General features: G+C 44.2%; 2 protein-coding genes and 1 non-coding gene across 5 annotated transcripts; all 3 read right to left on the bottom strand.

Annotated features, from left to right (window-relative positions):
* Nucleotides 1–4,616: 4,616 nt before the first annotated feature.
* PPP1R8 (protein phosphatase 1 regulatory subunit 8) lies at nt 4,617–17,085 on the bottom strand. 3 transcript variants are annotated; one of them, XM_088672500.1, is made up of 7 exons: nt 16,735–17,085; nt 12,437–12,497; nt 11,054–11,207; nt 8,968–9,188; nt 8,319–8,463; nt 8,055–8,119; nt 4,617–7,071 (listed from the first exon to the last, which is right to left on the bottom strand). In XM_088672500.1, the coding sequence occupies exons 1-7, from the start codon at nt 16,743–16,745 to the stop codon at nt 6,718–6,720; spliced, it is 1,011 nt and encodes a 336-aa protein (XP_088528626.1). In that variant the 5' UTR covers nt 16,746–17,085; the 3' UTR covers nt 4,617–6,717. The 3 variants fall into 3 exon arrangements, with proteins under 3 accessions (XP_088528626.1, XP_034973857.1, XP_034973859.1); XM_035117966.3 differs by having other exon boundaries at nt 16,919–17,044; XM_035117968.3 differs by having other exon boundaries at nt 14,780–17,025.
* Nucleotides 11,636–11,802, bottom strand: LOC118088069 (small Cajal body-specific RNA 1). The gene has a single exon (XR_004692929.1).
* Nucleotides 17,086–17,994: 909 nt separating the features above from the next.
* On the bottom strand, nt 17,995–39,826 carry STX12 (syntaxin 12). Its single transcript, XM_035117971.3, has 9 exons — nt 39,592–39,826; nt 32,068–32,137; nt 31,251–31,350; nt 29,368–29,505; nt 24,216–24,259; nt 23,158–23,263; nt 21,830–21,902; nt 20,656–20,738; nt 17,995–19,488 (listed from the first exon to the last, which is right to left on the bottom strand). Exons 1-9 carry the CDS (start codon nt 39,698–39,700, stop codon nt 19,396–19,398), a joined length of 816 nt encoding a protein of 271 aa, XP_034973862.1. The 5' UTR covers nt 39,701–39,826; the 3' UTR covers nt 17,995–19,395.
* Between the last annotated feature and the right edge of the window lie 21,122 nt (nt 39,827–60,948).

The following is a 60,948-nucleotide window of genomic DNA, read 5'->3' as shown; positions in this document are numbered from 1 at the left end:
ATGGGGTCATGAAGAGTCGGACACGACTAAACAACAGCAATGCACACATATACAGCAACATTCATATAATACGCACTGTGAGGGACAGGGGATATCGCGAAGTCCCTCCCCTCCTGAGTTCCAGCCCATCCCCGAGTGCAGGGGAAAGCAGGGAGAGTTCCGTCTCAAGTGGGGAAGCAGGAAGTGGGGTCCGAGGCTCAGACAGGGTAGCGGAGCCAGCGTCCCAGGTGGGACAGGAAGGGGGAAGCAAGGGGGGCAGACCTGTCCCCCCAACTCCGGAATTGCGCAGAAAACGTAGGGGGAAGAGGATGGGTCTCCCCAAGTTGTTATGTTGGAGAAAAACGCGCCAAACGCCATTCGGAGGTTCTGATTCAAGCGGATAAGATGTGTCTCTGTAAATACGCAGCTCTTTAGCACTGTAAATACGCAGCACCAATAAAAAGATAAAATGCAGAGCTGTGTAGAGTCGTTACTCTGAAGTAGCCCACTCCGGCCACTGTGACACGCACTCAAGCAAGTAGCATCTCATAGATATACTCCCACTGAAGTTGGATAGAGAAACGATAAATGAAGGTGGCTTTTTAATGGAAAAAATGACGAGTGGGTTTCTTTTTTTTTAATGCAATTTTTAAAGTTTCAGCTTCAGTTTCTCTTTCAAAGAAAAGCCTGGTTGAAAATGAAAGCTAAATTTGATGCAAATGCATAGTTTGTTAGAACTTCTCTGTGAACCTCTTATGAAGTGATGAAGCTTCTGCTTTCATTCATTCATTTTTTAAAGAGAACTTTGTGGAAAATGCTATTCTCAGACATCATGCAACACATCAGTTTATATACTTTGGCTTGATAGCGAGGGCAAGAGACCTGAGACACTTCACCGTAGTGAAGAAGTGTGTGGCCTGTGTTCAGCTTGCTGCCTAGATGTCCACTTCTGACAAAAACTCTCTCCCTTCTTAGGGTTCCTGATCTGTAAACAAGACTTGGACTGGACAGCTCTTCAAAGAGAGTGTTGGCGTTTTGCTACAATGGCACTCTGAATCCATCCTGGCAGCCATTTTAACTTCCCACAATGTCTTGGCCTCCAACATCAATTATCTGCTGAAAATTCAGCAGGATACTAGCAACACAACATTTAGGGAACCTACTGAGGAAATTTCTGTTTAAGAAGGCTTTCCCTGAGGTGTCGCCTAGTTATTTATGTGCTATTAATTGTACATCTATAGAAATGGTTTTATTGTTTTTAAGAGTCTGTATGGTTTCAATTGTTTTTAGAACTTTTCCAGGGGTATTTTATCTCATTTTTATCTTGCTGGGCACAGCTTTGATGGCTTCCGGCTGCCAGGCAGTTTCTAAATTCCTAAGTAACTAGATGAATACATTACATACGGGAAGCCTGTCCTTCTCCAGAGTCCAGTCACTGATGACTATTGACATCAATTTCCTGGAAGCCTCACTTTACACTTTCAGATCTTCTTTTTGAAACTCGTCCCCCCCCCCCAACACACCTATTTTCATGCATCACTAGGTGGAATCACACACATTCATGACCAACCTTTGAAAACTCAATAATGGCTTAAAAAAAAAGTGAGTCTGTTTTGGTCACCCTTGTTACAGGATAGAGGTTCGGTGCTATGACCTGCTATCCATGGTACTTGGGGCTATCACTTTAGGCATACCTTAAAGCAGTAAAGGGTCCCGGGTGGCACTGTGTTCTAAACCACAGAGCCTAGGGCTTGCCGATCAGAACGTTGGTGGTTCGAATCCCCGTGATGGGGTGAGCTCCCGTTGCTTGGTCCCTGCTCCTGCCAACCTAGCAGTTCGAAAACACGTCAAAGTGCAAGTAGATAAATAGGTACCGCTCTGGTGGGAAGGTAAACGGCATTTCCGTGCACTGCTCTGGTTCGCCAGATATGGCTTAGTCATGCTGGCCACATGACCCAGAAGCTGTATGCCAGCCCCCTCGGCCAACAGAGCCAGATGAGCGCCGCAACCCCAGAGTCGTTCGTGACTGGACCTAACGGTCAGGGGTCCCTTTACCTTTAAAGCAGTGCTATATGGTGGGTTGCTGGTGTCCGGGGGGGGGGGCTAGTGTTGTTCCCCGCCCCAGTGGACTGGGCAGCCCACATGGAGGTTGAACAGAGCAGTGGCCTAGCACATTTATTTGCAACCACAAAAGGGGTTAAGAAGCTTAACACACTTATTCACAACACTAGCGCAATGTGCTTTATGCAACGGGCAGAGTTCTAAAGACCCCACAAAACTCAGAATCACAGAATTGTGGAGTTGGAAGGTACCCCGAAGGGTCATCTAGTCCAATCCCCTGCAATGCAGGAATTGTCAACACGTGGCCCCCCACCAATTTGAGATCATACTGGACCCTGCTTGGCTTTACAAATGTGCTAGCAGTTTTCTTTCACTATATATCAAGACCAGTGTACTATAGTGGCTAGAGCAGGCTTCCTCAACCTCGGCCCTCCAGTTGTTTTTGGCTTACAACTCCCATGATCCGTAGCTAGCAGGACCAGTGGTCAGGGATGATGGGAATTGTAGTCTCAAAACATCTGGAGGGCCGAGGTTGAGGAAGCTGGGGCTAGAGTGTTGGACACCGCCCCCCCACTCAGCCATGAAGCTCACTGGGTGACCTTGGGTCACTCACCATCTCTCAGCCTAACCTACTTCACAAGGTGAGGATAAAATGGGGAGAACCATGTGCACTATCTTGACCTCTTTGGAGAAGATGTGGTATAAAAATGTAAAATTATTATTATTATTATTGGTGTTATTAACTAGGAAGTCCCCATTAATACAGAAGCATACATACACAGTGCAGGAAATAAGATTAAGGTTTCTTTCTGAAATGCCGTAGTTTGTATAGAAAGTGTGTGTTGGTTTCCCCCTTTAATTTCCTGTAAGATTCTCAATTTACCAATCAGGAGGTAGAATAAAAAAATTCCTTCAGTAGCACCTTAAAGACCAACTAAGTTTATATTTTGGTATGAGCTTTCGTGTGCATGCACACTTCTTCAGATAACAATAATAATCAGATAATCAGGAGGTAGTACCTTTTTACCTTTCAGATAAAAGATCAGGAATCATTTCTTTTGCAGGGATAGGGGGCAGAAATCTATTGAAAACTTGCACAACAAAATATAGTACAAAAATAAATAGCCCTCAGCCACCCCTTAAGTCAGGTTTAGCCACAATCACAACCCCACCCCCAAAAAACCACCCCAATTTGTTTTCAGCACCATCCTATGCATCAAATTCAGTGGTGCTTACTCCCAGGTAAATAGGATAAGATTGCAACCCCATTTGGCTTTACAGTATAATAAAATATGCAACCTGACTATGTACCTTTATTTTCAGAGAGGGGAAACTCCGTATTTGAGCAAGGCTTCTGAGGGGATGCAAGAAGTACCAGGGGCTGGAAGAATTCAAAAGCAATGTGGTTTTCCTAGTTTTATGCACAGGGGCTGAAGCCACAACACCTGAGCCCCCCTTCTTTACTTGGGGAACAAAATGTACTAGATTTGCCCCCCTGCACCATCAACAGCCTTATAACAGGCTGAAATTCCACCATTGCACCTCCATAGTGGGAAAGGATGCACATACCTGTTTAATTTCACCCCGCCTCCCAGCTTTTAATGACACCAACATCCTGCAGCCTGCTGCACTTTGGTGGACATAGAGTATAGTCCTCCAAGGCTTGTAGAGTGGCCCCAGTGCAGCAATGGTGGCCAAAAACGCAGCAAACCAGAAGAGTCAAGTTTCTTTAAGGAATGAGTGGGAATTAAAGCGGCCTGCTTCTAGAGGCCCACTCTCATAAAAGAAAAAACAGAGTTTCCCGGTTCTCCTTTCCATTGAAGCTACACCCCGCAGCAGGAACCTGGGGCCGCCTGATACATCAGCCATGCAAGCCCAACAATATGGCAGTTCGCCATGCTAACTGGAATTTGCCAGAATGAACATGCTCCGCTTGTGCGGAAAGAGCTATACAGGTTTCCAGCATGTTTCTGGATGCACTTCAAAGTGCTGGTTTTGATCCATTAAGTGTTTAAACAGCCTGGGCCCACTGTATTCTATGAACCTGCCTGCTTACTTAGATCAGGGGAAAGGAAACTGTTGTCCTCCAGATGCGGCTGGACTCCCAACTCCCATCATCCTGACCACTGCTTATGCTGGCTGGACCTGATGGGAGCCCGACATCTGGGTGGCCACAGGTTGCTTGCTTCCAATTTTGATCCTGGCTGGTGGACCTGATCTGGCTCTCCTTCCAAGGTCAGATAGATGGCAACATGAGAAAGGACTTCTTCTGCAAGCATGTTTGGAACACCATGCTTTGTGCCAACGCTTCTATCATTTAGGTGCCATTTTATATTCCTAGGCTTTTAAAAAAATTCTTTATTGGACTCTGCTTATTGCTGTTTTTATTAATTTTCTGTTAGCTTGTTCACGGACTGATGTTCTTCCTGATTTTTAAAAACACGATAAGCTGCTTCAGAAAATACTGTAAGCTGGTTTGGGAAAATATTTAAAACAAATAGACCAGAAATGGCAAAGGGTCATTCCCTGGGCCGACTGCGCTGTTAAGATTTGGGACACACATTGAACTCTCCATATGGCAAAACAGTCATTTAATTTACAGTGTAGTAAAGGTTACAGGTAAAAAGCTCAACAGAGTGTGAAAAGGCCTATTACACAAATGTACAAACTTCTGTACAGAGCCCCACACCTTTCACTCCTCCTCCCCCATGCTCAATGTTGGCCAGAACTGGCTTCCAAGAAATTAAAAAATTGAAATTAAAAGTGTGCACCATCCCATGGAGGTGAGGGACCAAGACCAGCAATCAGTAAAATCCCAAGGGACACATCTTGCAAAACAAGTCACTTAAAAAAGAAATCATTTAAAATCCAGCAAGGGAAACCTTAACTGCTTTAAACTGATCACATATCCTGAAGAGCTGCCGTCCATACCAGAAGACGGCTTAATAGCCTGGTAAACGTTAACTAAAAATATCCCAAAGATGAGAGGTTGCAAGTGAAGCTACGGAAGATTTGGAGTATGGAATCCTACAGCTCACGAGCCATTTCATCACAACCTAGATTATGATGTGATATAACTACACAATATAGACACAACTTCATCTTCACAAAAGGGTCCTATGTACACCGTCAGATGAAACAGACAAAAGCAGATTGTGTAGCAGTGAAGTGACTTCAAGACATTTCATTCAGACTCCCCCCATGATAGTCTCATTTTTTAAAGCAGCAGCGGCAGCAGATAGCCTGAATTATTTGGCCCCAAATTTCTGTCCTGCTCAATACTTTAGGTGGTAAATGGAACTTTGGATAGTTGTAATGTTTCTGCAATAACAGACACAACCTAGCTGTATTACTCACTTATTAAAATCCCACTTGGTTCATGTGGAGGACTTAAGAATATGGTTAACTCCCCCCTCCCTCTGGGGGGAAACCAAACCAAACAGGACGTGCCTGACTTTGGCTGAGCTTTGACCACTGTTCTGCCATGTTGTACTACAGGGAACAGTAAACCACTGGAGATGCTAACCATCTAAGTACACAGAACCAAGAAGAGACCCAACAAGCAATGTGATTAAGAGCCTGCCCAGTGCCAAGAGCCTGGATAATAAGACTCTCAAAGGCAATACAGCTCTGCTTCCATAGTTACTTTAGTGTGTACAATATACACATCTCAATCAAGTCTTTTGATTCCAAACATCTGGAACTAGAGCACGTGCCTTAGAGCTACTTTTGGTTCAATGAAAAATGGAAGTCAATAGGTCAAACTGCACAATTGTGGAGCTGAGATCCGGAAACTATTTTAGCTCACGCAGTATCCCCATTTGACAGAACTGCAGTCATTATGCACTTCAGAAACTGGCTAACCTTTCATGGGCTTTGGGATTAGTTCAGGGGGAAAAGAACTGTGTGACAAATTCTGCTTGTGTATAGGAAACCAACCCACACCAAGTGTTATGCAAGTACATACACTGCTTTTTCTCTGGAAGGGCCAATGTTTAAAGTACCTTAAGAGATCTCATTCGATATTCCTTTCCTTCTTGGTGCATTCCAATTTAGAATGCTAAGCAGCAAATAATCTGCTTGATTTTTATTTCTTACCATTTCCCTGTGCTTCCAGCCTTCAAGATGGTACTCACTTACATGGCAAGCACAATGAGCTGTACCTAGACTAAAAGCACTTCATGATCCACAGGTTTAAAAGCAAGCTATGGTTATCTGACTTACATGAGTACTACTTATACCCGAACCAGGTGCTTCTTTAGAGAACTGATCAGGTCTACGTACACTTCTGAGGATGAATGTTCACCTGAGACCAGCTGTGGTTAAGCTTAACTCTGCAAGACAGAGTTGCTAATTTTGACTCTGTGTTACCTGACAGTGCCCCTTAAATTCATGAATAACCTTAGGATAAAAATAACCATGGTTGAGTAAAAGAAGAAAAGGCTGTTAGGCAGTGTGGTTCCGCAGGCAGTGGGGGGGGGGAACACCTCTCTTTTCTAGATGCTTGTAGAGTTCTTCCAGAGGTTGGTTTTGTAGGGGAGCTGGCCCCTGTAACCTGGCTATGACACACAGTTAGGACCCCGATTCTGAAAGCTGTGGGTGCTGCACTTGGAAGAGTTTTTTGTCCACTCTGGCTGGTTGTGCTCCTGTCTCCCAGGACAGATAAAGCTCTGCTCCTCAGATCAAGAGAGAAGGGGTAGGCTTCTTGCCCGGCCAAGCTTCTTTTGCATACTTCTTCTTCTTGGGCTCATTCACAACTTCGGGATTAAAGACAGCAGGGTTTGGAGCTGGGTTCATGGTGACCGTTGAGGGTGCAACCGGAGTCAAGTCCACATCCGGGGCAAGATTAGGATAGGGCATTGGCAGGCCTCCAATGAGCGCAGTGCCGTGAATGCTATGGGCCTGGGCACCCGTCTCGTTGTGAGTGGGAGGCAAGCCGCCATACAATCCTCCGCTATAGGGAAAGTTCTGCATGCGCCGTGTGGCAGACTCATCCGCGCTCAGGGAACCGGAGTTGTCCATTCGCTTTTTCTGCAGTTGAAAGGACAACTATTTAATTTTTGAAACAACCTCCCAATACAAACCACTGCAGAGGACTGTGTTTTCCTCTTTCCAAATATCCATTGGTATACATTAAATCTTCATAATTTATATGGTGTATGAAGAATTAGCACCTGAATCGGCTTGGTTTTCAGGTTCAATGTGGCCCTCAGGTGGATGCAATGAGTTGCTTAATGCAGCTACTTTGCAGCATCAAGCCCATTCCTGTCAGTTCCACCATCACTTTCATTAAGTACTTGCTGGAATGAACCTGGCAAAAAGTAATACCCTCAGGGAATTGGTTGCTTAGTCACAACACAGTAAGAGGTTCCAAGGATGTTATCTGGTTTAACCAAACACCTCTCCCTTCTGCCGGAACATAATGTCACTTGGCATGGACAAAAAACAGAGAACAGTGGGAAACATAGCCACCTAGGAAGCCGCACAGAATACAACTGCATTATAGAGCAGCAGGAAGTGGTTTTAACAGCATACTACTTTTTTGACAATCCAAATCGTTCCTGAGTTCATGAATTCCAAGGCACAGGCCTAAGTAAGGCTGTCACTTGCAACTGTGACTGCCTTGAGGTGGCAGCCTTTGGTGTTTTTAAGTAATGGAAACAACTCGTCGATCTAGGAAGGAACACAGCACAAGCTTGCCAGAAGCCTTTTCGCTGCATAAAAAAAAAAGACTATAGTACTTATAACTTAACCATGTCTTTCTAAACAAAAAATAAATAAAAAAGGTTAAACTGCAATCCACAGTACAAAGCAAAGGTACTTAAGTGTAAAATGTCATTAGGACACAGCTGCAAGTCTTACCTATAAACATATTTCTACTGGTCTAGCAATAAAAACCGAACATCTGGATCCAACATTATCCTGGCTACAACTATCCCTATCTAAGACAGACCTTCATCTAAGACTACTTCACAAGCTATGTTAACAGGCTGTTTTCTGATTTAGACGCATACCTTCACTGGGACAACTGCAGTCTGTATCATGTTTCTGAAGCGTCCAACAGAAGGGTCCACATCCTCTGCATGGGTAAATCAGATTGAAATACCGTGGTTAGTTTTAAAATGGATTTTGAAGAGTGTATTCAGCTCCGAAGGGGATTTAATGCCAGCTTTCTCAAAGTGAAAGGTTATTACCAGCAAAACCTCTATACATTAATGCTCAAAGAACAGATAGCAATATGCAGCGAGCCCTACATAGAACACATTCACAGTGCTCACCTGGATTGATGATTTCGTCGTCATCACTGAATGTTACTCTGGAATTCTTTCGTTTTCTTTTTGGTCTCTGGATATCCAAGTTTCCTTCTTCTATAGTTAACGTGGAGATCCTCTTGTTATGGGCTGTGTTAAATTCTGTCAGGTTCTAAAAAACCAAAGATGAGACTGTCAACGAAGAGTAAAGATTAAACTCTCCATCTCCTGCCACATGAGCATTTAGAATTGGACAGGCTTCAAGGTGCCCACAATATTATAGGAGCAAGCCAATAGCAAGTCAGCTGGTAGCCTGCCTGAACAGTCACCTGGTTTAGCCGGGGGAGAATGGGAATTTGGTCTAGTGGTCTGAAACAGCACAAGACTCACGGTTGTGGGTTGGAGCCCCACTTTGTGCAAAACAATCCTGCCTTGCAAGGGGTTGGACTAGATGACATTCACAGACCCTCCAACTCTACAATTGTATGAAAAGGTTTGGCCATACTTGCCAGACCATGGGCAGTAAAAGTAGGTATGTCACACACAAGCACAGACTAACATTTGCAAGGTCAGAAGACTTTTATTCTGGTGCTGTTGCTTATGCCTTGCTTCCAGCCAAGGAACCCCATGCTCCCTCCACAAGGTAAAATGGGTGTCATGCTGTAGGTGAACTCACATCCAATTCTGTCTCCTCTTCTGGAAGTCCAAGCAAACCCTTGAGCTCATCGTCCTCACTGGTCATCTTCTCGTCGCCTTTTACTGCAGAGGGCAATGTCTGAGGCTTTTCCCTCAGAGTATAGGCCCTCGTGGAGGCACCAAATGAAACCGTAGAGTCAATGGGAATCTGCTGTGGCTTATGAGGCTCCAAACGAATATGACCCAAAAACGTGCCATGTGCTGGGAAATTTGGAATTAAAAAAGAAGAAGAAACTGTCCATTAGCTGTTGTTTTATTTAAAGCTAGATGTGGAGCCCCACTGCAAGTGTATGAAATTATTTCACTGTGTTCTTCCAGGAATCCAGGTTAATCTGAATTAATTGATTAATTGAAACATCTGCAACCCAATTCTCCAAGGCCCTTGAAACAGCTTCCAACAGACAAGCAGCACTAAACAGCTAGCGTTCTGCAATTTTGCTTGCTATGGCAAACGATCCATTGGCCTCTGGCATGAGTCAGAAGGAACTTGGGTGGTTAAGAGTAATTCTTCAGCTTGAAGAGGTTAGTTTTGTTTGTTTATTTTCATACATTTCTGTTCTACCTTTCTTCTGTTACAAAACTCAACGTGGTGTATTGGCTTTGCGTCCCCCCCCCCTTACAATCAAGCGGTATATACATATGAAATAAAGTACATAGGTGTTCCCTAGTGGTCACCCATCCAGGCACTGATCAGACTAAATCTCCTTAGTTCAGTAAGGAAGAGCTGCAGTTCTAGGGCTGCCTGTGTTGGCACATGTCGTGGCAGCAGCAGCACTTTCCTGCCTGCCCAGTGCTCTCAAAGCATAGGATGAGGCTGGCTGTTTTGGTGCTGAAGACATTCAAAAGTGCCTCAGCATTGCATTACCAAAATATTCTCCTCTCCAAATTCAGAGTTAGGGAAGGGACTGGAGATTGTTCCTGCAGTTGTTCTTGGTTTCCACAACTATGGGGTTGGTCCCAACCGCTCTGGCTCCAAACAAGAGCTGGGGAGGAGGGGAAGTGAATGTCCTTGAGAAACATATAAGCTCGTAATTGGGGGAGGATTCCGGCACCCTCAAATTTTGGCTTTGGGATGAAGGCCAGCCAAAATCTGTGAACCCTTAAACAGTAATGAACACAAGTCAATAAAATACAATACAAATTGACAGTGGCAACACCAGACCACAGCGTCCCTTTCTGAGTGTGAGCTGAGTGCAGCACCTTATCTGAAAAAGCCACAAGAACAGATCAGGGATGAACCTCACTAGGGAGGCTATCCTAAAACCTTGGAGCAACTGCAGTGAAGGCCCTGTAATAATAGTAATAATAATATAGCTATGGGGAAGAAAGATGACTTGAGAATGTTGCTCAGAGAAGTACTGTTTCAAGAGCACCTTCTCCAATTTCCACTACCCACTGCCATGGGAGTCTTAAAGCTATAGTGGAAACCACCAGGGCATCCTTTTTCGAATTGACACCATCAGGGTACGAAATTAGCAGGGTGCCAGGCACATTTTGCACCTAATGATTCTCCATTTGTGAGCACCTCAAAAAGCCCAGGTGCCATTTTTTGCACCTGGCTGACACCCAAGGATTACTGAAATGTAAGTGATTTGAAGCCTCGAAGTATATATTGAGGATAGACAATATGTTAAGGAATTTAACAACAAAGAGTAGAGTGTTTTGAAAACTGAAGTATGGTACCAATATTTATTGTAAACACCAAATTAAACATGTATTAACAATTCATGCTAAAAATGTGATATTAACAATGTGTCACTTACGTGAATTGCATATTAGTTCATGCTTTTCAAAATAATAAATAAAGTGTTGCCAATCCCCCTCCCCAGTGGGGACCAGGCATTCTGTTCTGGTGCCCACAACCCAGGTCCCAGAAGCCATTTGGCTCGTAGCTTTTCTACCCCAGTTTGTAACACTGGCCACCATGGTTCCTATATTGAAGCCTTTTTCTACTCCAGCTAAATGTAAGGATAAACAAATCCCAGATCCCCTGAAAATTCACCCCAAGCATTCCTTCTGCGCCACCCACCCTTGTATATTACCTGGTTAATTATCAATCAACTTACTGCTGTTGAGGTCTATAAGAAAAACCCTCTTAAGATGTTTGTGGTAGACTAAGGCAGCATGGACCCGAGAGCATGACTGGTGATCAATGGTGAAGTCGCACAGGTCAGGGTTTCTTCCAAAGAGATAGTATTTCTTTTCATCAATGATCAGTTTCTATGATAAGACATCAGACAGACAGCAACATAAGGTCACTAAAAGAAGACATTTCCATCATGACTGCTGCTGCTACAGAAGACTATGAGCTATCAGCAACAGAGGGAAGGGCTTATCCATTTTTTATCAGTGCTGCTAAACCAGGCTTCCTCAACCTTGGCCCTCCAGTTGTTTTTGGCCTACAACTCCCATGATCCGTAGCTAGCAGGACCAGTAGTCAGGGATGATGGGAATTGTAGTCTCAAAACATCTGGAGGGCCCAGGTTGAGGAAGCCTGTATTCAGTTACAAATTAAAAATGATGTTCCATACAGGAATTATGTTTCTGATTCAATGCTATTGGTAAAGATACAAACAGCTTTTACAAGTTGAAATGGGAACAAAGGATCACCTTCACTGCTGTTGAAGCCAAAAGATGGGCAAAAACTCATTTGTGCCTCTGAGTTATAACCCAGTGTGATCCTCCACACACTGAGCTTGATTACTTCATGGCTTGTTTTGATGTTGCACTTTTTAGACCTAGCCAATCACTAGTTATACCTCTGAACTCGAAATGAGAACAAAAGTAAAGATGGCTTGGTTAGTATCAAGTGCTTAAGAAACCTGCGTGAATTGAAGAACAACATGTGCATGTTGCAACTGACAATTTACAGTGTGCTGCTTTCAGCTTTGTGGGGCTTGAAAGGTATTCCATCCTAGGGGATGCTTACAGTTCAAACAGACAGGGGCTTAGTTTGGAGGTAAGTATCTCATGTTAATAAGCAGAGATATGGGCAATTCTTGTGTCAACACAATCCATTCCCTCCTTGGCATGCTACAATAGAACTTGGACCTGGGGGCCCTTCAGCACATCACTTCGTCATACTTGTCTGTAAAATGGAAATACCTGGGATTCAGTTACTGTAAAAACTAACACAACCCCCTCAGTACAGCAAAAAATAGGTTTAACTGTCACCTGTTAAAAGGTGATGCCAGAAGGAAGCACTGGGTACCAACACCTGCTTCTAAGGTACTTTGGGATACTTGGATGCACAGTGGGTATTCCAAGCAAAATGGGAAGGAACTTGGGGAGCTTGCTGAAAGTGCTCACCAGACATTGCGGGACAGAAAGGGAAAAGGATGCAGGAGATTTTATTGCTGTGTTTGATGCTTGTGATTATTTCTATAGCTACCCAGTACTAGAAGTGTATTCCTGGTCCAGGATAATTTGTTCTGCATCTATTTTCATACCTCAATAAGTTTGTCTCCTTTGACTACATCCAGGTGCAACCCAGGTGGAGGCTTTCCTGCCCTAGGAAACAAAAACAGAGATATGTTTTGTTTTGGAATAGTCACATTTAGAACCCCTACCCATTGATCTGAAGTCGCCATAAAAACAAAATCCAACTCTCATACTTTTTTTCTTAAGCAATATGTTAACCATAAATGCTGCAACACATTGAAATTAGATAGATGGAAAACCTGGATTTTAACACAGGAAATTGGTGCAAAAAGTATGAGCTTAAGTGAAATTAATAGTCAGCAACTTTAGGACACTGCCATGTTCATGGGTCTTCAGACAATGTATAGTATGGCACTACCATAAGACGAGATGCTGATCACTAGCTTACATGGCTCTAAAGTGGAATAGATTGGGCCAGTCCTACTCATGACTATTGGCAACAATAGTTACCAGAATCTGCATTAAGAGAAGAGCCATAGCTCAGTAGCAGAGCACATGCATTGCATGCAAAAGGGCCCCAGTTCAATTCCCAGCATCTCCAGGTAGGGCTGGAAAAACTCCTGTCTGAAAGCATGGAGAGCTACTGCTGGTGAAAGTAAACTGGGGATGGGGAACCAGTGCCCTCTAGGTATTGTTGAACCTAAATTCTCATAATTCTGGATCACTGGCCATGGTAGGTGGGGCTGGTGGGTATCTAACCAGATCTAGTGGTTCTCTATCCCTGAGGTGGGTAAGGCACTGGTCTCAGTGTAAGGCAGCTCCCTTTGATATTGCATACTAGCTAGCCTTTTGCCTGATCCAGTCGGGCTTTGCGCATACCTTCAGTGGAGTAAGACCTACTGGCACACCCCTTTTGATAAGAACTCCTCATTTAAGCAATTTGGTATGGAGGAAAACAAAAAGTGTGTTTGCAAACACTTAAGGTTTTCTGTGTTATTCAGAAGTCATTATACTTCATTTAGAGGGGCTTGTTTGTAATAGTGGCTAAGAGAGTGAGCTACAAATTGTAAGTTCCCCATTCAAATCTGCTATGAAGTCACTAGGTGTTTCTGCCTCAGTATCTCACACCATCTACAACATGGGGCTTGTTTGTAATAGTGCAGGCATAGGCAAACTCGGCCCTCCAGATGTTTTGAGACTACAATTCCCATCATCCCTGACCACTGGTCCTGTTAGCTAGGGATGATGGGAGTTGTAGTCCCAAAACATCTGGAGGGCTGCGTTTGCCTATGCCAGTAATAGTGGCTAAGTGAGTGAGCTACAAATTGGGAGTTCCCCATTCAAATCTGCTACAAAGTTGCTAGGTGTCTCAGCCTCAGTGTCTCACACCATCTACAACATGGGGATAATATTCACTTTACAACAGGAGTGAGGAATTGGGTCTGGCTAGTGGGCCAATTCTTATTTCTTCCAAACCTTGCCAGCAAACTTTGGCAGGTGGGCACAGATGCCCACCTGCCGAAGTTCAAAGGAGCTCACTTTGACCACCATTACAGTGGAGTCCCTTTGAAGTCCATTTGTGGGCATCGTATGAATTCAAATGGCACCTGCACTTGGACAAAGTGGGGCTCACGGATCAAGGAGCCCCATTTGCAAAGCAACAACTGGGAGCTCACATCTGTTCTCAACTGCTCCTTTGTAGCCACATCTTTACCTGTCTCACACTTGACATCACACACATTGACAGGTGTGGGGCAGGTGGATGTAGTTTGGGGAAAACGGCTTTGTGTTAATTAGTTCAATGAGCTGGAGGTTCCTCACCCCTTGCTTTATAGCAGGCATCCCCAAACTTTGGCCCTCCAGATGTTTTGGACTACAATTCCCAACTTTCCCAACCACTGGTCCTGTTAGGTAGGGATCATGGGAGTTGTAGACCAAAACATCTGGAGGGCTGCAGTTTGGGGATGCCTGCTTTATAGGGTATTTGTAAGGGTAAGATTATGTATATGAAGTGCTTTGAACACTCAAAAGCAGTACAAGGTCTTATTAATTTAATGTTTTCAGACTCCATTACTTAGGTTTTCTCCATTAGAAAGATGAAGCTCATTCAGTGCATGTCACATGTCACAATGCCTTAGGAACACCGGGGGTTGTCTTATACTGAGTCAAACTATTGGTCCATTTAGCTCAGTATTGTTAACACTGGCTGGCAGGGATTCTCCAGGGGGTTCTTCCAGTGTTTTTGGAGATGCCAGGGATTGCACCTGGGACATTCTGCATGCAAAGCATTTCTTGCCCAATCTGTGCCAAATATGTATTAGAACTCACTGCTAAATAGTTAATTGCTGGAGAACAATACCCAGGGGCATTGTCACTCTGTGTGGCAGATAGAAACAACCATATGAACTTACCTGAGCCCCAAGGTTAGCACCAGACGCCCTCCTGTCATTAGTTAAAATTCAGATTGGTGGGCAGAGAAAGGTCTTTCTTGATGGTGGTGACATGACTGTGCAGCTCTCTTCCTAGGGAAATCCTACAAGCCCATTCCCCTCCCATTTTTAGATGGCCTTTTAGAATTTGTTTTTATTGTCAGGCTTTTTAGGACTGGTTGGTTTTTTGTTGATTAGATTTTTATACTGTTGCTTTTGCTGTGTGAAACTGTAATTTTTATTTATTTATATTTCCTGTTTTCTGAGCTGCTTTTGAAAAATAGTTTTTAAAGACAGAAGAAAAATCATCTAACAACGAGGGTGGGAAAATCTTACAATATCCTTCTACAGAAAAAGATAAATTGGAACTCGATTATATGAAAAATATGTCCTCTATCTTCCACTCACTATAATTCTTCCTTCAGTCATTAAAAAAGAGTGACACAGTGGATAGCTCCAGCTATAATTAGCACGGAAGGTAAAACTTTGCTAAGTCACAACCCAGAGAGCTCTTCTGATCATTTAGCAGCCCCGTCATCATAAAGGAAGATGTGTTCATTAGACTCTTAAAGGATATTAATTATATAATTAATTATATAATTCATTGTTTAACCAAAAACTGAAACATGACATCTGTACCAAAAGATAAACCTTTGTGGGCAGTTACCAAAATCCTTTCACTGTGAACATACATGACATACTTCCAGTCCTGTCATCAAAACCTGCCCTTCCAAGGACCAGTTTTGGCAAAGTGGGTTGCAGACCACATTACACTACACCTGTTTTGGAGGGAGGAAGAAACTTAACCTCTAAGTCACTTTTGTATGTATGTATGTATGTATGTATGAGGATGAAAAGGGCATATTCTATAACTCAAATGCATTCCAATTTGTTATACCACAAAAACTCATCCTTTCCCTTCAGTCCTTCAGCATCGTTTCAGACAGCTGGGACAAGCACATGGGTAGACTTGGGGGCAATCTGTAGCAACTGCTCTAAGTGAAGGCCATCAGTTTGGCCAGAGGGGCTCACTATGACCATAGTGACCACTGCTTTTGTCACAAAATTTCTTACTCAAAAACATAACATTCCCAGAAAACACAGGTGCAGTTACCTATATAACTCCTAGAATTGGCACAGAAGAAAAACATTGTTTCTGTATAAAGAAGAAATTGCAGGACACGCAAGCTTAGTAGGCTTAACACCCATTGAAACAGAATACTGAACAAGCAAAATGAATGATCCATTTCCAGCAGGGAGTGGAAAACACATTTTCTTTCGCTTCTCTATCCCACAATACTAACACTTTTTAAAAAAGTTTTCTGAATTTTAGACATACTTGTAAGACAGAATTCACAGTGCTAGCCAGTACCTGACAGCGAAAAACACACAGTAGGCAATACTGAGAATATATCCCTTAGATGCAGGTCACTGTGTACATCTTTCAACACAACTCCAGAGAGCCCCAGGTTTCATGTTTTGCTTAATCCTCCCAGCCATAAACATGATCTGCTACTCAGACTTTAACAAACCGCCATTCCTCTTTGCAATAAGGTTGTCTCTCCTCCAAATCATCACAGCTACGGGATCAAAATGGGCCTCTGCGCAGGGGCACACTGCCAAAAATGCTTAACGTGCAGACCAAACATGACTATGTTCTAGAAGCACTCACTCCCATATTTCCGAGTTTAGCGGTACTGAATGAAATTGTTTTACTGGAGAGGCACGCTCAGTGATAAAACGGGTCGTTTCCTCACTTGCCTCCCAGGCGCAGAAATACCTCCCTTCACTAAGAGACAGGCACTCTGCTCATGTTCAGAGACGGCCTTTTAATTCTACACAGCAGTGTAAGAAACACGTTCTCTGTCCATGCTCAGAAGCACCCTCCGTGGGTTTTTAAAAATTGATTTTTAATATATATATAAACATATATATACTGTAGGTGCATAACATTCCAGGGCGCGTAGCACTTTCCCGGTTCTTCCCCCGCTTGCAGGGGCTGCTGCACCCAGGCCCACTCCCCGCTTCATGATGCCGCTCCCGTCTCCCCGGGGAAATCCAGGTCCCTCTGCACGGCGGGTCCCTTTCCCGCTCTCCAGCGCCACAGGCCCCCGCCCTCACCAGGTCGGGCAGTCAAAAAGTGGGATGATCCCGCCACCGCCACCGCCACCTCCACCTCCACCGCCGCCGCCACCGGCAGAGTTCGCGTTGGCCGCCATCTTGTGACTGCCCCCATTCAGCTGGGCGCGGGGCACGCCGGGAAGCTGGAAGACCCGGCGGGCGGGAGGCGATCCCGGGATGCACCGCGACGAGGCGGGTGTGGGGAGGAGGGAGCAGCGCGGGTCCTGTCTGGTCTGGTGTAGAGAAGCTCGGGCGCGGCGTTGCGTAGCGACGTCAAGGCGACGGTACGAAAAGCGCGGGAACCTGGCGGCGCGCTTAGGCTTCAGCACCGATGTCTGTCAGTCGAATGGGACGCCGTGGCGGCGGCGGCCATGTTGACAGCAGAAGTCCAAACGGCCCAATGCGGAGTGCTGGGCTTCGTCTCATTTTCCAACTCGGGGCCCGCTCCTTAACCGCAATCTGCAGGCTCCACTCTCATTTTCCTCCCCTCCACCTACTTTTGATGTGTAATTCATTTCTTACTGTATTACAAATGGTATAAGCACATTACACATAAAAGGGGAAGCGTCGTGATGCACAACGTTATCAATCATTGCATTAAATTATAACACGCATCTTCTGAGCAAGATTTTGATAAAACTATTAGTTCTAATCCACTGGTTCCCAATTGCTGAAGACCTTGTGCATATTATCCACTTTCAATTTTCTTTAAAAAAAAACCCAAAACTTTCACAGAATGAGGCATACACACTGTATTTTTCAGGAACAGCATTTCTCATCTGATGCTTGTATGACCAAACTCAGAAGTTCCTGTCACTTACTTTAAAAACTAATTTATTATGGTGCAAACTTCCAGACATAAATTCACATCAGAAGCATGAACTTTAAAATTTTGATTTTAAAAAATTGATTAAATTATGTGCTTCCAAAGGAGTCCAGTATAGAAAAAAACTAGCAGCATAAATTATCGGAATGTCAAAGACTTTACCCAAAGACAGTTGTTTTCTCCAGGCATTGAAAGTCATTTGAACCTTGTGTTTAGGTCTGAGCTGAAGAAAATACACAATGTCAGGACACTCTTTAAAAATGTTTATTGACAGTTAAATGGATGGAATGATGGAGCAATAGTGCAAAGAAAGATGTGCAACTGAGGGCATCAATCTTCTCCAGCGCCAACTTTCACAGTTTAGTAATTTCAATAAGTAAAATGTGAAAAGGAATAAATAGTGAGTATGTCAGTAAAAAGATTTACAATTCTACCCAAGAAATTGCTACAAGTTTATAAACAAGTCAACTTTTCAGCCTTTTTTTTTACATCAGTTATCCTGCAGGAGTGGAATAGACCTAAGAGCTCTACCCAGCAATTCTTCTAATATATCAATTCAGAGCAGACAAAAGGTCTAGGTCAGATCTTTCAGCCAAAGGAGATAAGTAACGTTCCTAGCCAAGTATACTGCAAAGGTGAAAATCTTTTCTTGGAAAGACAGATTTGCCATAGTTGCTCACAAAATGTATAACTATTTTTCTACGCCACCTCCATTTTTTACCCATTACAGGCTCTGTGCTGTATTTTTTACGTGCTGCAAATGTACAATATATGGGCTTAGAGGTACAAGTTGGGAAGACAAGAGTAAAGCAGCCCACCATCAAATACAGCTTCATTAGGCAACAATACATTTGGACACACTGCTAAATGATTCACTGTCACCACAAAAATGGATCAAGGAAAAAAACCTGTTACTGAATACTAGGTACAAAATATCTCTAGCTCAGAAAAGTAATCACTGAGTACATTCTCAGTTCCAAATGCAAGTGACCAAAACATTTTTCATGGTATACCATTAAAAAAGATGGGAGATGTTTAAAGTTCTTTTGAGAAGTTTAAAACAAAGGCTAATGTGTGGGTTCGACTTTTAATCAGAAGACCCCCGTGCTGCAATGAAGAGCAACTTCTGGAAGTTTCAGAAGTGGTATACAAGGCAGCAGAGGAACTGAAAAAGAGTGGCAGCTCACCGCACACTCTTAAAAGCAAATCTCTGGATCACAGCAACAAATTCATTGGAGAGTTGCTTAGTTAGTGAGATTCTGGCATTCTCAGAAATTATTCCTATGCAAGTCGCTTATAAAAGCAGTATGTATTTTTAAAAAGTTAAATTTGTAGTGTATGTTGTCAATTAACAGGTTACCGATCACACTCTCCAACACTTTATATTCAGGACAGCAATAGTATAGTAAACAAAAGAACCCCACAAGTTTGATTACATAAAATAATTTTACATTAACTGATAAATACTGTCTTCATGGTTCACTAAATCCAATAACTAGTTATCTTCATGTTAGTTTCTATATATTATAATTACTAGAGGAAAACCAGTTTGTGTTTCATCTCAATCAATTCATTCCACAGGGTTTGTCTACTTGTTTTCCCTTTGGGGAGGAAAACAACTCTGCAATTCATTCAGTTCCACATAAGGGCTTCATTTTGATGCCTGCCAAATAATGAGTCCCAGGATTAGAACAGCCACAGACAGACCAAGAATCAGGATACAGATCTTCTTACGAGATTTCTTCTGTTAAAAGAAAACGAATAGGGAAAAATCCATTTACACCGGGAAGATGGTAAGAAAACAACATTCAGCTCATTAATATTTGTACAATAGGAAGGTGGGATGTGTTTGGAAGCAATATTTAACCAAAGAGAAAAGGAACAAGATATCAACAAGAATAGGGCAACAAAAGAAATTGTCAAAAGAGTGCTTAAACAATCAAGGCTGCATATTTAACATGCATTTAAAAGGAGAAGGCACAAATTTATTGCTAGTGGTGTTGACTGAGAGAAGCAACCAGGTAGATTTGTGCACAAAGTGAGGCTTTCCCCCTTCTCATTTTCATGGAGGCTCCATACTGCATTGAAAGCTCCTTTCCAATTCCCCAGTTAAAAAAAAAACCCAGCAGGTTTCAGCATATTATAAATAAAATGCTGTTCAGAAAAACGATGAAAATGCCTGTTCATGCATAGGTTGCTCTGTGCACATTTCTGAATCACTACAAGCAATATACAGTCGTACCTCGGGTTATGACCACCTCGGTTTGCGAACAGTTCGGGTTACGAACTGCGCAAACCCGGAAGTGTTTTCGCCGCGCGGTCGCGCGCATAAGCCGCACGATCGCGCGATTTGCGCATAGCGCGAAAATTGCGAAAATCGCGCTTTGCGCATGCGCAAAATGGCGGCGCCCATCGCGCTCGGTTTGCGAACTATTCGGGTTACGAACTGCGATCCGGAACGGATCGCGTTCGTAACCCGAGGTATTACTGTAATAATCTCGACTGTTAGATTAAAAAAAAATGCTTTCTTGATAGGTGTGGGGATATTTTATTGGCTTATTTTGTTTCTGCAAAGGGTAAATTCACTGGGAAGAATCTCTACATTAACAGCTATGCATTTTTCCATCAGTTTGAATTTCAAGGTGTCGCAAGGAATTGAAAAAAGAGAAGTATGTAGATACCATTTTCCTTTTGTTTTAGAAGAACCATGGGTGGTATCCAATATTAGAGCCAGCTCACTGAAATTAATGGGCAAGACTTAATTTCAAAGGGTCTGCTCTGAACAGAACTCAGTTAGAATCCAATACGTAGGTTTCAAGAGACTTTGCTTTATCTTTTCTGGAGAAACTTAGCAAGAGTGATTCCGCTCCCACCTCCCTTCCTTTTAAAGTAGCTGTGCACACATTGTTACCTGATAATAAGCTGCTCTTTGTAACTGGTCAGTGGCACTTTCCACGTGGACTTCTGCATTTTCTACATTTGCTTCTATACTATCTATAGGGAAGAAGAGCACATACAGATGTACAATTCTCTTACAACAGCCTGTATATATAACAACAAACAACAGCAGCAACAACAACAACAACAACACCCTGTATACCAGTGATTGGGAATCTCTTTCTGTCTGAATTTTATGAAATACAATTAACTAACTAACTAACTTAGATGGGGTGACTTGCTTCTCTTCCCGTCACTCTTCCTGCTTGCCTGGTGGGCTGGCGGGGCAGGGAATGATCACCTTTGCCAGAAGTCTGAGGCAATGCTGGCAGAGAACTCCTCACCTGACCCTTCCATTTGCTCCATCTGTTTTCAGTTTTTTTTGCACCATTTTGATCTTCCCTGCCTTTCTATTCTCCCTCCACCCACATGAAATAAAACCAAGGGGCACAGCTTTCCCACCCCTTCTATATAACATTGCTATAATTAGGGTTTCCATACATCCAGAATTTCCCGGACATACCGCAGTCAGAAGCAGTGTCCGGGTGGAAATCGGGGAAATGTCGGGAAAATACGGATGTACGGCAACCCCAACAACTTTTGTGTCCACTTTTTGAAATAAAGCCTGCTTAGTCAGTATATGAAATTGTTTTATCATAAAAATCACAGGTGCTGTGAGCCCTGATATACTGTTTCTCATAAACCACTGACAAACTACTACTGGCTCATTTTCAAAAGGTATAGAGTGAACAAGTACTTTAGTACCACCTTCTGAAGTGCAAAAAATGTCTCTATTTTGCCCAATTTTTTTTAATGTTTAAAATGAGAATGCTCCTGTGCAAGTATATAACGTGTCCACACATTTTCTTAAACTTGCAGCATTATCAAATCAACTCAAAAGCAGCCAAATCAGTTTCTGCTACTGGTCATCTCAGCGACAGCTTATATACAATAGTTCAAGTCAAATGATATATTTAGAGCACACTGCCTGGCACAAAGAACACTCAATTTGTTTCAAAGATCTCCAATATGAATTCTCAGCTAGTAACACATCATAGGCTGACCATACAACCATAAGCTTCCATAAAAAGTTGCACAATCAGCAAGTTGGAGGGGAACTGTCACAGCAAACACAGACATCATCTTACCAATCATGTCTCCCTGATCATGGATCATCATAGCCAAATCTTTAAATATCTGGTTCACATCCAGGATATCTGCCTGAAAGGAAGAAGGTCATGAAGGGTTACTTTCTCCAAACTGCATGTTTACAGAACCCATTTGAAAGAGTAACACAAATGGACATCCACTCTACTATGGTTTAGATCTAAATAACAACACCCACATAATGAGTCTTTCCTGCCCACTTTTCTGCTATAATATTGATCCCCTGAAAAGTGACCCCTGGGAAACTGTCTTAGTATTCTTTACAAACCTTTGAGATGACATAGTTAATAGGGTGGTATAAAAATGCCAAAAATTAAAATTACATTTTTAGTTTTGCATCAAAGTCCTCACATCCCTTTGAAATGAAACATTTACAACCACATTTTCCAGAATTTATGAAGAGGTCTCTGTCTTTAAAACTTGGGTGCGTTCTACAACTTTCCCCCATTCAACACCAAAGAAACATAATTGGCTCCATCTGCCTGGTTCCTATATTCCAAAGTGTTGCTTCTTGCCCACCTGACCTGCTTATACCTCCTACCTCCTTCAAGCAGATCTCCCTGCTTTTCCTAGTAGCTCCTACATTTGTTTCCAGCCTGGGATAGCCACATCCTTCAATCCTCCCTTTCAGCAACTTCAACAAAGTCATAGTCTATGTTTTATGAACACTCACCCCAATCTTTGACTGTGTATATGCTAGGGCTGTGTGATAAATTTGTGATATTTCAACAAGGCAATATGCCGGGGGGGGGGGGGAGGTTGAGACTTCAGAGCTTCCCAGGGGGTAGCTCAGCTGAACCAATACTTTACAGATACTTTGCCCCAACTGTCAGGACTTCAAAGTGCAGTACAGGGTTGTTTGAAAAGCAGTGTGGGACTGCTTGCAAAAGGGCTTTTAAACCCCACCCCACCCAATTGCTCTTTAAACTTGTAGCTTTCAGAGGCTCAAAAAGCACCATGGAACTCTTCTGCTTTGGTTGTATTCACCTGTTCCCATACATATCCCATGCATACAGTTAATGCAGAATCAAACACCGTCACCCCTAGTATCCAATGATTGGCATGTGGGCATGGTTTCCAAAAAAATGGCCTCATGAGCCAAATTTTACCCCTGGCAGGTCAAGATTCTTGTGGGGCAGAGGTTCCCCACTGCTGAGTTACAGCGTATCCCAGTATGCAATTAAAGAAAATACAGAGGGGACCAGTGTGGTTCAGAAGAACCTCAAAGTTTTCTCGCTTAGACCTACTGTATTTAAATACAACAAAGCAATTTAGGACTTGCATCTGGTTCAAGTCCTAATCCACTCACCTCCAACTGCCTAATGGCAGTTTCTCTCTCCTTAATTAGTTCAAGATCTTGTTCTGTTATTGCTACGTCTTCTTCTTGAGACTGCATCTGATTCCACTCTTCATTGCTGCAGGGAGAATACCACATTACAGTCTGCTTTTCCAACTATTACTGAATACTCACTTGGATTTTCACCTAAATGCCTGATTTGTATTAAAGAAGGGAGTGTGCTCTCCAAATAATGAACCGCTTACCTATTTCACAATTTATTTGTCTGTTTTATCCCGTTTCTCCAATGAAAATTCCTATGCTCATGAGTCTACTACTCCAGAAAAATCTGAAGCTGTTTTTATAGGTATTTTATAGGTATTGATGTAATTTTGCCATCTAGGTTTCAAAAGCTTACAGACATCATCCTAAAGTGAATTAAAACACATATACTGGCAACCGTATGCATGCTAATAGTTCACTGGGACTGAAAGTACCAAAAATAATAATCTGAAATGTCCTATGACATAGAGTCAGAGTTTTATTGCAACTTTGCCCCCAACAGTCAAATGTAAAAATAATGTTGGTAAAGGTCAGGATCTGTATTTATACTGTTGCAGCTCAGTCGTGGTTTGACAATCAGAACTGTGTCCAAGACTGGCCTGCTCCCTCCTAATCCTCCCAAATTACCTCTCTCTCTTCCTGGTTTGCATTAACAATTACTTGCTCAAACCAGATGCCGCAAACAAGTGCTCACATACCAGTTTGCTTCTAAGCCAGAATTGAAGCCATGGTTCAAACTCAATTTCCAAAGTCTGGATACAGACCCTGGTTCAGGTCTTGGATGTCACTGATGCAAACTGGGAAGAGGGGGAATCAGAGAGCATATCAAGGGAGCACCCCAGCCTGACATCTGAAATGGGCCATTCTTGTTCTGATTCAAGAGTAAGAAGCTTATGTACTATTGGGACACATTGTTAATGCACCAATGCCAGGTGTTTTTTCCCCTGTTCCCCACCCATTTCCCCCCAAGGCCTCTGCATTTGAAGAGATAAAAAAATGATTTGTCACTGTAAAGAAGGAAACATTACCTGTCAAATGAGACCAGCTGTTCTTCCCTGGACCTGTCATCTCCCTGGAAAAAACAATTTAGTTCTCATCAGTCAACAAGGTAAGGTTTGTACTAAGTAGGCTGGAGGATGTGATGAAACACTGAAGCATTATAATGCCTGATCACTATCAGTATTGTCTTCATGTCCTGCTGATTTCAATGGGCATGACAAAGAAAGATAAATTGAAAGGCTCTGTGATAGTCAAGAGAAGATAACTTATTTTTAACTAAAAGATTTTAAGGTTGCTTTTCTTTTCTTTAAGGTTGCTTTTCAAACTAAGCTTCCAAGGTGGCTAATTAACCAACACAGTACGAGAAGTTGGGTGTTTTTTGTTTTGTTTTTTTAAAAAACACCAATAACTTGAACAGAGCAAGACTAAATAGGAAGTGTGAGGGACAGGGGATACCGAGAGGTCCCTCCCATCTTAAGGTCCAGCCCATCCCCAAGCGCTGGGGAGAGCAGGGAGAGCTCTGCCTCCAGCGGAGAATCAGGAAGTGGTGTCCGAGGCTCAGGCAAGGTTGCGGAGCCACTGACCCAGGTGGGACAGGAAGGGGGGAGCCCGGGGGGAAGGCTAATCCCCCCGACTCCGGAATTGCGCAAAAAACGTCGGGGGAAGAGGCTGGGTCTCCCCAAGCTTCTTTGCTGGAAAAAAACGCGCCAACCTCCATTCGGAGGTACTGACACCTGACCGAAAGCATGTATATAGATCGCTCTGAGCACTGCAAATAATCAGCACTTAATAAAAGTCTAAAAGGACTATGCTGCGAGGAGTCGTTACTCTAGAGTAGCCGCATCAGCGTCTCTGACAGGAAGGGACAATGATCTCATCAGTCAAGCCCTCTGTTGCACGGCATGATCACTCACTCACCTAACTCCTATAATTAATCCTCTTAATCCTGTGTGTGCCAAAAGTGTGTGCAAGGGAAACATATGCAATCCAGGGTCACTACTCACATGACTAGGAGTATTGCTTCCTGTCCATAAATATGGGCATTAGTCAGACTCCTATCTACTAACCCAACTTGGCCAACGCTGACTTCAATGCTGAAGAACCCATGCAGGGGAGAAACCATTTTAATGCAGTGTTTTGGAAGAGTTTTAGTGGGAGCGGTAACCTTACTCAACATTAAAAAACACAGATAGGAGAATTTGCCTAATTACTGTGGTCCAAGGGGTGGCTTCGGGTCATAGTACCAGTAAGTAACTGCCTCTCAGCAAAGCACTTACCCTGGTGGGCTCCCCAGAGCAATACAACACATCAGAGGTCTGTTCTTGGGAGGATGACCTACCAAGGTAGGATGCCCTTGGCTGATTAAACAATCTCTGATCTTTAAAATGTGTTTGTGGGAGGGGGTTATGTTGTTGTTGTATGTATGTATGTATGTATGTACCGTGTTTCCCACATTTTAAGACACCGTCTTATATTTATTTTACTCAAGAAAATAAGCCTATGGCTTATTTTCGGGGGGTGTCTTGGTTTTTTTATTAAGCAATCTATTTTTTATTAAGCAATCTTGCAGCAGCGCCACTCGGTTCAAGGCAGCGGGACCCAGCAGTGTCATCCTCATCCTCCCACTGCTGTTGCTGCTGCTAGCCCCTGGGGGCCGCGGAGGACGGAGGCAGGCGCCCAAAAGCGGCGACAAGGCTGGCTGGCTGGCGGAGGAGGTGGTGGAGGTGGAAAAAGGGAGGCGGGTGGAGAGGGCACACAGCTCACTCGCTTGGCTAGGCGGCCTTCCCTGCTGCCGCACCACCAGCCACCGCTGCAGCCCTTGTGGGAGCCGCCTGGCTGGCTGCTGGCTGGAGGGGTGCATACCCGAGCGGGAGCCGCTGCTGCCGTTGCCGGAGGAGGAGGAGCCTCCCGCTGCTGTTGCTACGCCGGAGGAGGAGGAGGGAGGCGCATCGCGGCCAGACCCGAGCGGGAGCCGCTGCTGCCGTTGCCGGAGGAGGAGGAGCCTCCCGCTGCTGTTGCTATGCCGGAGGAGGAGGAGGGAGGCGCATCGCGGCCAGACCCGAGCGGGAGCCGCTGCTGCCGTTGCCGGAGGAGGAGGAGCCTCCCGCTGCTGTTGCTACGCCGGAGGAGGAGGAGGGAGGCGCATCGCGGCCAGACGCACACAAGGAAGGCCGGCCAAAGGGAGCCCGCAGCCGCTCAACAGCACCTCGGCTCCGCTGGGCTTAGCTTCTCTGCCTTGCAGCCGGCTGTGGCTGCCGCCGCCGCCGCCGCTGCCTGTTGTCACAGGAGAGGCAGGGAGCGAGCAAAAGAGGGCGCGTGCTGGCCCAGAAGGAGGAGAAAAGGTGCAGACGGGGAGAGATGGGCGCCCCAAAGCGCCCTGACCATTGGATGTATTCGCTGCCTCCCAGGGTCGAAAAGGAAAGCACCAGTAGCCCCAATAGGAAAGACAGGCCTGCTCCAGAGGGACAGGAAGAGGCTTCCCCCCCTCTCCCTGTGCGCTCAGCAGGCGGTGGAGAAATCAGCTGAGAGGCGCGTTTTCCCCCCATGCCTGTTGCTGGTTCGCTGGCTCCCTGAGCACACAGGAGGGGCTGAGGAGGTGACAGAAACAATGGTGGCTTACTTTCGGGGTACGTCTTACTTATCTTACTTCTAGAAAAACCCTCCCATGGCTTACTTTCTGACTACGTATTAAAAAAGGGGAAACACGGTATGTATGTATGTATGTATGTATGTATGTATTTTGTGTTTTCATTCTGTATTTTTATGCTATAAACCGCCCTGTGATCTTTAGATGATAGTAATAATGGCAGCCCTGGTCAGAGAAAAACTGGGAATCAGCCACTGGTGGCAACAGTAGTCAGAGTTAGAAGGGGAGAGGAGAAAGAGGGAATCGTCTAAAACACGGGTGTCAAACACAAGGCCCGGGGGCCAAATCCGGCCCGCCAGACCTCGTCATGTGGCCCGCCGAGCGCCCCAGCCAGCCGGACCCAGCAGCGGGACCTTGCTGCTGAAGCGCCGCGCCGACAAAGCGCCGACAAACAGCTGGGGCCGGGGGGGTAGAAAGGCGGCCGGAGCAGCGCTGCGTGGAGCGCCCCCAAGCCACAGCAGGAGAAGGAGGAGGCAGCTTGCCGGGTCAGCGCCCGGTAGCGCCGCATGGAGAGTCCCTAGCCCAGGGGTCCCCAGACTTACCGCGCGGCGGGCCGGAGGGCAGGGGAGTGCGCGCGCAGCGGGCCGGAGGGCGGGGGAGTGCGCGCCCGTGCGCATGCGCACACGGGCGGGAAAAAAATCGCCGAAAATCGCTTGTGCGCATGCGTATGGGCCTCCCCCGACCCGGAAGTGCACCAGAAATGACCTCTTCCGGGTCGGGAGAGGCCCATATGCATGCGCACAAAGGATTTTCGGCAATTTTTTGCCGATTTTTTAGATCGTCGCTGCGCCGCGTGCCGTGAGAGCGGGCGGTGGCAGCGGGCGGCGGGGGTCGTCGCGGGCCGGATTGGAAGGCCGATTGGGCCGCATCCGGCCCAGGGGCCGTAGTTTGGGGACCCCTGCCCTAGCCTCTGCGACGCAGCAGTGCTCTGTAGCACTTTGAATCCTCCTCCTCCTGCCACGGCTCAGCGCCTGGAAACGGCTGCTTCTGCTGCTGCTGATGCTCAGACAAAGCACCCAGCAGTGCCGCGTGGAGGAGGAGGAGGATTCAAAGTGCTACAGAGCACTGCTGCATCCCAGAGGCTCGGGACTCTCCACACGGCGCTGCCGGGCACCGACCCGGCAAGCCACCGCCTCCTCCTCCTCTTGCCTCACCTCCTCCTCCTCCTGCCGCGGCTCAGCCTCATGAACGTGAGCTCAGCAGCGGCTCAGCCTCACGAACGTGCAACTCTGAGGCTTTACGCACTTCTCCTAAAACAGACACCCGCTGCCTCACGCTGCACGGGAAATGCTTTTTGCCCCTGGGTCCCTTCGCCCTCTGTTCTGGCGCTGAATCAAGGCGGCGACCCCCCCCCTTTCTTCCTTCCTCTCTCTCGTTCTTATTCTTTCTTTCCCTCTCCTCCCTTCCTTTTTTATCTCTGTCTTCTCTCCCTCTTTCTTTCTTTATTCCTTCTTTCCTACTCTTCTTTCTCTCACCTCTTTCCTTCCTCTCTCCCTCCTGCTCCCTCTTTTCTTTCTTTCTTTCTTCCTTACTTCCTTTCTTCCTTCCGTCCTTCCCATCTTTCTTCCTCTCCCTCATTCTTATTCTTTCTTTCCCTTCTTTCTCCCTTTCCGTCTTCTCTCCTTCTTTCTTTTTCTTTCCTTCTTTATTCCCTTCCTTACTTCCTACTCTTCTTTCTCTCCCCTCTTTCCTTCCTTCCTCTCTCCCTTCCACTCCCTCTTTTCTTCCTTCCTTCCTTCCTTCCTTCCTCCCCCTCCCTCTCCTCAGAAACATAGGATGCTGCTTTATACTTCTGGCCCTTAAACCCTGGAACCAGGAGAGCAGCTCCAGTGAGTCAACCTCAGCCAGTCCCTTTGGTGAAGGGTGGTGGCTCACTGGCAGAACATCTGTCCTGCATGCAGAAGGACCCCAGCATCTCCAGGTAGTAGTAGCTCTGCAAAGGTCCTGCATGAAACCCTAGTGAGCCTCCACCACCCAGTGCAGTTACCAAAAATCATTTTTCAATAAATTGTACAATAATTGTACATTTGAATATCTACTTACCATTATTCTGACTATGTTTCTGCTTTCAGAGCTAGTTTTTACTTACATTATTACAAAAAACAGTAATAATTGAATGCAGTGACAATAATTTATGATAATAAAGAGTGGACACATAGTCCCACAGATACAACCGGCCCTTTGAGGGTGACCAAACTGCTGATGCGCCCCCCGATGAATTTGAGTTTGACACCCCTGGTCTAAAAGATGCAGGATGACCCATTTCAAAGCAGTCCATTGCCTCCAAGTGGGAATCATGGTGTATTCTGAACACACTTCAACTATATTTTGGTACTGTGTTTGCTGATAGAGTAATCTCAACCTCACAGAATAGGCAGAGTATAGGATCTGTTATGAACCCTAGCTAAAACCAGGGTCAAGAACGGTTATGTTTACAGGATATAAAGCAAAACATTTAAATGCTTAAAAAGAAACATTTGAAAGGCGCCTGTAACAACCTATTTTTTTAGGAGAGATTTGGCTGACAAACTTACAGAGAGACGAGAACCAGCTCTTGCCCGGGCAACAGTCTCCTTTTCTTTTTCAGACACTCTTCTTTGCACTGCTTGAAAGTTATTTAAGGCTGCAGAAAAGTCATTCATTAAACGTTCCTTCTGAAGTTTCTGCTGGCGCTAAAAAACACAAATTATGTCCATGGTTTATTGTGTAGAACAGCATCCAATAACAAAGAAAATGTACATGCCTTATTGCTACCTTTTATAGATTCCGTTTGTAACAGTAATCCAACAGGATTTCCAAGGGTTAACTTATTTCCAAGGTGGAAATAACACCTTGTTCCACAGATCAAAGTACTTTACTGTACCAGCTCTCAAAGATAGTGCCGTGAAGAGATCTGGATCAGGCCACACAACAAGAGGTCCATCTCAGGATCCAGTGGATCCTGTGCTTGCCCAGCTTCCCCCTCCCCGAAACACCCAGTTCCAAGATTTTGCAGAGGCTATGGCTGGAAGGGATATTGCCAGCAGTAGCTCTGGTCTAACATTTGGGCAGGTGGGTGCATTGAGGTGCTCTTCACCAGTAGAACTCCCTTACTGATGTTGGAGCTTCTCCCCTAGATAAAACTGGTGAAGCCCAGCAGGGCTGGGCGGAGAGACCTCCACTCCATCCAAATCCCCTCCAGCACAGCACATCAAGGACATGGATTCCTCTGCCCAGCCTCCATTCCATCTTCCTTTGAAGTTAGAGGGATATATATTTATTTAGCTTTTTTTGCAGCTCCACTGATAACTTGTCTTTTGTTTGCTGGTGCAGCAGTGAGCAAAATGGCAAACTACTTAAGAAGGTTCTACAGAAGCTTTAGGCAGGAATGGGTCAAGGAGGTGAAAGAGGAGTTTCAGCTAACTATCATCGCAATGCTACTTGGGCAAGAATCTCTCTTATTCTTTATTGGCATTACACACTGAAATAGAAGCCCCTCACTTTCAGCTGTGCTACTATTTGATATGGCATGGGGAAGTTCATCAATAGGTCATAGTTAAGGAGAAGTGATTTCCCCCCCCATTTAACCTCTTTCTCCCTTCCTCCGTGGTTTGCAAAGCAAAATAATACAGAAGTGGATTGTTACACACAAGCAGAGATACACAGGCAATACACAGGCAGTCTTAAAAGCTGGCCTCTTAACTTTAGTATTAGTATTAGCCCATGTGCTGAATCTTCCTATTATCATTTCAACCACTTCTCTGCACTGTGTCTTGCCCACAGCTAGTCACCTCATCTGCTTGTCAGGTGTTGAGGAGAGCACCAAATCTTGCTTGTTATTAGATACCCAGAGCATCTCATATCTGCTGTAGGCAGATACTAGTCTGCATTTATGGCTCAATATATGAGCATTAGCAGCCTTTGGAAGGGAAAACAACTGGCCTAGATAAGATTCAGCTTTAGACTAGCATTTAGAGTCCTAAAATTGAGTGTTTACATCCATTTCATGCACTAGCAGATACTGAAAGATTCCCTTGCCTTCAACCATCTGTTGTTTCCTCACTCACTACAGCAGATGGAAATGAGGGATTAACCCTCTTCCCCAGAATACTAATTAAATTCCAATGGAAAAACCATCATGTGCCAGTAAATTGCAGATATAAAGAGTTCAGCCTTCAAATTAGGGATGGGAAAGATGGGCCTCCCCATGTTGCTGCATTACAATCTCCATCATTCCTGACCATTGCCTATGCTGGTGGCTGAGGTCCACAGGTTCACCATCCCTGCTCATCCCTGGACCTCACTCACCTTTACACAGTATCCTACACATCCCATCAAAACCATGATGTTGGTATTCCATTAAAAACATCACTAATGTCGCCATGATCAAGAAATAAGCTTTCCTTCCAATCTATCGCAGCAGAGAAGACTCACATACCTGTTCTGATGCAGATAAGGGGAGTGGCAGGGAGCCCAGCTCCTTCAGGTATTCATTGGTCTCTTTGGCAAGCCGGTTTGCTGTGTTCTGCAACTGCTGTCTATGAACAAATAATGCATTCTTCAGCTTTGATTTCTAGACTCTTCAAAATGGAAGCTTGAGCACATAAGCAGGAACTATGCTACTTACAAATCTAATTTTTCATTCACTCGGTTATGCAGCAATTTAGGACAGCCACATGATTCTTGTTGGGTGTCTCCCAATATTAAAATTTCATTTCCCCCAGAAGTGAATAGACATTCCTTCCATATAAAGCATTTCTAGTCACTGTGGTATTAACAAGTTGTACAGCAGTTTGTTACTGTGTACAATGGCCTACAGATGCAGCCACGTGCGATGGGAAAGTCTTGATGTAGAATGGCCAGTATTTTAGACTGCAGGTGGAGAATTACCGTACATCCATGAATGTTCTGCTACATTAGCCATGCTGGCAGAAGCTGATGGGACTAAGAGTCCAACAACATCTGTAGATTCCCCATCCCTGCCCTATATGAACTTACCCAAAGTAGTGTACTAGCACAATAAGGTAGCAGTCTGGGCTAGAACCCCTCTCCTTAAAATACTATAGCTATTTTATTTCGTGGGATACAGGAGCAGGAGAGAGTATTAAAAAATGCTATGCCTCCCCTTGACTGAAGTGGCATCATCTCTTCAACCAACCACATTCTACTGCCCATGCAGGATATTCAAAATTTATCCAAGTATTTGGGTTTGCCATTATAATGTGCACTTTAAGAACTGCTCAGGTCATACGTACAGGTTTTCCTGCAGTTTGCTGGAGTCCTGCTTAGTTCCCAGCTGACTCATCAAGTTCTTTATCTGAGAAGCTGTGGAAGCAAAGTTGTTTGTGTGTTATCATTGTGCATAAAGGTTCTCCTCTAAGGAGGTATTGCCAGGGGGAAAAAAACACATTACTCAAATCATATAGCCTGATCCTAACTATAATTACTTGAGGATAGGTTACATCCATTTCAGTGGTGTGTTTAGCCTAAAGCTTAGAAAGGAATTTAAGGGGGATTTCACTATTTCCAGAAGGGGACATTCTTTTGGGCAACACAAAGTTGTCTTTCAATGAATTAATTTTAAAAAAAATCTTGCTATGACTGTAGAGAGTACTGGAAGAAAACTTCAATCGATTAAAAAACTACTTCTGAAATCACTACATCTGTCAGCAATAAGTGACAAAGTGCAAAACAGCAATAAAGCAAGTCAGTGACAGTGCAAAGGTTAAATCTAAAATACAAAGGGAGGGAGGTTGGGGAGAAGAAGACAAACACACTTACTTGGGAGGCCCTAATGTAGCCTTCACTGACCTAGTGGTCTCTAGATACCTTGGGGTACAACTCATATCAGCCCCAACCAGCACAGCCAACAACCGTTCAGCCAACATGGCCAATGGGGGTTGTAGACCCAAATAACAGGAGAGCATCAGATTAATAAATGATATCCCACTGAATTAAATGGGACTGACTTTTTGTAAATTCCTATAGGAATGGGCGGGAAGTCTTTCTTTGGAACTTAATATTAATATATATTTCAGTGACTTCGTTCCTTTTTTCTTGTACAAATTATGGTAGCAACTTTTTGAAAGACAAATTGAGATGAGGTAGAGACAAGTCCAAAGACAGAGACAGGAAGAGAACTATTCTGCATTCACATTTCAAAACTGTTCAGTCCCAGGTTGATGCTTACTTTGGCCTTACGTTGGTAAACCACAGAATAGATAATTAAATCAGACATAATAAACACCTTCTCAGAGTTATAAGCAAATACAGTATATATAGTCCTAACACTCACGGCTCACTTGTGCTAGGTTGCGAACATGATGAGATCAAGCTAGTCTGTAACAATGCTTAAATAAAGCCCGAAAATATCAAAAATCTTGCAAATGTGAATTACTTGTGCAGAATCACAGAACAGTTGTCTTGAATATTAGTCAGGCAGAGCATGCACATTTGACTGTGTTTCAGCAACACTAAATCCTGGTTTAGTGTTATATGGACAAATCTCTATGAACCCAATCAAAGTGTCATGCTCGCATGCTGCTCCCTCCCATCTTGTGGCTACATGGGATGGGAAGCATGCAAGCCTAACACTTTGTTTGTGCTCACAGAGGCTCATCAAACCACAGTTTAGCATTATGTGCAAACTGGGCCACAGCTTCCTAATCAATCAATTAGCTTCAGGAAAATCTATTGAGAACCCTGCAGAGATAAGGAAATGTTTTACAAAATATTATAAACAGCTATATAAAAGGGAAAAAGAAGATTTAGATGGGATAGAGAAATTTATAAAAGAAAATGGGCTGCAGAAAATTCCAGTACAACAAAAGAACCTACTGAATGGACCGATTACAAGACAAGAGATCGAAATGGCGATTCAAGAACTGAAAAGTGACAAAGCCCCAGGGCCGGATGGACTTACCTCAAAGTACTACAAAACATTAAAAAACTGGTTGATACAACCATTAATGGAGGTAGCAAATGAGATTTTAGGGGGGGGCAAAGCACCAGAGACTTGGAAATAAGCTTTTATTTCTCTGATACCAAAACCGGATGTGGATAAGACTCAGGTTAAGAATTATAGACCAATCTCCTTATTAAATGTGGACTACAAGATATTTGCTAGTATCTTGGCGTTAAGATTGAAAAGGGTGTTGAAAGACTTAATTCATAAAGACCAGGCAGGATTCCTGCCTGGAAGACATATGAAGGACAATGTAAGATTTATAATAGACATTTTGGAGAGACTGGAAGTGAAAATAAACACCAAAGCAATGTTAATTTTTGTGGACGCCGAAAAAGCCTTTGATAATATTTCTTGGAATTTTATGAAAAGAAATTTTGAAAAAATGGAGGTTGGCCAAAATTTTGTTAATGGGCTTAATGGTATCTATTCTGAGCAAAGAGCGAAGATTATTGTAAATAATGTGGTATCAGATGAGATAAGAATTGAGAAAGGAACAAGACAAGGGTGCCCACTCTCCCCCCTGTTATTCATTTCTGTACTAGAGGTTTTGTTGAATATGATAAGGAGCGATGAAGGTGTCAAAGGGATTACAGTGGGTTCGAAACAATATAAGTTAAAGGCCTTTGCAGATGATTTAGTATTGACTTTGCAGAATCCCGAACAGAGTGCAGTGAGAGCACTGCAGATAATTCAAGAGTTTGGCAGTGTGGCGGGTTTTAAGCTGAATAAAGGGAAAACTAAAGTATTGGATAAAAATCTGACACTACAAGAGAGACAGAATATAGAGGAATGCACAGGACTGAAGTGTGTAAAAAAGGTGAAATATCTAGGAGTTAATATGACGTCAAAAAATTTGAATTTGTATAAAGACAATTATGAGAAATTATGGAAAGAAATCCAGAGAGATTTGGAAGTATGGACGAGGTTAAAATTGTCTTTAATGGGTAGAATAGCAACTGTTAAAATGAATGTTTTGCCGAGAATGTTGTTTTTATTTCAGGCCCTACCGATAGTTGATAAAATGAAATGCTTTCAAGAATGGCAGAAGATATTGTCTAAATTTGTCTGGCAGGGGAAGAAACCAAGAATTAAATATAAACTTTTGACTGATGTTAAAGAAAGAGGAGGATTTTCCCTGCCGGACTTAAAGATTTACTTTGAAGCTGCTGCCTTTTGTTGGTTGAAAGATTGATTTTTGTTAGATAATGATGATTTGTTGGATTTAGAGGGTCATGATAACGCATTTGGTTGGCATGCATATTTATGGTATGATAAAGTGAAATTGCATAAAGGTTTTAAAAACCATATAATCAGGAAATCATTGTTTAATGTCTGGATGAGATATAAGGATTTGTTGGAAAGGAGAACTCCTAGGTGGATCTCACCTCTTGAGGCAAAGAAACCTAAAAGGACAAATATGGATGAGAATAGGTTGAAGTACAAAGATATCTTGATGGAAGTGGGAAACCACCTTAAGTTAAGACCATACGAACAATTGAAAGATAGGTTGAGTGACTGGTTTCAGTATGTGCAGATAAATGAGGTATTTAAGTTAGACAAAAAATTAGGATTCCAATCAGAAAAATCGAAATTAGAGACGGAGTTATTAGAGACAGATCACAAGAATTTGTCCAAAATGTATAATTTGTTGTTAGAATGGCATTTGAAAGATGAGCAAACAAAATCAGTTATGATTGAATGGGCCAAGGATCTGGGTCATAATGTGATGATGTCGGAGTGGGAAAAATTGTGGAAGAAAGGTATGAAATTTACGGCTTGTACGGTGTTGAAGGAAAATTTGATGAAAATGATGTATAGATGGTATCTGACGCCGGTCAAGCTAGCTAAAATGTACCACAAAAGCGACAATAAATGTTGGAAATGTAAACAGGATGTTGGCTCATTCTACCATATGTGGTGGACATGCCCTAAGATAAAAGGCTTCTGGGAAATGATTTACAATGAATTGAAAAAGATGTTTAAGAACACATTTTCGAAAAAACCGGAAGCCTTTTTGCTTGGAATAATTGGGGAAGAAATCCCCAAGGATGATGTTAATCTGTTTATGTATGCCACCACAGCCGCTAGGATTTTATTAGCAAAATATTGGAAAAAAGAAGAATTGCCTTTGAAGCAGGAATGGCAAATGAAAATGATGGACTATATGGAATTGGCAGAATTGACAGGAAGACTCCGGGACCAGACAAATGACAAAGTTTCAAAGGACTGGAAGAAATTTAAAATGTATATAGGGAATGTATTCGATAATTAGAGTTTGAAAATCCAGGAAAGTAAAGAGGTTAAGGCATTAGGGAAACAATAGAAGATTTAAAGTTTGAAATTAGGGTAAATGATATGAAGATGAATTAACTTAGAAGTTTTAAAGGGATTGCATGATGGGAAAGAAGATGATTTAGAAACTGCTATAGAAGTTTAAAAAAATGGAAAACAGATAGTAGGGAATTGGGGAAGCCTGAAGACAATGAGTATTATAATGGATGAGAAATGATATATTTTTCTGTTATATTTTTGTATTTTGTATTTTGATGTTTTTGATATGTTTTTGTATTTTGTATTTTGTATGTTTGTTGAAAAAATGTTCAATAAAAAATATTATATAAAAAAAATCAATTAGCTTCAGAGTGTGGCTGCAGTTCAGATACAAGTCTGCTCAGAAGATGTGGATTATCTAGGCCCATTTCAGTCCAGCTTCAAGTCCAGGTATAACACCTAAAGTGCACTGGACACCTAGGTGGCAGAAGGGCAGGAGGACGGCAACCCCACTGGTTCTCTTACTCTCAGCAGCTTTTGATACCATCAACCACAGTAAACTCCTTGAGTGATTCAGTAACTGGGAAGTAGACAACACCATGTTACAGTGGGTCTGCTCCTACCGGTAGTACCAGGACTGTTTCCTGGGAACAGCATCAGACAATTGTTGCTCAATGCCGTAGAAGTTGACCTGTGGTTTCCTAAAGGGTTCAGTTTTGTCCCCCTTGCTGTTTGACCCCCACATGCAGCCATCCAGTGTTCGAAACTCCCATTGTTCTAGGCACATTTTACACTAGGGAATTTCATTAGCGCAAGTAGTTTCTGAGCTCTGGGAGCAATACTGCACCTAAGATTTCAGATTAAAACTGCAGCGCAGAAGAAAAGGAGGACCCTTTTCTGCCTCATGCTGAACACCTTAACCTGATCTTATATAGTTTTATTGTGATATATTGCTTGATTTTTGTGTGCCTTGGTAATAACTGCTTTGGGCATTTTTTGATAGATGAGAAACATATGTAACAAATAATTTATTTACTAAAATATTTAAACACCATTATTTATATTAAAAATTCAGAGTGGTTTACAATACAGTGGACGCTTGAGTTGCAAACGTGATCCGTGTGGGAGGCACGTTCACAACCCGCAGCGTTCGCAACCTGCGCACATGCGGGTTGCGATTCAGCACTTCTGTGCATGCGCCGAAACCTGGAAGTAACCCATTCCGGTACTTCCAGATTTGGCATGGTGCGCAACCCGAAAACATGCAACCTGAAGCATCTATAACCCGCCCGAGGTATGACTGTATTAAAAAATAAAACATGGGATGCATCTGGGGAAAGGCCACTTGCCTTTTATCTAGCATACTTCTCATGCTCCCAGTCATGAAATACAGAGGCAAAATGTAACCTCTGGAGGTTGTTTTATATATACAGTGGTACCTCGGTTTATGAACACAATTGGTTCCGGAAGTCTGTTCATAAACTGAAGCGTTCATAAACTGAAGCGAACTTTCCCATTGAAAGTAATGGAAAGTGGATTAATCCGTTCCAGACAGTCCGCGGAGTAACCGTTCATAAACTGAAGCGAACTTTCCCATTAAAAGTAATGGAAAGTGAATTAATCCGTTCCAGATGGGTCCGCGGCGTTCATAAACCGAAAATTCATAAACCGAGGTGTTCATAAACCGAGGTTCCACTATATACCTACCAGTATCAAAGGAGACACAAATGTTGCTAAAGGTAGCTAATTCTTGAAACTAACTGCTTATGCAAATTGTCTACTCCCCCCCCCCACTAGATTAGGACTAATGGAAAGGCAGGAGAATGGGAGCTGTAAGATTATTTTTCCCCAGCCACAAAAGTAGTAGCTGTGTTCCTCTGTACATTTCCACTTCAGATGTTAATTTATACATAAAAATTGGAAAGCCTTTCAAAGCTCAATAAGGCTGTCCTTTCTTCCTTCTGTAACATTTGTAAATGGGAGCAGGAAAATGGGATCAGGCAGGTACGGTAATTATGTATTTTTTTTAGGCACTGCTGTCAGACTTAAAACTGGGTGAGCTCTAGGCATAAATAAAAGTCAAAAGAAACGACATGGCAAATAGGTCTCTTAGGGCCCATCCCGATTTGCCCACAAAAACCTCATTTTACATAAGGGCTTTGTCCTCTTGCAATCTATACTTGAGCAGTATTCTGATGTGATTTTAACCCAGAGTTTTGGCATCCATTCTCCCTGTTTTCCACTATATGCTGTTTCAAGCAACCTCACGTCTGAAGAAGTTGCTTCACAAGCTGACAGGGGCACTTTTAAAAGGAAGCAGATGTCCTTTTTGGATTTTTGAAGGACAGGGAAACTCCAGATTTAGGAAGGAGAAAGTTTGGGACAGCAGCTATCTCTGGTGATGATTATATAGATGAGGGGGAATTAAAGGGTATATATTCCATATTAAGATGGGGTTGGATGGGCCCTTACTAACTAGACAAGACAGTTTCAGAGACTGTTCTTGCCTTCCTCAAAAGCACTTTTGTGTAGCTGGAAACAATATACAGTACAGTATAGAGACTGTTGTTACGCAGTGATCACATGCAAGTGTATTTTGCTACATGTACACATAGGGAAACCAGAAGAGATGTCAATGGTTTGGCAGAATTAAGACACACAATGAAATACATAACCTTAGGGCCATTATATTCTATGTGCAGGTCACACCTTTGACTACAATGAAGTGATTGCCTTTTAGTTGTCAACAATAACACGTGACGTGGCCCCAGTGGTATTTATAATTGTTAGGAAGCTATTAGGTGAAGCATGGGCAAGGTAGCAATGAGCAGAGATTGACTCATCCCTTTGCAATAATTCTCCCACTCATACTGAATATGAATAATGAGACTGCCTGTGGCTTTAACTTCTTCTTTTTTTATAAATACAGATCTTGCTTCCTCTTGCTTATGTAGGTCTATTTTACTGTATTTTTTGAAGGCAATACTTTATGATGCAGACCAAACCAAATAAATAAATAAAAGAACCCTTAGGACAGAAACACGGAGGAAAGGTGGGATGTGGGGTGTAGATAGGGGGGACGGACCTATTGGGGGGAAAGTGGGCCTTTAAAAAAGAGAGAGAGCCATGGGGGCGAGGGATTACAATGGCTTTCTATCGGTTTTAAATATTGTCTTTAATAGACCATCGGGGTAGAGAGCGGGCAGTCCCTGCTGATTAAAGTTCGCTAAAAGGGGGCCTTTGGAACTGCCTGCCACTGCAGCTAAAGGAATCAAGTGTACAGAAGGTCGTAAAATCAATTGCCTTAGGGAGCTGTGAGCCGCCTTGAACGTATTGTAAACGGAAAGGAGGGATCTTAAAAGAAAGAAAAAAAGACGACGCTAAGGAAGATAAGGCGGCGTTGGGAGGTGGAACACATGACCGGGGGGCGGTAACAGAGATTGTTTAGGCGGTCGGGGGACAGAATTCAGGAGGCATGAGGGGACAAGAGTTAAGACACAGCGGGGCGTGTGGGAAAGGGGAGGAAGCGGTTTTCACTCACTGCATTGTGCCAGGCGCTGTACATTGGTGCTACAGGTCTGGATAATGGCGCTGAAGTCGCGGGGCGGAAGCCCCCCGGGGCGGTACGTCTCTAACGGGCCGTACGACATGGCCGAGCCTGAAACCCGGACAGAAAACGAAAGAAGGGAAAACACACAAAAAACAACACAGAATCTATGTCAGGGGCAGCCGAATCTGACTAGCGCCGCTTCCGCCGCCTTCACGAAGACGCATGCGCAAAGGACAAGGCCCTGCCTTCTTTTCCCCTGCTCCGCGCAGGCGCACGAAAGGAACGCGCAAGTGACAGCCTGCGACGCGACCTCCCTTCGGCTTTCCCTTTCCTAGATGGGGTTCTGCGCGTGCGTCGCGTTGCCCTTCTCGCCCCGCCCACCAAGACGCGCGCGGCCTGAAAAATGGAGGCTGGGCGTCATGGCAACGGGATGCGGCTCAGAGATGTCGCTGCTTTGGGGCAGGCCGCAACCGCGGACGACGCCTTTGTAGTGAATGTACTGTACATCCAAGGGCGGATGTAGGCGGCCCCATGGAGCGCGTCCCGCATCCGTCCCTGAACTCCTGTCATTAATATATGCAGAAATACACATTGCCCCTTCGGCGCCCTGCCCTTGCATTGTTTTTCTGGTGCCCCCACAGATTATGAGGGCGGCCCTTGGCTTCAGCTGCGCCTTGCCAGGCATCTAGTGATAAGGTTCCTCTCCCGGTCAAATGCACGATTGTCCGTATGGTATATTTTCCTGGGGGGGGGGGTAACTGTCGCTGTATGCAATGAGCCCTGCTTCTAGATCAACGTGCACAGGGTTACATCTCTGCTTGCCACGAAATTCTGTGCATGCTGCTTGAGAGGCAAGTTCCACTGTGCTCAGGAAGTTGCTCCCGAATTGATGCTTTTGAATTATGGTGCTGGAGGAGACTCTTGAGAGTCCCATGGACTGCAAGAAGATCAAACCTCTCCATTCTGAAGGAACTCAGCCCTGAGTGCTCACTGGAAGGACAGATCCTGAAGCTGAGGCTCCAATACTTTGGCCACCTCATGAGAAGAGAAGACTCCCTGGAAAAGACCCTGATGGGAAAGATTGAGGGCACTAGGAGAAGGGGACGACAGAGGACAAGACGGTTGGACAGTGTTCTTGAAGCTACGAACATGAGTTTGACCAAACTGCGGGAGACAGTGGAAGACAGGAGTGCCTGCCGTGCTCTGGTCCATGGGGTCACGAAGAGTCGGACAAGACTAAATGACTATAAACAACAACAAATGTACATAGGATTGCCTCAGCGCAAGAATCCTCTGCAAATTTACTGAGAAACAAGATTGTTTATTCTAAGTACAGACTTGCTTTAGCAGTGAGTTCAGCAAGGCTCCCTCGGAAGTAGGCTTGGGCAGGATAGCAGCCTATCAAGCACATTTCATTATAAGCTTAATGGTAAAGGTAAAGGGACCCCTGACCATTAGGTCCAGTCGTGACCGACTCTGGGGTTGCGGCGCTCATCTCAAATTATTGGCCAAGGGAGCCGGCGTACAGCTTCCAGGTCATGTGGCCAGCATGACAAAGCTGCTTCTGGCGAACCAGAGCAGCACATGGAAACGCCGTTTACCTTCCCGCTGTAGCGGTACCTATTTATCTACTTGCACTTTGAGGTGCTTTCGAACTGCTAGGTTGGCAGGAGCTGGGACCGAGCAACAGGAGCTCACCCCGTCACAGGGATTCGAACCGCCAACCTTCTGATCAGCAAGCCCTAGGCTCAGTGGTTTAACCCACAGCGCCACCTGGGTCCCGCCTTCATTATAAGCTTAATTAATTAAGCTAATTAATTATAAGCTTAATTAATTGTAAATCCCACTGTATTCAGGATGGTGCGCTTTGGATTGCTGCCTTGGGTGTAATATTACACTATTAGTTGTTGCTGCAGAAACAATAGTCCATTGTACCTTTAATAGTTTTACTGTGGCATCAGAAGCTTTTGTGATCTAGTGTCAAATCATATTCATGAAGTGGCAGATATATACTTGCATGAGGAGTTGTAAAACAGAGAGCCAAAATGGTCATAAAATGTGAGAAGTGCAGTTATTACTCATGCAAATTGGAAGGCGTAGAAGTCGTCATTTCTGTTTGGCTCTACCTGTTCATAATTTATGTATTTATATATCTGCCAACTGAATGCATCTGATGTGGTGGACATGAAAGCTTATGCCACAATAAATCTATTGAGTCTTTAAGATGCCCCCAAATTCCTTGTTAACTGGTTGTATCTGTTGTATTGCAAGGCTTAATTTATAGCATTTAGCCCTAGAATCTCTTCTTAGGGATCACCTCTCTGATAAGTGATATAATAAAAAAAAATGAGAGTATAGAGATGGGAAACCTGTTGGATTCCAAATCCCATCAGCCACAGCCAGTATGGGCAACCGTCAGGGAAAATGAGAATTGGACTCCAGCAACATCTGGATTGCCACAGTAACTGCACTGGCCTGACAGCACTGGCTGCCAATTAGTTTCCGGGCCCAATTTAAAGTGCTGGTTTTGACCTTTAAAGCCTTAAATGGCTCAGGACCGCAATACCTCAAGGACCGCCTCTCGGCATATGAACCAACCTGGACCCTGCAAGCCTCACCTGTCCTCCTCCATGAGAGGTCTGGAAGGCGGCAACATGAGAACAGGCCTTTTCTACAGTGGCTGCCCCTTTGTGGAATGCTTTCTTGGGGAGTCTCACCTGGCACCTTTGTTATATTTTGGCATCAAGCAAAAACACTCTTCTTCTCCCAGGCCTTTGGTCAATTAAGCAATCTGGCCTTTTAAATGTGGGTATGTTTGTTACTATGTTATGTATTTTTGTGTTTTTATGTTATAACTGCTTCTTGATACTTGGATGAAGAGCGGTATAGAAATTTAATACATAGTAAAGTAATAATTCAATAGGGTACTTTTCTTTCACCAGACTGGGATTTTCAGGCACTGACATATCTGATTTATAAACACACAATGAAGTTGTGTTCAAACAATCACATCTCAGCTTAATTAGCCAAGCAGATCTGCTTGCTTCTGAGCTGGTCTCAGTGCTATCATGTGGTGGCATCAGCACCCATTTTGAGCTTGTACACCAATTTGGTCCAAATTGGGCTTAGTCATTCTCATAGCTGCCAAGTTATCCCTTTTTTAAAGGGATTTTCCCTTATGCTGAATAGGCTTCCTCGCGAGAAAAGGGAAAACTTGGCAGCTATGCATTCTGCTACTACCCCACCCCCTGTGAAGATGCAGCCATGGCTGTGTCACTCCAGCGTGCAGGTTGGGTTGGGTAGGATTGCATCCTAAAAGTGCAAGCCTTATTTTGAAGTGTTTGTATGATTCCCTTTAATTGATTTTATCCACTCTATGCTTTTTTGCAATCTTTATGTGCACCACTCATAAACTTTGGTGACTAAGCTGTATATAAACAGCTTAAATTAATAAACTGGGTCCAGCTTTAAAAGCCTGAATGTTTTTCAGGATCAGGCAGCATGGGTTTGCACACATCACTAGAAATCACAGCAAGATATGAAAATGACATTGAAGTTGTTTGATTGAAGGACACATCCAGTCTTCTGAAAGGGCTTCATTTCAGCATTGTATATTATTGATGAAATTCAACTTCCTTTCGTTTTTTTCTGAAGCCTAATGACTTGACAAAAAAGGATATTTTTGTTGCCTTCTGCTTTGCATACTGAAGGATTTGATGAGGTGACAATCAGAAAGCCCCCTGTGAGACTAGCCTGCTTTATTGTGCAAATTTTCCAGCCTTGATAATTTTCTACATTGTTGTCTAACTTGGAAGAAGGAGCCTTGTCTCTGGATGCCTCTGTAGTCCTTGTGAGTTCACAGTGAGGGATGCTGTGCTGTGACTGGATCTCCTGAGGCAATTTTCATCTTCTAAAAGTAGATACAAGGGGCTCAGTTTAGATCAGGGCCACAGCATAGTGGGGAGAGGGGATTGATTGAACTCATATTCTTCGCAGCCAGGAGGACAGGCACAATACAGGTGCCTGTATTTATATTTTCTCTCCACAGATAACAGCAGCCTTGATGTATGTGTGTGTGCTTTGGATCAGGGTCATGGCATGGGAGAAAGTATTAGATCTGCCTTAGCCATAGAAGCTAGTGACGCGGGGCGCCGGGGCGCCAAGTTCTGGAGGGCGCCAGGGAAGAGGCGGAGGCTGGACGTGGCGCCTCCCTGCATCAGCTTGCCGCCCTTGCCCACCTCCGCCATGCCGCATCGAAGCAGCGCTGTGCCCGGAGCCTCCATCTGCTGTGGCCACTGCGGCACAAAGCGGCCAGCTAAGCCAGGAGGTGCCGCGTCCAGCCTCTGCCTCTTCCCCGCCACAGGAGCCGCCCTCCAACTGCTGCCCGCCTCCTCCAGCCCCGCCGGCAGCGCCGTCCTCCCTAAAAAACTATGGGAAACGGGGGGAGGCACCGGAGGGAGCTTTGCACCACAGCGCTGGATATGCTTAAGACGGCCCTGATCATGGAACATCTAGTTTGACACTCAGAAACATAACTCACATACATTCTGCATATGTTAATTCAAAATAGCATTATCTGCTATTGTTAGTTATTCTAATTAATGTGCCACACTTGTCAGATTACAGATAATCTTCGCCAATAGGTCTTTCCATAGTAACATCCCTTTTAACCCTGTTAAGATTAACAAGGCGGACTCCCAGGTTAGCAGCAACCTAGAACAAATTTTGAGCAGGAGAAACTCTGTTTTGAGCAATTTGCTATGCATCATTAAGGCTGGCTGCCTGGATAGGGGTATTGTGGGCTTAGCTATCCTGCCCCCTTCCTTCCCTTTTAAAGCACAGGGTGACTGAGCTCACTGCAAAATGCAGTGCTGAGACCCCAGCCTCCTACCCCAGCTCTATACACATCATACATTTAAAGCACATGACTTCCTCCAAAGAATCCTGGGAGGCGGGAGCTGTAGTTTATACCTCACTTAGCAACTACAGTTGCAAGGATTCTTTGTCACATACTTAAAACATATGATGTGTGCACAACTTATTTTATTGACCCCACAGGCACTCTGTACTCTGTATACCTGTACTTGTGCAAATTTGTGGCAGGCCTGAGTGCTTTGAGCACCTGGTGACACTCCTGTGAATGCTGCAGCTGCTTTAAATTTAATTTTTTAACAAATAAACTTGGGAAGGTGGGAGGTTCCAGTTGTGTTTGTTTAGGTCCGTGGGTGCATTTGCTGAGGATCACCATGTTAACAAAGCACAATGGTTTTAGGGCAATTCCCTTCAACTCTTTTGTCAGATCCCAGAAGGAAAATAATTGTTAACCCTGATAACAGAGAGGACAACAAGAGAAACAGGTCACACAGGGTAAGTATTAACCTTTGGACACAATATAGTCAATACACTAAAAGTTGGGGTGGGGTGTATGGAAAAACCTTTGAAATATTCTTTGGCTGACTTGGCTTTTATAGCAAGTAAAATATGGATACCTAGAAAGTGTTGTAAGAATTTTAAGGTTATATATATAATAATTGTTCATAAACATGTAAATGAATGTACAGGCACATGTCTGAAGCAGCACAGGAAGACAGGACAGGCCTGACTGACACCATTTTGACTCTCTCTGACCAGGTGTTCCTCTGCAAGGAAGAAGGAGGGTGGGGGAAACCTTCTCATTGTCTCAGGAATTAAATTGATAATCCCTGGCATCCTGATACCTGAGTGCCAGACAAAAGGGTGTGATTAACTTGGCTGGGAAACAGGGAAATGTAAATATCTCTTTTTTTTACTTGATTGGGTTTTGGGGGCAGGGGGCAGGGTCCAGGATGCTCAGATTACTGCCCCCAAACCTCCCCTTTCATGATGTATCTATGATGAATTTAGGGAGGGTGGTCTTGGGCTACACCCCTTCTGTGACATATGGGTGATGCTTCTGGGGGCTGGGCTGAAACCAATTTTCAAATTTCTTTTTAAGGGCAGGACACCTTTGTTTGGGGTTCCTTCCTTGTTCTCCTGCGTGAGGGGAAGGACCCTGTTGCAACAGCAAAAATAAAGGCTTTGCTTCTCGAAATTCTCTGGTTGACCTCTGTTATATTCTCCGACCGATGGAGAACCCAATAAGGGCTCTTGTATACCCCATAAGGGAATAAGGGCAGATTTTTTGCTTATAACAAAAGAAAGTTTGGGGAGAACTGTTCTCCGATCATATACAGGAAGTCTAGTTGGCACAAACCCTCTGAAAAAGGGGTCTCTGCTCTTTCGGTGCCTGTGGACACATTTGCAAGGCAGAGAAACTGTAGTGATGACTGCACACATACCACAACCTGTTTTATTGGCTGCAGAGGAATGCTTCTTACAAGCCTAATTTCACCAGGGGGATGGGCACATTCTGCGAGTGCCAAGGAAGGCTCCTCCCTGTAGGAGCATGCTAGTGACCCGTGATCTGGAATCGCTGCCAGAGAATTGCATTTTGGAAGAAAACAGGCAGCAGGGGGCAGCAGCATCCTGTGAAAACTTTTCAGTGGAGCGCAATACGACTTGATAAGCCGAGCTCAGAACTGTTAAGTGTTATGATGAAATGGCAAGCTTCCTTTCTTTGTTTATTTGCTTTTGCTGGCTAAGTTTCAGAATAGCAGGAGCTGGGTCTCAGGGCATGTGTCAGTGACACATTTGCTCTTGAAAGCCAATACCCTCCCCACCACAAGAGAGACCTTCAAAGTAAGCAGGGCTTGTTGTTACCCTACAAAGCTTTTAATAACTCAGACGCCAGAGACCACTGCCTCCTTTATGCCCAATTGCAGTGTTCAATCTCAGCCTGAAATGTCTCCTGTTTAGGATCCATCTTGTCTGTGTGCAGAGTCCCTATGTTGTTGTTGTTGTTTAGTCGTTTAGTCGTGTCCGACTCTTCGTGACCCCATGGACCATAGCACGCCAGGCACTCCTGTCTTCCACTGCCTCCCGCAGTTTGGTCAAACTCATGTTCGTAGCTTCGAGAACACTGTCCAACCATCTTGTCCTCTGTCGTCCCCTTCTCCTAGTGCCCTCAATCTTTCCCAACATCAGGGTCTTTTCCAAGGATTCTTCTCTTCTCATGAGGTGGCCAAAGTACTGGAGCCTCAGCTTCACGATCTGTCCTTCCAGGGAGCACTCAGGGCTGATTTCCTTAAGAATGGATAGGTTTGATCTTCTAGCAGTCCATGGGACTCTCAAGAGTTTCCTCCAGCACCATAATTCAAAAGCATCAATTCTTCTGCGATCAGCCTTCTTTATGGTCCAGCTCTCACTTCCATACATCACTACTGGGAAAACCATAGCTTTAACTATACGGACCTTTGTCGGCAAGGTGATGTCTCTGCTTTTTAAGATGCTGTCTAGGTTTGTCATTGCTTTTCTCCCAAGAAGCAGGCGTCTTTTAATTTCGTGACTGCTGTCACCATCTGCAGTGATCAAGGAGCCCAAGAAAGTAAAATCTCTCACTGCCTCCATTTCTTCCCCTTCTATTTGCCAGGAGGTGATGGGACCGGTGGCCATGATCTTGGTTTTTTTGATGTTGAGCTTCAGACCATATTTTGCGCTCTCCTCTTTCACCCTCATTAAAAGGTTCTTTAATTCCTCCTCGCTTTCTGCCATCAAGGTTGTGTCATCTGCATATCTGAGGTTGTTGATATTTCTTCCGGCAATCTTAATTCCGGCTTGGGATTCATCTAGTCCAGCCTTTCGCATGATGAATTCTGCATATAAGTTAAATAAGCAGGGAGACAATATACAACCTTGTCGTACTCCTTTCCCAATTTTGAACCAATCCGTTGTTCCATATCCAGTTCTAACTGTAGCTTCTTGTCCCACATAGAGATTTCTCAGGAGACAGATGAGGTGATCAGGCACTCCCATTTCTTTAAGAACTTGCCATAGTTTGCTGTGGTCGACACAGTCAAAGGCTTTTGCATAGTCAATGAAGCAGAAGTCCCTATAGGGAAGACATTTTATTTTATTTTTATAAATAGACTATCCATTTTCTGGTTCTGGGCCTTTAACAGTTGTACAGTTTTAACTTGCTACATGAAGCTTTTCCCAGCAGGGACTGGAAAAGCTTCACCTGTTGATTTCAGCCTACCATTTAGTTGTTAAAACACATGGTCTCTGTCCCTAAAACAACGTGACAACCCTAGAGAGATGTGGCCTCTTGATAGCTGTCTCACCTGTAGAACTTGCTTCTCCTAGCTAGATGCTTACTAAAGTCTGCAATTGCTGTTGAGCTAAGTGGGCTGGCTTTGGAAAGATGAGGTTGAACATCAAGCTGTCTTAAGTTGTGCACTAGTATTTTAAAACCACGTCTTATTTGTCTGGGCTCTCGGGGTGGGTTAGAAAGGTAACGATATCAGGGCTGCCACCTGAATAAAGACATCTTAGTCAATTCATCCTATGACTTGGATCAAGAAATCCTATAGTTACATCTGTTGTCTTTGTCCATGGAGTTTTCTTGGCAGGGATACTGGAGTGGCTTGCCAGTTCCTTCTCCAGGTGGATCACGTTTAGTCAAAACTCTCCACTATGACCTGTCCATCTTGGGTGGCCCTGCATGGCATAGCTCATAGCTTCTCCGAGTTATTCAAGCCCCTTCGCCACGACAAGGCATTGATCCATGTTGGATAACATCACAGTAATCCAAGTTTATGCACCAACTACCGGTGCTGAAGAAAGTGAAATTGACCAATTCTATGAAGACCTACAACACCTTCTAGAAATGACACCAAAGAAGGATGTTCTTCTCATTCCAGGGGATTGGAATGCTAAAGTAGGGAATCAAGAGATAAAAGGAATAACTGGCAAGTTTGGCCTTGGAGTTCAAAATGAAGCAGGGCAAAGGCTAATAGAGTTCTGTCAAGAGAACAAGCTGGTCATCACAAACACTCTCTTCCAACAACACAAGAGACGACTCTACACATGGATATCACCAAATGGGCAGCATCGAAATCAGATTGATTATATTCTCTGCAGCCAAAGATGGAGAAGCTCTATACAGTCAGCAAAAACAAGACCTGGAGCTGACTGTAACTCAGATCATCAGCTTCTTATAGCAAAATTCCAGCTTAAACTGAAGAAAGTAGGAAAAACCACTGGGCCAGTAAGATACAATCTGAATCAAATCCCTTATGAATACACAGTGGAAGTGAGGAACAGGTTTAAGGATTTAGATTTGGTGGACAGAGTGCCTGAAGAACTATGGATGGAGGCTCGTAACATTATACAGGAGGCAGCAACGAAAACCATCCCAAGGAAAAGGAAATGCAAGAAGGCAACATGGCTGTCCAACGAGGCCTTACGAATAGCGGAGGAGAGGAGGCAAGCAAAATGCAAGGGAGATAGGGAAAGATACAGGAAACTGAATGCAGATTTCCAAAAAGCAGCAAGGAGAGACAAGAGGATCTTCTTAAATGAGCAATGCAAAGAAATAGAGGAAAACAATAGAATGGGGAAAACCAGAGATCTGTTCAAGAAAATTGGAGATATGAAAGGAACATTTCGTACAAAGATTACCATAATCAAGGACAAAAGTGGTAAGGACCTAACAGAAGCAGAAGACATCAAGAAGAGGTGGCAAGAATACACAGAGGAATTATACCAGAAAGATATGGAGGTCTCGTACACCCCAGGTAGTGTGGTTGCTGACCTTGAGCCAGACATCTTGGAGAGTGAAGTCAAATGGGCCTTAGAAAGCACTGCTAATAACAAGGCCAGTGGAAGTGATGATATTCCAGCTGAACTATTTAAAATTTTAAAAGATGATGCTGTTAAGGTGCTACACCCAATATGCCAGCAAGTTTGGAAAACTCAGCAATGGCCAGAGGATTGGAGAAGATCAGTCTACATCCCAATTCCAAAGAAGGGCAGTGCCAAAGAATGCTCCAACTACCGCACAATTGCGCTCATTTCACACGCTAGCAAGGTTATGCTCAAAATTCTACAAGGCAGGCTTAGGCAGTATGTGGACCGAGAACTCCCAGAAGTGCAAGCTGGATTTCGAAAGGGCAGAGGAACCAGAGACCAAATAGCAAACATGCGCTGGATTATGGAGAAAGCTAGAGAGTTCCAGAAAAACGTCTACTTCTGCTTCATTGACTATGCAAAAGCCTTTGACTGTGTCGACCACAGCAAACTATGGCAAGTTCTTAAAGAAATGGGAGTGCCTGATCACCTCATCTGTCTCCTGAGAAATCTCTATGTGGGACAAGAAGCTACAGTTAGAACTGGATATGGAACAACTGATTGGTTCAAAATTGGGAAAGGAGTACGACAAGGTTGTATATTGTCTCCCTGCTTATTTAACTTATATGCAGAATTCATCATGCGAAAGGCTGGACTAGATGAATCCCAAGCCGGAATTAAGATTGCCGGAAGAAATATCAACAACCTCAGATATGCAGATGACACAACCTTGATGGCAGAAAGCGAGGAGGAATTAAAGAACCTTTTAATGAGGGTGAAAGAGGAGAGCGCAAAATATGGTCTGAAGCTCAACATCAAAAAAACCAAGATCATGGCCACCGGTCCCATCACCTCCTGGCAAATAGAAGGGGAAGAAATGGAGGCAGTGAGAGATTTTACTTTCTTGGGCTCCTTGATCACTGCAGATGGTGACAGCAGTCACGAAATTAAAAGACGCCTGCTTCTTGGGAGAAAAGCAATGACAAACCTAGACAGCATCTTAAAAAGCAGAGACATCACCTTGCCGACAAAGGTCCGTATAGTTAAAGCTATGGTTTTCCCAGTAGTGATGTATGGAAGTGAGAGCTGGACCATAAAGAAGGCTGATCGCCGAAGAATTGATGCTTTTGAATTATGGTGCTGGAGGAGACTCTTGAGAGTCCCATGGACTGCTAGAAGATCAAACCTATCCATTCTTAAGGAAATCAGCCCTGAGTGCTCCCTGGAAGGACAGATCGTGAAGCTGAGGCTCCAATACTTTGGCCACCTCATGAGAAGAGAAGAATCCTTGGAAAAGACCCTGATGTTGGGAAAGATTGAGGGCACTAGGAGAAGGGGACGACAGAGGACAAGATGGTTGGACAGTGTTCTCGAAGCTACGAACATGAGTTTGACCAAACTACGGGAGGCAGTGGAAGACAGGAGTGCCTGGCGTGCTATGGTCCATGGGGTCACGAAGAGTCGGACACGACTAAACGACTAAACAACAACATAGTTACATCTGTGTGAGGGGATATGCTGCCATATCCTACAGCTGGCATAACTTGAGTATAGGATTGCACCCTCAGCTAATTAAATTAGCAAATTAAAAAATTATGCAATGCTTCATTCATCCTTTAAGTGCTACACAAGTGTGTTGTTGCAGCTATCATCTCCAGTGTGTGGCAAGAGGGTGCCTGCCACCCGCATTTTTTATAAGTATTAAAAATGATAGGCATGTTTTTTTAAAAAACTGCCACCAAATTAGGGATACCTTTGAAGCCTTAAAAAAAAAGATCTCTGATTGCTTGCTTTAAACGTTGCTGCGCTAAAATTAGTATGTAACACCAGCAATGTTTGAGAAGTAGCATATTTCTATTAATTTGCTGGCGTTATTTTGGCACTCAGGTGTCTCAAAGTGACACATTAAAAATAGAATTAGCAGAGACATTAAAATCAGATATAAAAACAGCAAACGAAAGCTAAAATACTCATCTGAAAATATATTGAAAAGGAACAAGTCCCCACTTCAAAGATGGGCAGAACTTGGACCACTGACATATCTAACTACCCTCCCAATTAAAACCCAAAGCATAGGTAAATAAGTACATTTTTCTCTGGCACCTAAAGACAAACAACAATAGTCCCAGGTTTGCTTCCTTGTGGAGAGCATTCTAGAAGTGGCAGTCATTAAAAAGGTCCATTCTTGTGGCGCCACCTTCCACTCTTCCCAGAGAGGGCACATGAAGAAGGGCCTCAGATGACAAAATGTAGTGTCCAGATTAGTTCATGTGGGGAGAGGCAGTCCTCAAAACATAGGGGGTCCTGAGCTGCCGAAGATTTATACCTAAAAACCAGTACTTTGTATTAAGCCCCGAAACTAAGCATACCTTAATAAAAGATCAACAACTTGGACACTTCATATTGAGAAGTAGCACTCACACACTTCTGAGACTTCTTTCTTTCTTTCTTTCTTTCTTTCTTTCTTTCTTTCTTTCTTTCTTTCTTTCTTTCTTTCTTTCTTTCTTTCTTTCTTTCTTTCTTTCTTCCTCTCCCTCTCCCTCTCCCTCTCCCTCTCCCTCTCCCTCTCCCTCTCCCTCTCCCTCTCCCTCTCCCAATCTCCTCCGTTGCTCTTTTCTGAGAGCCTAGTGGTTACAGTGACTAGGACCTGGGAGACCCGTGTTCAAATTCCCACTCAGCTTTGAAGCTCACAGGATGGCCTTGGGCCAGTCACAATCTCTCAGCCTTCTTCACAGGGCTGCTGTGAGACTAAAATACAGGGTAAATGCTGGGGTGGGGTGGGGTGGGGGGTGGGGGAGACAACCATTGAGGAAAAGTGGGATATAAATATAATAAATTTTAAAAAGTATTTCCAGAGGAGTAGCTGTGTTACTTTGTTGCTGCAAGAGCAAAGAATCATGTGATACTTGTAATATACAAAATCTGCCCTTATTCCCTTGTGGGGTACACAAGAGCCCTTGTAGAGTCCTTTGTAGGTTCTCCATCGGTAGGAGAAAATAACAGAGGCCAACCAGAGAATATTGAGAAGCAGAGCAGCTAGTAAGCTTCATCTTTATTGAACTGTTGCAACAGGGTGCTCCCTCTCACTCACTCAGGAGAAAAGAGGAGGACCCAGAACAAAGGTGTGCCTGCCCTTATATAGACATTTTGAAATTCCCTGCCCTGGAGCTCAAGACCACCCCTCCATACATCATACATAGATCACAGAAGGGGTGTAGCCCAAGACCACTTCCCAGATACATCATACCTACATCACAGAAAAGGCGGTCTACAACAGAAATTTGAATGTTGTTGTTTTTCCTGTCTGCCAGGTTATCTGATAATGCCTTATCTAATTGCCTTTCCTGGTAGTCTGGCCATTTCTTTGAGATGGTAATTACTTAATTCCTGAGACAATGGGAAGGTTCCCCCCACCCTCTCCCTCCTTGCAGAGAAACATTTGGTCAGTTTGGGAGTCTAAATGGTTTCAGGACTGTCTTCCTGTACTGTTTTCAGTCATTGGTTTATATATTTATGTACATGTTTGCCTTGAACATTTATGAACATTTCTTATATACCTAAGACCTTAAAATTCTTATAGCATTCCTTAAAGACACATTTAGGCCCCCTCCAGATGTTTCTTTATTTCGTTCATACAAATTTGTGCTCTTGATGGCGTCGGGGTGGTAATACATGCTCTTGCTTTCAAAGCTGCTTGTGGCTGCAACATTTTTTGGGGGCAGGAATACTGCTTTGTTTTCAAACAGTGCTTGTCCTGTGGCTTCCTGATGAAACCCTGTAACCTTTCATACTGCAAATGTTTTGGGGTTTGTTTGTTTTTTGTTCCACTTTTGTTGCATTATAGCTCAGGAGTGCCCCTCTAGACTACAGTGATGCCATAACATTGGTAACAAAACAACAACAACAACAACAACAACAACAACAACATATTTATACCCGGCTGGGTTTCCCTAGCCACTCTGGGAAGCATTGCAGAACAACAAATAAAGCAGAATGATGTTTGGATGGTTCAGTATGCTGTAAATCCACCACTAATTCACTATCTTTGCATCAATGATATATTTTTGTAAACTGCTTTTAGTTTGCTTCTTTTTGTAAACAACTGAGGGTTTTTTTAATGATCAAGCAATATATAAATTCCATGAAATAAAATAGAGAGAAATGTTGCAGAATGCATCTGTAAAAACAATACAACAAAACCAGGCTGGGGGGGCCCCCCTCTTAATATGAGTTTCTGAGTCCACTTCATCAGAAGCATGGCATGTTATTATCAGCTGGCCGTAGGGTGGCAGTAAGGTCAGAAAGAAACCAAATGCAGAATATGCAGATTGTGATAATTGCATTGAAGCATAAATGTAAAAAATAAAAAAAAATCAGTGACCATTTAGAAGCTGTGCTAACGATAACATCCTGGCATTCGTAAGCTATTGTTTCTACCGGTATTGCTGAATAAATGGCACCACTTGTTCCTCATACCTGGTTTATATTCAACTGTTGTGATCCACACACCTCTGACTATGAACTTTGACAAGTGCTAGTGCCAAAACAAATGTTTGAAGAACTGCTGAGAGCAGGACATGCGTGAGTATTTAACCTCTAGGGAAGATTGCATCTGATTTGCACATCTCAGTCCCCTGTGCCTAGTCTATTCTGATGTAAGTCCTGTCGAGTTCAGTGGAGTTTTCTCCCACATAAGTGATCACAGAATTGCAGACACAGTGTTGGGTTTATAACCAGCTTCTCAAAGAAAGCCATTTTCCATCTTTTAGGCTGCAAATGACTAAGACAGGCGTACATGCATCTGACAAGCCAATACTTTTTTTCCCTTGGGAGAGGATGGAGTAGCATAGGGACTTTCATGCCTTGTCTGCAAGAGTAGTTTATAAAACCAGTTCAGAATGGGATTGGAACCAATGGAACATAGCTGCCAAGTTATCCCTTTTTTTTAAAGGGATTTTCCATTATGCTGAATAGGCTTCCTCGCGAGAAAAGGGAAAACTTTGCAAAGGAAAACTTTGCAAAGGCAAAGGCAAAGGCAAAGGCAAAGGTACCACTGACCATTAGGTCCAGTCATGGAGGACTCTGGGGTTGTGTGCTCATCTCGCTCTATAGGCCGAGGGAGCCGGTGTTTGTCCGCAGACAGCTTCCGGGTCATGTAGCCAGCATGACTAAGCCGCTTCTGGCAAACCAGAGCTGCACACGGAAACGCCGTTTATCTTCCCGCCGGGAAGGTAATGCTTTCAAACTGCTAGGTGTGCAGGAGCTGGGACCGAACAACGGGAGCTCACCCTGTCGTGGGGATTAGAACCGCCGACCTTCTGATCGGCAAGCCCTAGGCTCTCAGAGACCAACCTTAACCCACCTGCAAATCACATGCCATCAGGTGACTGAGAGGTGGGTGGCTTTGCCGCTTTCCCCACCTGTCAAAGTTGGCCTGCAAGGTGGGGCAAAAGAGATAGTGAAAAAAGCAAGATTGAACTCCCCATCCATCAGCTGATAGGTGGGGAATTCAACACTGCTTTTTATGACATCAGGTATGGGGCTGGAGGGCGTGGTTTGGGGGGAACAGCCTGGTGTGACAAATGCAGAGGGCTGGTGGGCCAAATTTGACCCACAGGTCAGATGTTTCCCACCTCTGCTTTAACTGATCGGTGTAAGCTGTTCAGGGAGCCATTTGTCCTGAGTAGGGGATTGGAAATGCTCTTAAGAAATTGGGGGAGTCAGAAGTTGTGAAATTCAGTAAGGGTTCCTCTACCTGTCCTTCCATAATTTGAGCACTGCTTCCCTGCAAGAAACCCTTCAGCAGTGTGTGTGTGTGTGGACAGACTGGCATCTGAAATGGGTGAAGCCAGGTGGGTATGAATGAAGTCCAGTTGTTGTAAAAGTGCACCAGATGCAAGGCTTTCAAACCGAAAGGATAAGACGGCCCTTTTTCAGCTCAAAAAGCTGTTGATTCACACTGTGTTCTTCTGACAGCCAAGCGGAAAGTGCCTTTTCCTGAACCTGGTTATTTATATACAAGAACTTGCTGGTGCTCATGCTAGGGGCCAGCGTGCTTGCTTGCAAAGTTATTCTCTCCCCCCGCTTTCTATTCACTCAAGGATGTTTCAGATCTGGGTGGAAGAAAATGGAGCTTGATTATGATCTACTGCAGGCATTCAACAGAACAAAGGCATTCATGTCCTTGTTTGGGAGTTTAATAAAGTCCAATGAATATCTAATTAAGTTTCAAATATCTCTGCCTTGCAGTCAGCATGGTTTCCAAAAACACAAACATTTGTGCAGCAGGGTTTGTGTGTATGTGTGCATGTGTTTTTCTCTCTGCTGTGATGACTGATTGCCTCATAGCTATTCATCCCCCTTAAAATTGTACTGAAATGTATCAATGCTGGATTTCAAAAAAAATAGGGATAGGGAAGCTGGGACCAATTGGATGTTGTGTTCCCTGCCTGTTGGCTGCAGTGGCTGCCTGGGGCTGATTGGAGCTGAAATCCAACATCATTTGGAGGACCTTCGCTCAGGTCCTGCTTGCAGGTTTCCTCTAACGGCTGTCTGGTTGGCCACTGTGAGAACAGGATGCTGGACTAGGTGGGCCACTGGCCTGATCCAGCAGGCTCTTCTTATGCTATTATGTCACTGCTTCCCTATCCCTCTTCTTGCAGGGAGTCCACAGCAGTCACACCCTCTGACCCCCCAGCTATGTGGGCAATTGGTCATTTGCCTTTTCATCACATTTATACCCACCTTTCCTCCACAGAGCTCAAGTTGGCAGCTGTAGAGATTCACTACTTTTAACCTCACAACAATCCTGTGAGGTAGGTATGACTGAGATGTAGCTGGGTGAGGAGTTATACCCGTATCTCCCCTGTCTTCATATATAACCATTTACACTATTTGTGATTACTTCGACTGTTCACAATCTATGCACATGGCACTTTGCAAGGAACGGTTCCGATAAGTCACTATCTCCCAAAGGACTCGCACCCTGAGTTCCTGCAATTATATATGCTCCATTTGGCCCCATTTGCCAGGGCTGGTCCCTATTTTGCAGACATTACTGCCCCTGTTTTTGCGATGGTCATCTAATCTAGCCTCCAACCTAGTGCACTGACAGATGTCTATCCAGTCTCTGCTTAAAAGCTGTCAGGGAACGACAGCCTACCTCCAGTGACAGCAGGCTGGTAAAATTTTGTTGGTGTGAGTTCCTAGAGATGCCATTCTCCTGGGTCCGGCTCTCACCCTGGCATCTCAGTCAGTTTAATCTCCCCTCCCCCTTTCACTTTATCTTCTCTCTCCCTGACATGCATGTAAATGCACATAGGTGAACACTTACACACACTTGTACACAGTTTGCCATTCTGCCTGATTCCAGGACAGCCTTTTGAATTGTTGATAGCAGATTGTCAGACAGGGCTTGCGTAACCTGTTGTGCTCCGGATGTTCTTGGACTCCAAATCCCATCAGCTCTAGCCAGCATAGCTAATGGTCAGGTTTCCCTATCCTTGCTGTGTAGGACAAACCTGTCCCCTCTCCAACACATATTTAACCAAAGGACTGCACACTTCATTGACTTTTAAAATAGCACAGGACCTGCTGTTGCAGAGTAAATGATCACAGCATGAAAGCAGATGTGTAAATGGCCCTGGAGAGGCTTGGGCAAGTGGCCCTTGGGGTGGGTGTTGAGGGTGTTAAAAGCTTGTTTCTATCTTTAGCTGTGAAATGTTGGAAGGGATGTAGTGGTCTGGTGAGAAGGAGAAAGTTCTCTGCACTCCACCCAGAGGCGTTCTCCCTTTATGCATGCGTTTGCAGGCTAACCCCAAGCACTGTAAACAGGGTCTAGGGCTGAATCCTGTTTTGCCCAGGCTCAAAAGAAGCTCATTCCTTGGAATATGACAAGTTGGTTGGATGAGGCAGGGGCTGGTGGTTACCATCTGTTATTGCATTGTGATATTTGAAGCCGTCTGTTTAACGGTCTGCGGCATTAGTCTTCAGCTGCATTTGATGTTGCAACTAATATGTGCAATAAGGGGGGAGGGGGGAGGTCAGGGTGGTGGTGGAGAGAGTCTATTGACTATGGCACAACAGTGAGCTTTGACTTCCACCTTAGTCCCCCATGTGTTGCAGATCTGTGATCTCTCTCCCACTTTCCCTGTCTGTTATGCCCATTGTTGACTGCAAGCCTTCTGGAAAGGTGCTGTGGCACTTTGTCACACTCTCCTGCACAGTGCCTAGCAAGTTGTTAGCACTATAGGAATATAGCAGGACAGGTGAACACCAAGGTAGTACTCTTGGGCACAACCTGAGGGTGTGGTGCCCCCACAGCATCGGCTCAAAAATCCAATTTATTTTGGCCCACAAGTCTATAAAGGTTGGCACAGTCTTGGGTGCAAGATCTGTATCACTGTATCAAAGTGCACATACAACAATATATCGTGCCATGAAATGGTCTGGTGTTCCATCTGAGCTTATAGATGAGGCCTGAGGGCTTCTTCAAACACCTTTGCAAAATTGATTGCAAACTCCGGAATGGAGATGCTAAGGTTGTAAATTAATTCTAATTAAAATACACTGCCTGCCTCTTTTTCAAAGATTATAGGCTCTTCCCTCAACACACACACAGTTGCATATTCTCTGCCTATCCTCCCCATTTTGATGGAACGAACTTCTGCAGCTGCCACAAGTGCGGATTTGATGCATTTGTAATGCGCATCTGATTTGCATCTTATCTCTGTTGTCTGCTCTGAGAAGATATGGGAGCTGGCATGCCTGCAATACAGTGAACGTGTGGCTGTGCTGAAAGCTGCTACCTTGAAGAGGTCACCTTGCCACACTGCAAAAACCAAGGTGACAAGGATCTTGTGAATCAAGATCAGGGGTAGGCAACCTAAGGCCTGTGGACCAGATACGGCCCAATTGCCTTCTCAATCCAGCCCACGGACAGTCTGGGAATCAGTGTGTTTTTACATGAATAGAATGTGTCCTTTTATTTAAAATGCATCTCTGGGTTATTTGTGGGGCCTGCCTGGTGTTTGACATAAGTAGAATGTGTGCTTAAAATTTTTGGGCCGGACTATATATTTTTTTTTGGGGGGGGGGATGAACAAATTCCTATGCTCCACAAATAACCCAGAGATGCATTTAAAAGAAAAAGGATACATTCTACTCATGTAAAAACACACTGATTCCTGGACTGTCGGATTGAGAAGGCGATTGGGCCGCATCCGCCCCACGGGCCTTAGGTTGCCTACCCCTGAACTAGATAATCAAGCATTTGTTTTCCAGTCTACCCGAGAAGCTCCCTGTGTCAATAGGTTTGAGTTGTTTGCTCCTGCTCAGACTGCATGGCTAGGGTATCACCAGCCACCAATAATTTAGGAACGTGAATCACTTTGTAACATCTAAATTTTACTGCCAACAAAACTTTTTTTTTACTGATGTATGGAAAAACACATGAACCAGACCTTTGAAGAGTTTGCAAGTGAACCAATTTCAACTTACCGAATGTGTGATTTTTTTCTATGCTACGGGAACTGGGAAACTTTGGAAAGAGAACTTTTAAAGCACTATTATTGTCTTAATACATATATTATTATCAATAACATACTCTATTCTGTAGAAACTCATTCCAATTGCATGGGTTGTTTTGGACCTGGAAGAGGGAGGAATGGGGGCGGAATGGGGCAGGGCAGGCTTAAGCATGCTCCACTAATGTGTGCTTTGATCCAGAACGCAACCCCTGCAGAAATGGGGAGTTGCCTGGTACTAAATTAGATGAGGCAAGGGTCTGGCTTAGTATAAGGCAGATTCCTATTTTCCTATGTTCCTATGTTGAACAGCTTTTAAAGAAGATTAGAGAAATTCATATTCATAGAGTTGGAAGGGACCCTGAGAGTCATCTCGTCCAAAACCCTGCAATGCAGGAATGCTTTGGATTTCCTGGAGGACGAGGCTATCAGTGGCTACAAGTCATGAGGGTTATCTATCAGAGTTTAGTATCGGAGGCAGTATGACAGATGCAAGAAGCTGGGGCCCATTAACATGAGTGCTGTTTTGCTCATGCCCTGGTTAGCCTGCACGAGAATGCAAGACTAGATGGGTCCCTGGCCTGAACGAACAGATATTCTTGACTATGTTGCAAATCTTGGCTGCGCAATGTGCTACCACAGGGAAGATGACAAAAGACCTTTGGATTTTGTCATCCAAGCCAAACAGTCAAGTCAAACAAACACACCCACCCATGCAGCAGAGCCACAAAGCTGCACTCATCTTTCGGATGGGAAAACAGAGCAATGCCTTTTACACAAAGGGTACTCAATGTAGGGTTGAATTGCCGCATCCATACAGTAAGAAACACTGAAGTACCAAAGCGCATCTCTGTGAAGAAGCCCATCCTGGTCCTTTGAGGGGAGGACCAGGGCCAAGGTCAAATTTCCTTTGTCTGCTGCACCTTGAGTGAAGTGCAAAAGCGCTACTGATTTAAACTGCTTACACTAATCCTCTCCTTCCTGGGTCACTCCCATCACCAGCTCTGCTTTGCACCCTCCTCGGTGCTTTTGCCTGGCTGGAAACGTGTCCTTGCCTGGGTGGAGGACGGAGATGTGTGTGTCAGTGTGTGAAGAAACTAACCTGCTGTACAAGGGTAAAATGCACATGTATTGTCCTGTCCACCATTGCCTCTTTCCCTGTCACCAATCGCACGTGGCTCTTGGAAAGTTGCCCAGAAGATAATGTGGCCCTCAGACTGGAAAAGTTCCCCCACCCCTGACTGACAAGGATCCCTTCCATTGAGTATGTAAAAACTCCTGGTAGGATCAGCAAGTCCTCCTGCCCCCAGCCACTCAGAGAGCTCAGCAGCCCAATGATTGACCCTTGTGCTGTGGAAACTCTGCTGTCCACCCACCTCCAGGTTTAACCCCTCTCACTCCCCACTGGCTTCTGAGTAGCGTGTGCCCTCAGAGTCCCTTGCCATCCAAGGTCTCTCCCTTTGGATGATGAAGCATGACATGGAGAAAGTAGACGGAAGAAAAGTTTTCTCCCTCTCTCCTAACCCTGGACATCCGATGAAGCTGAATGCTGGGAGATTCAGGACAGATAATAAAAGAAAGTACTTTATCACACAGAGGATAGCAGACCCTCCAAGTGTCCCTATATTCCAGGGACGTCCCTGATTTAGAGAAGCCGTCACGATTTCTGGATTTGTTCCCACTTTTCCTTAGGATGTCCCAGTTTTCATTGGAGAAATGTTGGAGGGTATAAAGTTATCCAACCCTTGAGCCATCTGAAGGCAAACCTGTATAGGGAAGTTGTTTGTTTTTTAATGTCTAATGTTTTATTATGTTTTTATAAGCTGCCCAGAGTGGCTGGGGCAACCCAGTAAGATGTATGGGGTAAAAATAGTAAAATTATCATTATGGAATGGGACATCCCTATTTTGATTGGAGAAATGTTGGAGGGTGTGGCATAGTTAAAACTATGGAACTTGCTCCCATAGGAGGCTGTGATGGCCACCAACTTGCTTTTAAAATAGATGAAAGTGAGGTCTCTCGAAGGCTGCTAGTCGTAGTGGCTATGCTCTGCCCTCCACAGTTGGAGGCAGTGATGCTGAGAGCCAGCGTGGTGTAGTGGTTAAGAGTGGTAGACTCG

Source organism: Zootoca vivipara, chromosome 6 (assembly GCF_965207765.1).
Source record: "Zootoca vivipara chromosome 6, rZooViv2.hap1.1, whole genome shotgun sequence".
Classification (NCBI taxonomy): Eukaryota; Metazoa; Chordata; class Lepidosauria; order Squamata; family Lacertidae; genus Zootoca; species Zootoca vivipara.
The sequence above is the reverse complement of the archived record's forward strand: the minus strand, read 5'-3'. Positions and strand labels throughout refer to the sequence as shown.

Bases quoted from the DNA above. Each gene is read 5' to 3' on its own strand.
- PPP1R8 (XM_035117966.3), bottom strand. From the start codon at position 17,016: ATGGCGGCCAACGCGAACTCTGCCGGTGGCGGCGGCGGTGGAGGTGGA. The intron at 11,208-12,436 runs GTATGAAAATAG...GTCTTATCATAG, and splicing joins AAGGAGACAAACTTATTGAG to AAACTGATCATTGATGAAAA. The intron at 8,120-8,318 runs GTGAGCACTGTG...TTACCCATGCAG, and splicing joins CGACGAAATCATCAATCCAG to AGGATGTGGACCCTTCTGTT.
- STX12 (XM_035117971.3), bottom strand. From the start codon at position 39,700: ATGTCGTACGGCCCGTTAGAGACGTACCGCCCCGGGGGGCTTCCGCCC. The intron at 29,506-31,250 runs GTATGTGAGTCT...TGTGTTTTTTAG, and splicing joins CCTTATCTGCATCAGAACAG to CGCCAGCAGAAACTTCAGAA. The intron at 20,739-21,829 runs GTAAGATGATGT...TCTTCCCTATAG, and splicing joins TGATCAGGGAGACATGATTG to ATAGTATAGAAGCAAATGTA.